The sequence below is a fragment of the Patiria miniata genome, unplaced genomic scaffold, assembly GCF_015706575.1.
Source record: "Patiria miniata isolate m_02_andy unplaced genomic scaffold, ASM1570657v1 HiC_scaffold_27, whole genome shotgun sequence".
NCBI lineage: Eukaryota > Metazoa > Echinodermata > Asteroidea > Valvatida > Asterinidae > Patiria > Patiria miniata.
In genome coordinates, this window is record NW_024037066.1 from 7,438,095 (window position 1) to 7,510,183 (window position 72,089).

General features: G+C 40.6%; 2 protein-coding genes and 1 pseudogene across 31 annotated transcripts in view; 2 read left to right on the forward strand and 1 right to left on the reverse strand.

The window, feature by feature from the left end:
• Positions 1-793: 793 nt before the first annotated feature.
• LOC119734341 (neurogenic locus notch homolog protein 1-like) lies at positions 794-44,244 on the forward strand. Of its 8 annotated transcripts, none has more exons than XM_038207796.1 (47): positions 795-971; positions 10,775-10,888; positions 11,974-12,183; positions 13,864-13,992; positions 15,223-15,339; positions 16,469-16,582; positions 17,364-17,495; positions 17,975-18,118; positions 18,546-18,674; positions 19,264-19,527; positions 20,857-20,985; positions 22,693-22,830; positions 23,255-23,383; positions 24,168-24,431; positions 24,710-24,841; positions 25,320-25,457; positions 25,882-26,010; positions 26,790-27,053; positions 27,332-27,463; positions 27,942-28,079; positions 28,504-28,632; positions 29,425-29,688; positions 29,967-30,098; positions 30,578-30,715; positions 32,142-32,270; positions 33,053-33,316; positions 34,594-34,725; positions 35,204-35,341; positions 35,766-35,894; positions 36,688-36,951; positions 37,661-37,726; positions 38,241-38,306; positions 38,509-38,574; positions 38,890-38,973; positions 39,325-39,387; positions 39,675-39,755; positions 39,840-39,908; positions 40,068-40,136; positions 40,251-40,349; positions 40,814-40,954; positions 41,354-41,481; positions 41,690-41,915; positions 42,504-42,594; positions 42,726-42,835; positions 42,931-43,253; positions 43,427-43,507; positions 43,957-44,244. In XM_038207796.1, exons 1-47 carry the CDS (start codon positions 887-889, stop codon positions 44,002-44,004), a joined length of 6,561 nt encoding a protein of 2,186 aa, XP_038063724.1. In that variant the 5' UTR covers positions 795-886; the 3' UTR covers positions 44,005-44,244. The 8 variants fall into 8 exon arrangements, with proteins under 8 accessions (XP_038063729.1, XP_038063724.1, XP_038063725.1 ...); XM_038207799.1 differs by lacking the exon at positions 795-971 and adding an exon at positions 8,151-8,269; XM_038207800.1 differs by lacking the exon at positions 795-971 and adding an exon at positions 9,149-9,185.
• A 3,313-nt stretch (positions 44,245-47,557) lies between these two features.
• Positions 47,558-52,493, reverse strand: LOC119734185 (annotated as a pseudogene).
• Positions 52,494-62,424: 9,931 nt separating this feature from the next.
• LOC119734464 (hyphally-regulated protein-like) overlaps positions 62,425-72,089 on the forward strand; it is a 17,011-nt gene continuing 7,346 nt past the window's right edge. For 6 of the 23 annotated variants that reach the window (XM_038207980.1, XM_038207974.1, XM_038207972.1 and 3 more), the window contains exons 1-14: positions 62,428-62,664; positions 66,924-66,995; positions 67,196-67,261; positions 67,782-67,847; positions 68,051-68,116; positions 68,633-68,698; positions 69,467-69,532; positions 69,736-69,801; positions 70,071-70,136; positions 70,341-70,406; positions 70,608-70,673; positions 71,190-71,255; positions 71,459-71,524; positions 72,064-72,089. The exon at positions 72,064-72,089 is cut by the window's right edge and continues 40 nt beyond it. In XM_038207980.1, the coding sequence (XP_038063908.1) occupies positions 62,580-62,664; positions 66,924-66,995; positions 67,196-67,261; positions 67,782-67,847; positions 68,051-68,116; positions 68,633-68,698; positions 69,467-69,532; positions 69,736-69,801; positions 70,071-70,136; positions 70,341-70,406; positions 70,608-70,673; positions 71,190-71,255; positions 71,459-71,524; positions 72,064-72,089 (909 nt within the window). In that variant the 5' untranslated portion in view covers positions 62,428-62,579. Of the gene's footprint in view, positions 62,665-66,923; positions 66,996-67,195; positions 67,262-67,781; positions 67,848-68,050; positions 68,117-68,632; positions 68,699-69,466; positions 69,533-69,735; positions 69,802-70,070; positions 70,137-70,340; positions 70,407-70,607; positions 70,674-71,189; positions 71,256-71,458; positions 71,525-72,063 lie in introns of all 23 variants that reach the window. The other 17 variants (XM_038207973.1, XM_038207990.1, XM_038207975.1 and 14 more) reach the window with 15 other exon arrangements.

Consider the following 72,089-nt stretch of genomic DNA (forward strand, 5'->3'; position numbering starts at 1 on the left):
CAATAAAGTTATTTCATGTTTAGAGATTGTGGTGTTCTGAGAAAACTTCTAACTTTAATTTGAACGAGTCATTTGATAATTAAAACATCCAGACTGTTTTTGTAAGCATGCGAAAAGTTACAGCACGAAAAAAAGTCAAAAAAGGGAAAAATTTTCCCCTCAACTTTCCACGCGTCATTTCAATTCATGGCTGCGGAGTGTATAATGTAGGCGTGTGTGGTACTGCTTTCTTTTTATATATACCGAACGTTTCGAAGGTACGAAGGGACAAACGCCTCTTGTGTTAAAATACAAGGACATTGCTCAACGCGCCAACTGTTTGTATAATTGCATTTTTTATAATTTAAAAAAAACCTGTACACCATCGAGACCAACTTTAGAATTGGTTGTTGGGAGCAGCACTTTACTTGGACAATGTTGCCTCTGTTGGATTTAGTCATGTGACCGCAAAAAAAGTTGAGTTTACCATTGCTGGCTCGCCTATTTCACTTAAAGGTTGTCACTTTTGTATTAATTGGGAAATTAAACGGTACATTATTATCTCTCGTTACTGATCTATAGATCTATAGGTCGTTTAAATCTTGAGGCATCCTTGATTACCTTACAAAATAATGTCAAGGATGCTCTTTTCCAAAAAAATAAATAAGTGTTCAAATTAATGAATAACAGGGTTTATTTAAATTACAGCCCAGGTGATAAACCTAAACTTGATTTTGCTTGGCCAAAAGTTATAAAAACGCCACAAAGGGTAGATTTCAGCAGAAGTTTGCGTGCAAGGGTGTAGAGACGTAGTGAACTGCCGAGTCAATCAGAACCAAACTGAAAGTCGACGGAAGTCGGCGGAAAAACGTGTCTCCCTCCCAAAACCCGCCGCACTTAATTGACGATGGGTCTGAAAGCGTTGAGTGAACGTCCTTCGACTATTTGCGTTCTCGTTTTTGGATTTGCTTTGCTCGTCACCGTAATATCCGGTAAGATTTTTACTTTTCGTCGGCCCACCCAAACGCTGAAAACAACCAAAATATCGGAATTCAAAGGACCTTTAGTTAGAAAATTCCGGCCAATTTTAATCAAAGAATTAGACGGAAAAGTAGGCCTTGTCTATCCTGAAAAATATACACGGGTCTTTATGAAGACAGTCAGCGGTGTATCCAGCTTTGATGTCAGGGAGGGGGCAGTCACGGGCAGAATCAAAAGCCTTATAGTCACCGGTCTTTTCAGCATTATGTCAGCAGCACCACGAAGTAACAACCATGTATAATTATATACATACCAGTAACAATCGGATAAAACGTTGAACGTCTAAATCTAAAGTTGAACGCCTTTTAAAACAACACTTTGCGTCAAAACGGCAGAGTATTTTCAGTTGGGTTTCTCGTTGTGGACACTTGATGAATTGAATTTAGTAAATCTGCTGTTTTTCACCCGTTTGTGTATTAAATCAACAAGAAATAAGAGAAAAAAAGATGAGTGTTAGTTCGTGAAACCGAAAAGGCTGCGAAACTGTAAATTTTCGTTTTCACGAAGTAACACTCTTCAATGTATTCAACACGAGGAAACTGCAACTTCAGGTCAGCGCGCGCGCGCTCATACAAGGAAAGTGTTACTTCGTGAAAACGTTTTTGCTCGCATTTGAGCAGAGTGCGCGCCATGCATTGCAATGGTAAATGGAACTTGAGTGTTACTTCGTGAAAACGAAAATTGTCCCTTTTGCACAAAAGTTGCCATGGATAATCAGTGTAATTATTAAAGAAAAGCTCTTGAAGCTTTGAAACTTCGTGCAATGGTAGGCCTTGATGAATAATGTTTAAAAATGTACAAAACTGAAAATCGAAAAAAATATGGTTTTACACATGGAGTGTTACCTCGTGGTGTCGGTGACGTTTTGATGTCGGGCGGGGGCAAAATCAAAAGCCTGTATTTTAGGCTTCATGATTTCTCGTTTTTGTCAGGGCCATTAATTGAAATAGTCACTCAAAAAAAATTGAAAAAAATAAAATAAAATAAAAAATCCGCAAGGGGCGGGGCAAAATGCTCCCTCCCTCCCACCCCCCTCCCGCTGTATACGCCACTGAAGACCGTGTTGATATCTGTTAGGCTAGGTGCATTGTTTAATGTTTGGTGAAAACCTACCTGACATTTGCTGTGAACTTGTCTCAATAATGTTGGTCAAACTTTGCACAAACTTCAGGCAAGATGTTGAGCAACAGGTTCCCATTATTCTAAAGGGATGACCACTTTAATGGTGTAGTTAAATGAACTGTTTAAAATGAACTGTTGTCAATTTGACACCGAAAGATTTTTTTTTTTAATTTACTTTTTTTTATCGGCTCTAGTTTAGTTATGGAATAATAATTTTGCAAACTAATTTCAATTTATTTGCGGCACAGCTCTTATAGGGCGGATCTCTTTATGCGCGAAAAGCACCCCCAACGCCCTCCCTTTTTTTTCAAAGGGTTGCGAACGCCCAAATAAGAGGAAAGTAATGTTAAAATAAAACATTCGATGTTCAAAATGCTTGAGGAGAAAAAAAAATAGAATATCTTGAAGATTGCAGACACTACATATTCAGTGCATGATACCGGAAAGAAAGTCATGCGTAATTTGTGACAATGTCAAAATTTGAGTATATGGCCTATACATTGAAGCCGAAATCCTTAATGAACTGGCAAAGCGAATTATGCTAAGGAAAGCCCCTGAACAAAAACTTATGAAAATACATAAAATGTCATGCTTTTTAAGATAACTTTAACCCGGGTAGGGCCTATTCCATTTTATTATTGCTGAACATTTATTTCAACGTTGTTATGTCACTAGAAATATTAAATCGTTAGGTTAACATTTAAGCATACAAAATATAATACGAAGTAATTTACACAACACCGTTATTAACATAATGAAAATATATGTATAATCCACATAACAACACGGGGATATGGATACGGATATGTAGATTTTTGCTCAAAGTTGATTTTGTTTTATATGTATTGGTCAGTTTTGGTGGATCCTGTAAAAGCCGGCATATGCATGGGCGCTCTGCTGAAAAAAGGTCACATTTATGAATGTTTGGGGTTGTTGGTGTTGTTTTGATTTTGTTTTCGTTTTTGTTTTTATTTGCGTGATTCATTGGAAAATCATGACAACACAGTTGATGCTAGGAATACAGTCAGCAATACAGTTTAAATTATTTTTTTCTGATGCATTTCCCCAAAAGGTCGACGGACAACATAGTGTTCACTATTGATACATTGATATTAATTCTTCATCAAGTGAACTGCGATCTATATCCAATTGCACATGTAATCATAATTATCAATAGTCGATGATATACTTTGCTCGAATCGCAGCATCTAGACTCCCTTACAAAGTTGCGTATATGTCTCAGGAGACATCCCGTGTAAACTTTAGAGATTGACATGGGGCAAGATTTTGGGAGCCAAAACTCATCTCACGGAATTGAGACCAATATTTGTAGTCATTGAAAGCCTCCCACGGTCAAATTTGATTGATAATGATACAAAAAAGTTTGTTTAAAAAGAACCTGGAGTGATTCAAGAATGACGAGCTTGTTCTAATCGGTTGTATAGTGCCTGTATGCCTGTATGTTCTATTAAAAAAACAACTTTTTTTGTATCTATTTTGGACATTTTAACCCTTTGAATGGACACTTTCCTTTTGGGTGGCTTTTTGCGTCCTTTATGCGCATAAAACGGTTATTGTCGATCAGCAAGTAATTGGAAATTTGTAATATTCCATATTAAACTAGGGTTGATTTCTAATTGTTCGATGTCTCATTCTAAAGTGAATGACGTTTGTATTACTTGAAAATTAGCGATTAAAACAAATCTGTACGGGGGAGAGCAACTTTTAAATCAGAACATTTTGTTTGGTTATAGGAAGAACCTCTTCATCGGCTGTCAATGCCGATAGTCCATGGGAAAGTAGTAAACGGTTTTTAAAAGGGTTTAATGTAGAAACATATAATTGTTGGAAATATTCAGAACGACGTACATTTCTATGAATCTAATTTTTGATGTAAATGGAGGACATTCGTAATAAAAAAAAACACTTTCGAGACGAGATGATAGAGGCCATCCAAGTACGTACGCACGAATTGCCGACTTTTTAGACCCCGTGTACGTCACGTGTACAGTATGACAGTACGTACTCCCCATTTCTCCGCCCTGGCCTCCTTCGTGCGAGTGCAGTTTATGGACGGCCCGGCCCGACCCATATATGCATAGTGCCTACCAAAAAAACGCGATTGGACGAGGTACGAAACAATCCCGCATTGATTCACCAAAACACAATAGACAAAAGGGTCAATTTCTAGGTTTTGTAAGTTGTACTTTTTTGCACTGGATCTCCACAATGAAACACACAAGGGGTTCTTTATTAGCTCAAGGACGCTAGAAAAATAAATCATATGAATCACTGAAAGAGTTGTGCTTGCGCGGACATCAAGCGTGGTTGACGATGTGGGTCGGTGCTCTCGGATTGCGGGGACAATGTACGGGGGCTCCTGAAGCCTGAGTATAGAGTGAGTGAATTCGCAAATGTCACCATCAAGACAAGTGTCAAGCTCGATCCTTATAACAACAGAGTTGACCTTAGGAGAAAATTTGCTTCTCAAGTTCTAATTCGTTAAATCGTCAAGTCGGCCAAGAAATATACCCTCAAACACATCTTCTTTCTTTTTTTTACCCTCAAATCCTTTGAATACAAGTCGATAGACCCTACCAGTACATATTGTTGACCCAAGAAATCCTTTAACCAAAATTTGAAATTTGATAAACCTGTATCATCATTGTCTTCGTCACATTGAGAATGATAAACCGAGGCATCCCTACGAAAAAAGGCTCGGTGCTCAATTTGACCAAAAGCGCTATAGAGGGCGCTTCCATAGCACCTTGTCGGCAGCGCGCGCCGAACCAAATCCGTACCCGTGGGCGCGGGGCATGGGCGTCGCGATGGGGGGGGGGGGGGGGGGCAAGGGGGGCACTTGCCCCCCCCCCCCCCCCCCCTGGAAAATTCCAAAAAAAAAAAAAAAAAGGAAGAAAAGAAAAGAAAAGAAAAGAAAAGAAAAGAAAAAGAGACGCGAAGACAAAGTGGTGTACATTTAATGAGTTGGGGGGGGGGGCAAAATGTCCATGCCCCCCTCTAAAACTGATAAATCGAGAATGTGTTGAGAAATACAAGAATTTTTTGGCAAAATTGTTTTTGCCCCCCTCTAGAAAAAATCCTGGCGACGCCCATGTCGCGGGGTAGTAAAGAAATGGGCCGGGTTAAGGGCACTAGGCATGCAATGCACGGTCACCCTTTCCCACCCCACCCCCTAGTTACGCCAATGCTTGTAAGTGGAAATTCTCCGGCTTTTTTCTTTTTACTCCTTGTTCAGAGCGTGGGGACAACAAGTTCAACTTAAATTCAGTGTCCAGTGGCAGTTTCCCACTGAAGCCTACATGGTCGCATAGCATAAGGCAGTTTGAAGACTGTTTTGGGGGTGAGATCTGACGATTTTGATAGGGGGTACGAGTGAAAATGGTCAAAAAAGTTATAAGTAACACAATAAGGCTATGTACCTAGGACTCTACTATCGCCCGACCATGTCCAAATGTTAAGAAAGGCGATTCGTAGAGTCCTAGTTACTCGGAATAAGCTAGCTCATGCTTGTTAAACAAGGACGTGTCCTGGGGGCGCTCTCTGCTCTGAGTCTATTTCATTCGTCTGATGTTGACTTCATGCTTTTATTAAACTGTTCATAGCCCATGATAATATTACGTTTAGTGTTATGCGTAAGACTTTGAGTTTGTGTCGCATGATAAATATTTACTCTGTATTTGCACTAACTATTGAGCGCCACATAAAGTTCTCTTTGGTAGCATTCAGGGGGTACTTTCATTCGTACTTCTGCTTTTAGTACTTCTGACTCCCAAAGATTTCATGTTTTCTGCAGCCGAATCCTTGACCGACTCTCACATAAAGGTAAAGGTAAAGGTCCCATAGGTGGAGTGGGATGTTAGAGGTCCACTGTGTCTTGGGCGCGGCTAGACCTGTGAATTTGGCGTTCCGTTCACAGGTCTAGGGCGCGGCATATGAGTGGCAGGATCGGTAGGCCTACCCAGTCCTCTTCTCTCGCTGTCTTATCCTGAACAAATCAGATACCCATTTTCACTGTTGGGTACGGGTCGTCAGAGAGAGTTTTCCAGTTTTTGGTTCGAATGGGATTTGAACCGCCAACCTTCCACTCCGTAGCTCCACGCTCTAACTGAGTGATTCAAGAATGACGAGCTTGTTCTAATCGGCCAGTGCCTGTATGCCTGTATGTTCTGTTAAAAAAACCTTTTTTTGTATCTATTTTGGACTTTTTAACCCTTTGAATGGACATTTTCCTTTTGGGTGGCTTTTTGCGTCCTTTATGCGCATAAAACGATTATTGTCGATCAGCAAGAAATTGGAAATTTGTAATATTCCATATTAAACTAGGGTTGATTTCTTGGTTCGATGTCTCATTCTAAAGTGAATGACGTTTGTATTACTTGAAAATTAGCAATTAAAACAAATCTGTACGGGGGAGAGCAACTTTTAAATCAGAACATTTTGTTTGGTTATAGGAAGAACCTCTTCATCGGCTGTCAATGCCGATAGTCCATGGGAAAGTAGTAAACGGTTTTTAAAAGGGTTTAATGTAGAAACATATAATTGTTGGAAATATTCAGAACGACGTACATTTCTATGAATCTAAGTTTTGATGTAAATGGAGGACATTCGTTATAAAAAAAAACACTTTCGAGACGAGATGATAGAGGCCATCCAAGTACGTACGCACGAATTGCCGACTTTTTAGACCCCGTGTACGTCACGTGTACAGTATGACAGTACGTACTCCCCATTTCTCCGCCCTGGCCTCCTTCGTGCGAGTGCAGTTTATGGACGGCCCGGCCCGACCCATTATATGCATAGTGCCTACCAAAAAAACGCGATTGGACGAGGTACGAAACAATCCCGCATTGATTCACCAAAACACAATAGACAAAAGGGTCAATTTCTAGCTTTTGTAAGTTGTACTTTTTTGCACTGGATCTCCACAATGAAACACACAAGGGGTTCTTTATTAGCTCAAGGACGCTGGAAAAATAAATCATATGAATCACTGAAAGAGTTGTGCTTGCGCGGACATCAAGCGTGGTTAATAAATTGACGATGTTGGTCGGTGCTTTGATGCTCTCGGATTGCGGGGATAATGTACGGGGCTCCTGAAGCCTGAGTATAGAGTGAGTGAATTCGCAAATGTCACCATCAAGACAAGTGTCAAGCTCGATCCTTATAACAACAGAGTTGACCCTAGGAGAAAATTTGCTTCTCAAGTTCTAATTCGTTAACCCTAAGGGGGCCGGGTTATTTTGACCATCTCTCAGCCGGGGGGGGGGGGGGGGGGCGGATTCCGCCCCCCCCCCTAAGATCTCGGCCATCGAGTGACGAAAAATTTTGAAACTCACCACATGCATAGAGCAACTCTTCCTAAACATGCCCAAGAAATTTCATGACTATAGGTCAAAGGGTTTTGTAATTATGGCTAATTAATTATTCATATGAATGAATGGCAATTCTGCTCGGTGTACACGACATATATGCGAAAATTCAGTTTTCACGGCGCGTAGCGCCGGAAAATCTTTCGCTACGTGCTAACCCGTGGTCCGATTTTTATGTTTTTGGTATCAAAAGATACGCAAAGCTCGAGGCTAAAAAGTCATAACAGCTCGGGTCGCGAAAAAATTTTTTTTAGAAGCTATCGCGGAAAATGTTGAGGGGGGGGCGGATTCCGCCCCCCCCCCGGCCCCTTTAGGGTTAAATCGTCAAGTCGGCCAAGAAATATACCCTCAAACATATCTTCTTCTTTTTTTTTACCCTCAAGTCCTTTGAATACAAGTCGATAGACCCTACCAGTACATATTGTTGACCCAAGAAATCCTTTTAAACCAAAATTTGAAATTTGATAAACCTGTATCATCATTGTCTTCGTCACATTGAGAATGATAAACCGAGGCATCCCTACGAAAAAAGGCTCGGTGCTCAATTTGACCAAAAGCACATAGAGGGCGCTTCCATAGACCTTGTCGCGTCGGCAGCGCGCGCCGAACCAAATCCGTACCCGTACCCGGCCGGGGGCGCGGCGTAGTAAAGAAATGGGCCGGTTAAGGGCACTGAGCTGAGGCATGTAATGCACGGTCACCCTTGCCCACCCCACCCCCTAGTTACGCCAATGCTTGTAAGTGGACATTTTCCGGCTTCTTTCTTTTGACTCCTTGTTCAGAGCATGGAGGTAGAATTCTACCTCCATGTTCAGTGCGTGGGGACAACAAGTTCAACTTTAATTCAGTGTCCAGTGGCAGTTTCCCACTGACATGACTGAAGCCTACATGGTCGCATAAAGCATGGATAATTTCTCCATGCATAAAGGCAGTTTGAAGACTGTTTTGGGGGTGAGATCTGACGATTTTGATAGGGGGTACGAGTGAAAATGGTCAAAAAAAGTTATAAGTATTAACACAATAAGTCTATGTACCTAGGACTAGTACTAGTCCGAAAATGTGTGACTCTCAATACTGTGTATGAGAGTCCTATCGTGCAAAAGTTTGTGCTGCATAATAAAACCAGTGTGAATCAAATTTGCAAGCTTCTTACTACAGTTTCTTCAATAATCCCTGAAACTTTTGCCTCGCAAAGTTGCTGTTGTGAGCATTGCCTCACCAAAAATTCAGCTTTTAATTCTAATTTTACAGAGAGTTATCAAAATCCAAACGTGAGACATCATGTTGATGTGTGCTGCAATGCATTGTGCAAAAAGACTCCTCAGCTACAACATTTTCATCGTGTAGATAAAACAGCGCCCTCTTGTTGATCAGAGTGAATTCAGAATGTTTCATTTTTTAACAGAGGGCGCTATGTTCTTTTGGCCATCGATTAAAAAACCAGTAAGCTGCAAGGCACTAAGTGCATCTACCCAGAATACCTTGTAAATCACATGCACGTCTCCAGATCGTGGAGGAGAATGACATGGATGGTTTTTGAACTGCCAAAAACCTGCCTTAAAATTGGATTTAAGGTCTCAAATTTTGCAGGTGACATGCTTGCAACTATATCATTTTGATGTATGTGTTGTATGGGCATTAATTAGCCAAATGGTGAGTATAAAAAACGTCAGTTGTAATTTTGCACGTTTTTATGCACTCACGGTCCCAGTCTGGGACTCTACTACTATCGCCCGACCATGTCCAAATGTTAAGAAAGGCGATTCGTAGAGTCCTAGTTACTCGGACTAAGCTAGCTCATGCTTGTTAAACAAGGACGTGTGTCCTGGGGCGCTCTCTGCTCTGAGTCTATTTCATTCGTCTGATGTTGACTTCTAGACCCGTGAACGTGGCTTGTAGACCCGTGAATGTGGCTTGTAAACTATGCCACGCTGTTGTGTATTTCTGAACCTGGCGAAATGGTCCCTCTGACTCCCTCCATTACACACACTGGACGTTATTTTGCAAATGTAATAAATACTCACATATGAAGCTGTCTAGAAATCTGTTTGTACATCAAAACTTGCATTTGACGAAATTTGAGGAAAATTCTGGCCCCGGTTTATGAAGTCCTGCTAGCTGCCATTTTCTCCCAAGTGACGCATGCGCATTGCGTTTTATTGTACCGTCCTTCGTATAATTCGACGGCTGTTTACTGTCGCAGCTAAAAGAGACATCGTTTTAGACAAGTTTCAAGTCCTTTCCTCTCTCACCGCACCGCACGCGGTGGGCGCACGTGCGCCCACGTGCGAGTGCGCACACGTACACGAGATGAGCCGAGCAGCCAATTGGGTGCGGGGTTTTTTTTTTTCGGGGTTGCGACATGAAACAGCCGTCAATCTGTCCAAGCGACTCGTCCGGGGTCATTTGTCAGGGTCATTTGTCGGGTTAAAATGAAATTTCTACACGTTCGTATGGGTCTTTACTGATGGGCAAATTTCGTCGAAATTACACAGCCTAAACAATCGGACGGGCAAATTTAGATTTCTAGGCGAGTACTCGACACCCATACGGAATTATGTATGTCGGATCGATTTCGCTAGGTTTTAAAATACACAACAACGTGGCGTTGTATACAACGCCACGTTCACGGGTCTAGTTGACTTCATGTTTTATTATATTAAACTGTTCATAGCCCATGATAATATTACGTTTAGTGTTATGCGTATGACTATGAGTTTGTGTCGCATGATAAATATTTACTCTGTATTTGCACTAACTATTGAGCGCCACATAAAGTTCTCTTTGGTAGCATTCAGGGGGTACTTTCATTCGTACTTCTGCTTTTAGTACTTCTGACTCCCAAAGATTTCATGTTTTCTGCAACCGAATCCTTGACCGACTCTCACATAAAGGTAAAGGTAAAGGTCCCACAGGTGGAGTGGGATGTTAGAGGTCCACTGTGTCTTGGGCGCGGCTAGACCTGTGAATTTGGCGTTTCGTTCACAGGTCTAGGGCGCGGCATATGAGTGGCAGGATCGGTAGGCCTACCCAGTTCTCTTCTCTCGCTGTCTTATCCTGAACAAATCAGATACCCATTTTCACTGTTGGGTACGGGTCGTCAGAGAGAGTTTTCCAGTTTTTGGTCCGAATGGGATTTGAACCGCCAACCGTCCACTCCGTAGCTCCAAGCTCTAACTGCTCGGCTACGAGGCCCCTCTCACATGTAGGTTAATACAAATTCATTTGATTTGTTTTATCAGGTGTAAATTCAGATGTGATCTCCATCGCTCAATCGTTCTTCACCGTGTCAGAGAATAGTGCTGTGACGATATATGCCACACGTAGTGGAGGGTCTACAGCTAGCTCTCTTCGGGGTGAGAACATCTCTCCGCTAAATTTCTGCACCACTGGGGGCTTTTAGAACATGAAAAAAGTTTTGACAACAATTGTAAAGGTGGCATGAAAGAAATTAAACTAAATTTAAGTAACATAGTGTGCATGTGATCGTCACCTGATATTTAAGAAAAGAAAGGACAGAAAACGTTCCGAAAATTATGTCAATAAACGGTAACACGTTGAGACCAATACTGAAAAAAACAGAGAATATAAAAATTATGCTGTCTCAAAGAACATTTTGCACCATAAACAGAATAAAATATGCTTAAAAGTATTTTTAATGCTTGCTGAGGTTCTTTGGTTTAAGATGAACAGTTATCAACAAAATCAACATTATCAAGCAAAAGTCAGTTTGGGTGTAGTTTGGGTGACTTGGGATAATAAACTTGACGTTATATTTTTGGTTACTCACGTTACAAAAGTTACTCACGTTACCAAATTTAGTTGCCTTTTATTCTTAAATGTGTATATTATAAAACACTTATATTAATATCTATGTTCATGCAAAGAATGATAATCCTAAATACCAAAATTTAATTTGTTAGAAATGTTGGTGAGAAAAAAACTTTTATATCTTTTCGGTTACTCACGTTACATTGACCAAAAAAAGGTATAAAATGCTACTTTTTGACATCTAAAAATGGATGGCGGCTGTGAATTGACATATGTTTCAGAGATTAAGACTATCATACACATGCTAGAAATAAGGTTATGATTGAAATATCTCTAATTGCATTAATAGCAATCAATGTTTAAACTTTACAATTTTTGTTTAGTTCTTTGTAGTAAAAACATATTTTTCACTTTGCGACACGATTTCTCAAAAAATGTTTGATAACATTTGGTTTTCTTTGTTAATTTCCCATACTTGAATGTATAATCTGTAATAAAAATGTGAAACTGGGTTAGAAAAATACAACTTTTTTTCTTAGCCATGTCCATCAAACCGTGGAATTGCCCAGTTGGCCCATTCTGTTAGGCAACACAATCAACATTTCTGGAAGGTTAGGCTAATCGCCCTCAAATTGGGCAAACAATTTTATTATTTTTTTCATTTTTGAAGCATATACTGAAGAGGGTGGAGCAACCTCTCCCGAAGACTTTGATGCATTTGATGATCTTCTGTCTTTTTCGAATGATGTTTTGGACGTTCCTGTGATGATTAAGGCTGATGAGATGCCGGAGCCCACCGAGTGCTTCATGGTGAACTTTGAGGAGCCCTCTGGCATCAGAGTCTCTTCCAATGTCACTATCTGCATCCGAGATGATGACGGTATGTTAGTAAATGATTGTGTGATTTGTACTTGATGTCGGCCCGGTTTATCCAATAGGCACAGTAGGCACTGTGCCTAGGGCCAACAAAAATGTGGGGGCCTACACAAAAATTGAGGCCCTAGGAAAAAATTGAGGGCCTACAAAAATACCAGTGTGTCAACATGCTTTTAGAGCTATCAGTTTGGCCTGTATTGCTTAGTACATCAAGTTGAAATTGGTGCTGGGGCCTACGAAACACTCAATACGGCCCTGCTTGAGGGGTTAACCCCAGTATAAAGCAAATCCCATAAACACCAGTTTTAAATCCCCATACTTCAAAAGTCTTTTAAAAATACTCTGAACTCTCACAGGCGTTCACGCTGCACAGAAAAAAGTGATGATCAACATGTGATCATTCCTTTTCTTTTTAATTAATGGTGGGTTGACCCATGATTTTTTTGAGAAATTCTCACCCAAAGAAGACCACTCCTAAAACGACTGATTTCCCAAACTTGAAAAGTAGCCAGTTTGAAAAAGGATCCCTCCACAACAAGGCTAAATAGCGCCACTTTCGAACCAAAGTGCATCCAAAATGCTCAGAATTGGATGCCCCAAGTCCAGGCCAGAGGTGCAGTGCCGTATGTCTTCAGCTCTCCCATTCCATGGCTCTCAGAACTCGCTAATATAGAATAATTTGAGTGTATAACTTTTTATTCATGAGCTCGGCAGACAGATTTTTGGCCTTTTCTTGGTTGTGCCCTGCGGAGCTCTTGGCCAAGGCCTGTCAATAAAAACATGATTTGTGCTTCTCCTCCAAACTTCGACAGTTGATTTGATATAATATGTTGTGTTTTTCGCTCTGATGGAGTTTGATGGAGGGTCTAGGTGAAGACTCCATTGCAAATATTAATGAATTACACTTTGTAGATTCATGGTAGATCGGTAAATCAGCATGAACTCATCGATTAGGAGTAATACAAAAAATCTGGAGCTTTGCCCTCATCACAGAGCCAGGCCCATTGACCTAAAACATGTTAATCTGTGGATGTTAAACCAAAGATGAGGCTGGTTTCCTTACTTAATGACTAGATACTTCAAAACGTACACCTCAGAATTGTACGTCTTTCTTGACTGAATATAAGCTACAGTATCTACCTTTACCATTTGCATTCATGCTGATGAAGGTTAGTCTCGGTATAGACATTATGGCGCATGTGTTTTCTGAGAGGATGAGATCTCTGCCCGTCTGGCATTAAATCAGTACTCAAAATTTGTCCAATTATTGAGATTGTCCCGATGAGAATCAAAGGATCTACTTCATGATGTGAAAGCTTGTTTTAACTTAGGTTAGGCTACTTAATAATTATAGAAATGTACGTCTGCTTTTCTTGAAACATCACGAGGCATCGTCACAGTAGGCATACTCTGAATAGGTTTTCAAAAAAAGGTCCGCAGTGTACTCATAGAATTATCCAACTGCACATTCAGTATTATTCATATAAACTGCTGCTTGGGTAGCACAATGCATGCGCAGATGGTACGCGCACTCGGTGCTCTATCGACCAATGAGGTTTTCGAATTACCCACATGCCTTAATTAAGAACCCGTGCAGCGTGGGCGTGAGCGACGTGCTACCAGTCATGGCTTCTTATTTTGAAAGTTGGATCATGCATTATCACCGATTATTGTCTCTCTCTAGATCCGTGCACTTGCCCTACTTGTGATGCTGACCAGTGTCAGAATGGCGGTACGTGTATGGATGCAGGAGAAGCAGACATCTCATGTCAATGTCCTGGGGATTGGAGAGGAAGCAGGTGTCACATACCAGGTGAGGCCTGAACATGTATACTTGTTCCGTAGTTGTGGGGACTACACACTATAGTTGTCCCATGGTACTATTGAGACTGAAGAGGCTGTGGAGACAGCAGAAAGTCCCCATAACTTGGTCCTAATTTGCCCAACAATAAAAGAAACTTCCCATAATGCCTTGACGGCCCGCCCACAGCCATTAAGGTGCCCCTGTCAAAGAGGTACATGCCTACATGGCTGCTATTCATGGGTTAACCCTAACCCCCTAGGCCCTTGTTGCTTACAACCATCCTCAATCCTCCAAAATCCTCCAAAATTTTCCAAAATTTTGCAACTCCGCCTAAATTTTTCAAAATTGTCAGACAGTCCTGCCTCAAAATGCATTCATCCTCAATCCTCCAAAATCCTCCTCATCCCAAAACTTTGCACTCGTGTTTAAATGAAGGATAACCAACGCCAAATCCTTCAAAATCATCAGACAGTCCTGCCTCAAAATGCATTCATCCTCAATCCTCCAAAATCCTCTTGTGCTTCAATCACCATTCATCCTCAATCCTCCAAAATCCTCATGTGCTTCAATCACCATTCATCCTCAATCCTCCAGAATCCTCATTTGATTCAATCACCATTCATCCTCAATCCTCTAGAATCCTCCAAAACCGCCAGGAGGATTTTGGAGGAGTGAGGTGGGTTAGGGTTAATGTGCGTTCCAGTCTTTTTCTATTATCAAGACATTGACAAGACTTTTTTTGCTTCACTATCTCAGCCATCTTTCCTGTTTGAAATTGCAAATTGGAATTGCAAATTAGCATTGACGCCTATCCTCGATTGCAAGTTCCAATGGATATATTGCCAAGACCCATATGCCGAGATTTTGTTGACCACTAAAGATTATTACTTCTTAGTTTTACAATGTTTGTTTTAAATTTGGGGAAGTTATATTTTTCATTAGTTTTTGTAACATTCCATCAAACAGAACAAAAAGGGGCTATTGTGATTTTATAGATAACATTCAATGGGTTTTCAAGGAAGCATTAATTAATACTGTAGTGAGTCCTCCAGTTACTTTGTGAATCAAATTTCATGTGTCATAAAAAGAATGAAGACGATAGACTACAGATCTTTAGAAATGAGAAGGTTGCTGTTCTTTGATTGCTTCATGATTTTGAGAGAGAATGGCTTCAAATCATTGAACAAGCAGTAAGAAAATGAAAGAACTAAGATCGTTCTGTTCTGTTGTCCACTGAAGGGCAGTGCATCTTGCAAACTGATGACTGCTTGCAAGAATGCGTGGGTGTCGTGGGAGGATCTTTCGAGTGCGCTTGCTACGATAACTTCACGCTTCAGAATGACAGTTCTTGCTCACGTAAGTTGAATGACACATACAAAGGCACCCACGTGTAGTTGGGTCATTCCACCGGGTTGGGGAACAAAGTGTGACATATGACCATATTAAGAAAAGCATGAATGCCTTGCTAGCAGTTGCTCTACATAACATTTGTTGTTGGGTGTTTCACGACTGCAGAAAGTTTGAAATGATTTCGATGTATTTTGCCAAAAATATGAGCAAAAAATGTCATTTTGGACGTAACATTGACACCGTGTCAGTTTTACGTCCAAATATGACATTTGTACCTTTTTTTTAATTTCTGCAAAACATTACCCAAATTCACTTTGCGTACTTCTTACTATACATGCAACACAATAATAAAAGCTTTTGTTACGGTAGTCAGGTATCAAATGGAGCAGAAATGATAGCTTGGTTGTGTGGACGTAACATTTACATGGTGTAAAACCCAAATGTCACACTTCCATTGAGTGATTTTTACACCGTTACATCCACACTTGAGGTATTGTTTCTGCGATATTTGAACCCTGACTATACCCAAACAAAAGCTTTTCTTGGTGCTTAGGTGTCCAGTTGTAAATATGCAATGTCAGTTTGGGTAATATTTTACATACGTGTACAAAATAGTAAAAAAAAAAATTTGGATGTAACATTGACACGGTGTCAATGTTACGTCCAAATTAATAAATTTTTGCTCATATTTTTGTCAAAGTTCTTTCAAATGATTTCAAACTTTCTCAAATATTGAAACACCCTAAGACAAATATTATGTTGAGCAATTGTTTAGAATGCATTGATACTTTTGTAACATGCACTGCTTCCCAACCTGGTGAAATGACCTAATTACTTTGTGCTTTGCTGTGTTTGCAAAGTGTGATTTATGGAGTTCATGATGGTTAAGTAAAGGATCGATTTCAAAGTATGAACAGGTGTCATCAACAACTGTTTATCTCTTCAAAGATTATACTTCCTAATTTGTAAATATCCAACCTCCAAAATATCTTAACAAAAGATTCCTTTGACATGCCCGTCGCTTATAAGCCTACCGTGAACTATAGTTTAAAATGCATACATTGTTTTCTATAGAAATTTTTAAAAAGGGAATGTAATCGATTTCACCAATCATTCATTTTCTTTTGTTGACCAGCTCAATTTGCTTGCAGTAGTTGCGTCAATGGCATCTGTGTCTATAGGGCTAACGCAGTATGCGAGTGTAATCGTGGGTATAGACTGAACGCTGGAGATGCCTTTCAGTGCGATGGTAAGATACAGTTGTGATTGTCTTGTATTATTAGTTTCGATTGGTAGGCCTATATTTCATTGTTTCTATTTGTAAATTTACAGTCTGTCTTACCTATCATGCTCCATTGAGCACCCCCCAAAAAATCGATTATTTACACATTGTTTACCGTTGGCTAGATATTTCTTGAAACTTCTTTGAGTTAATGGTAGCCATGATCATGAAGATCATGAAACTCCCTTAGGCCTATGTGTGTTGGTGTTAGTAGACAATAGTAAATGGCATACAACATGCTTCGGGGAACATTATACAAATATTGAATGCTTCGAGTGGTGTAGTAAAACTAGCCTCCCGAGGTGATCCATGGCCATTCTAGTTGAAATAAACTTCAATTTCAATACAAAATTGGTGGAAAATGTTTTTCTCTCTTCCAAACTACCCCTTCACGAAATGTTTGAACCCAACTCTGCGGCGTGCTCTCTTTGGAACAATACGCGCTACCACAACGCGCAAGCGCACACAAGCATCCATTTGCACACAAATACCGCGCAGTGGAAATAGTACTTTGGTTGCCAATGGTATAATACTTTGGTTGCTACGGGTATAGTACTTTTGGCCGTGCACAGAAAGATAGCAAAATTAGAAAGTAACATGTGACTCGCTCTCGGCCAATCGAAGACACAGAATCTGTGGGTGAGGTCTTATAATGAATGATATCATTGATGTGGATATCTAACGGAAAGCAGACGACAATTTTCTGGCCAACGTATAGACTTACTTTTCCGTGGTTTCCTTAATGTAGACATCGACGAATGTTTTGAGCTGACTGATCGCTGTGATGAAAACAGCCGTTGCAATAACACTGTAGGGGGGAGCTACGAGTGCATTTGTGACGAAGCCTACGTACTAAACGCCGACCGACGCTCTTGCACTGGTAAGAAATACTGTCCAAAGTTTAGTAATGTTTAAATCAGGAGAGGTGTTGCTTAGAAAATGGTCCAACTCGCATTCCAATGACAATAGATTGCAGTCAGCTGTTGTTGGCGTACGTTTGACTGTTTTGCTGTCTAACATGGACTGCAGCATTTTTAATACGTTTATCATTACTTATCAATAATTAACAGGAACGTTTGTCAGGAATGTTTGAAGGAAAGATTTAACGGCCTTCCAAGTTCATTCTCAGGATATTGTCATTCTCAACTCTTCTCCAGCAACTTCAGTTAATTTTCAAATAACGCTTGGTATCTCGCAACCACATGTTCAAGTCAAACCTAATTTGCGACACAAAAACGCGCACTCCTTTATATACTGACGATTGCTCCTTATTCCTGATTGTAAAGAAAAATAAAAGGGCTACTGCAGTGATGCAGTGTTTTTTTTTTATCTGAATCTGACATTTCACTTGATTTGTAGTTGATAGCGGTAGCCTGTGTGGGACGGTGGGCGGATTTGGTTGTAGTTGCTCTTCTTCCTTTGACTTTATCAACGGAACGCTAGTGACGACTGAGCGATGCTTCTGCAGTCAAGTCGGATGGGGCGGACCCACCTGTCAGACAGGTACAAAATGTCACCACTAACAATTAGAAATTTATCATTTTCATCAACTCAATTCAATTCAATTTGACTTTATTATCCCTGACGGGAAACTCCATTGGCCTTTTACATTGAACAAGTTAATGACAATTTTAAGAACCTTCCATATTCACTATTCCAATCCCATGAATTCGGAAGACTGTGTTAAAAGATAAAATACTGCACAGAACCTAAAAAAAGATCCTTTTCTTCTTATTTTTACCTTTTAAATAACTAAAGTGAGCAAGGAACATTTCTTTCAAGACGTAAGGCCTGTCTTGGGTGTGTGTTGTGGAGAACAAGGCAGTTTCGAAATCTGATGAATGAAGGACTGTGAGCCTTTTTTGAGTTAACTTGTTGTGTTTATGGAAGGTTAAACTCTCGATCTTTTTGTTATTATTCTCTCGGACAGAAATAAACTGTGGGGCTGACACACCGACATCTGTCTGCGTAAACGGTGGAACATGCACCGAGATTCCACCTTCCTGGAAAGGTCTTCGCTACTGCAGATGCTTGTCTGGATTTACGGGCAAAGTCTGTGGTAAATACCCCCCCCCCCCCCCCCACGGCCCCAATCCCTCAACTATCTTGATTTTTGACACAGAGTCCAGATTGTTGGTTCTTTAAATTTAGTGTGTGGATTCACATTACATTCATGCTTGCTGGTAAAATTGTATTACTATGGTGGGTGATAATGGAGGAAGTTCGAAATGGCTTGCATTGGGGTGCCTTAGTGGTCATTTGGAAGGACTCGTTTTTAGGAGGTACGTGGTTCCAATCCTGTCTAAAGACTTCCCTTTTTTTTTCAGAAATAAATTTGACTGGAATCCTGCTGCTGCACAATTTTTACGTGTTTTAAGATAGGGTTACGATCGAGTGTAAGCTTAGTGGGGCCTCTCTTGACTCCCATATAATTTTGCACTGAATTTAGTCGGGCACCATTTGCAGACGGTGTTTTAATTTTGTAATTTGTCTGGAAGCCAGACTTAGGGAGCGATGGTCGTGTATCGAAACCTGTAAACGCATGATAGCCCCATTGTCATTTCTCCTGCATGTATATTCTAATCGTGTACTCCGTCGTATAGTACTCGCACGACGCACGACAAACATACTGTTTTATATCATTGCAGAAATTACTTGTCCAGCTGACATTCAAGTTTACGAATTGTCCGGTCAAGGACGAGCAAATGTGGTGTGGTCACCTGGGCTGTACAGCAATCACACCAAGTTTGGTGCATTGACCGCAAACGACTTCATCTGCACGAATCAGAGTGGCCATCGAGTGTCGTCTGGCGGCTCGTACTTGCTGGGCGAGAGCAGTGTGAGTTGCCAGCCGAATCGGACTGTTACTCGCTCGAGAGGATCCTGTGAGTTCACCGTCACAGTGCTGCTAGGTAATATATCAATTCTCTTTATGCCCCTATCAATTGTTTCCCCCACACCTCCCCCGGGCTGTCCCACCCAAGACGTGGGGATTGTTACTTTTGAAGTGACAAAATCCCCACCCCCTCGGGCAAAATTTAAGTGACAATCCCCGACCATGCCCCGACTTACATACGCGGGGCGCACTAGCGATTGCCTTTCTATGTAGTACCCAATGTTAACAGTGTAATTGGAGTAACCAAAATCCCCACCTTGGGACATGAAAAACGTGACCAAATCCCGACATCGGACCTGGGGTGGGAGGGGGGGGGGGCATTTGATAGGGGCATTAGTTCTGTTAAAGGGACTAATTTTACTTAAGAACTTATATATAATGCCCGTACAGCTAGAACAGCTTCATATATACTTACGACTCAACAGCTAAACATACCAGAGCAACCCCAGTACAACTAAACAGACTTTGTACTAATCGCCTAAGCAATTACACATGCGCAGAGTACAAGTAATTCACCTACTTCTCTGCTTTTACCATCTTCCAATGAGGAGCACCCAAAAAAAAATCAATTATTTACACATTGTTTACCGTTGGCTAGATATTTCTTGAAACTTCTTTGAGTTAATGGTAGCCATGATCATGAAGATCATGAAACTCCCTTAGGCCTATGTGGGTTGGTGTTAGTAGACAATAGTAAATGGCATACAACATGCTTCAGGGAACATTATACAAATATTGAATGCTTCGAGTGGTGTAGTAAAACTAGCCTCCCAAGGTGATCCATGGCCATTCTATTTTCCCGAGGCGAAGCCGAGGGAAAATATTAATGGTCCATGGATCATCGAGGGACGCTAGTTTTAATTCACCCACAGATTCTGCTTGATTTTAATATTTTAAATTATTGAAATCTGAACAAAGTTGAAATAAACTTCAATTTCAATACAAAATTGGTGGAAAATGTATTTCTCTCTTCCAAACTACCCCTTCACGAAATGTTTGAACCCAACTCTGCGGCGCGCACTCTTTGGAACAATACGCGCTACCACAACGCGCAACGCGCACACAAGCATCCATTTGCACACAAATACCGCGCTGTGGAAATAGTACTTTGGTTGACAATGGTATAGTACTTTGGTTGCTACGGGTATAGTACTTTTGGCCGTGCACAGAAAGATAGCAAAATTAGAAAGTAACATGTGACTCGCTCTCGGCCAATCAAAGACACAGAATCGATGGGTGAGGTCTTATAATGAATGATATCATTGATGTGGATATCTAACGGAAAGCAGACGACAATTTTCTGGCCAACGTATAGACTTACTTTTCCGTGGTTTCCTTAATGTAGACATCGACGAATGTTTTGAGCTGACTGATCGCTGTGATGAAAACAGCCGTTGCAATAACACCGCAGGGAACTACGAGTGCATTTGTGACGAAGCCTACGTACTAAACGCCGACCGACGCTCTTGCACTGGTAAGAAATACTATCCAAAGTTTAGTAATGTTTAAATCAGGAGAGGTGTTGCTTAGAAAATGGTCCAACTCGCATTCCAATGACAATAGATTGCAGTCAGCTGTTGTTGGCGTACGTTTGACTGTTTTGCTGTCTAACATGGACTGCAGCATTTTTAAAACGTTTATCATTACTTATCAATAATTAACAGGAACGTTTGTCAGGAATGTTGGAAGGAAAGATTTAAAGGCCTTCCAACTTCATTCTCAGGATATTGTCATTCTCAACACTTCTCCAGCAACTTCAGTTAATTTTCAAATAACGCTTGGTATATCGCAACCACATGTTCAAGTCAAACTTAATTTGCGACACAAAAACGCGCTCTCCTTTATATACTGACGATTGCTCCTTATTCCTGATTGTAAAGAAAAATAAAAGGGCTACTGCAGTGATAATGTGTTTTTTTATGCCCCGCGGCGAAGCCGAAGGGGCATACTGTTTCCGCCTTGTCCTTCCGTGGGTGGGTGTGTGGGTGGGTGTGTTCCTGCATGGCATTACGCCTGAGGACAGACAACAAAAGGAGCACAAAGGGGCCATTGATCCTCGAAGGAAGGTGCCTATTGTCCTCGAACGCAGGTTTGTGTGCTTAGTCTATGGGAGAGTATTATATTACAGGGACAAAGGAAAACACAAAGCCAATCCTCGGAAGCATAGCAAAAAACGACTTGGTGTGGGTGGGTGTGTGGGTGGGTGGGTGTGTGTGTGTGTGTGTCCAGACAAATCTTGTCAGCGCGATAACTTGAGAAATACTTAACATATGAACTTCAAATTTGGTTTGTGGATTGTTCTTGGTAATCCTAAGAAGCCTTTTGCATTTGGGGCCAAAAGGCCAAAGGTCAAGTTCACAGTGGCTAAAACAATAGAAATCTTGTCAGCGCGATAACTTGAGAAATACTTAACATATGAACTTCAAATTTGGTTTGTGGATTGTTCTTGGTAATCCTAAGAAGCCTTTTGCATTTGGGGCCAAAAGGCCAAAGGTCAAGTTCACAGTGGCTAAAACAATAGAAATCTTGTCAGCGCGATAACTTGAGAAATACTTTACATGTGAACTTCAAATTTGGTTTGTGGATTGTTTTTGGCAATCCTAAGAAGCCTTTTGCTTTGGGGCCAAAAGGCCTAAGGTCAAGTTCACAGTGGCTAAAACAATAGAAATCTTGTCAGCGCGATAACTTGAGAAATACTTTACATGTGAACTTCAAATTTGGTTTGTGGATTGTTCTTGGCAATCCTAAGGAGCCTATTGCATTTTGGGCCAAAAGGTCAAGGGTCAAGTTCACAGTGGCTAAAACAATAGAAATCTTGTCAGCGCGATAACTTGAGAAATACTTAACATATGAACTTCAAATTTGGTTTGTGGATTGTTCTTGGTAATCCTAAGAAGCCTATTGAATTTGGGGCCAAAAGGTCAAGGGTCAAGTTCACAGTGGCTAAAACAATAGAAATCATGTATACATTCTGAGATTATAGGGATTAGGGATTAATTCATGTAAAACCTACAGAAGACACTAATGCTGTCAATGAATGTTCCATGTGACCAAGGTACATGTAAGTTGATGTTAAAAGAGTGGTGTTATGTCATGGGAACTGTCACCGTTGCGGGGCATTTGTGTTTGTAAACACACCTGACTTGTTTTATTTGAATCTGACATTTTACTTGATTTGTAGTTGATAGCGGTAGCCTCTGTGGGACGGGCGTAGTTGGTTGTGATTGCATTACTGGCATTGAGCTTATCAACGGAATGGCAGTGACGCATGTGCGATGCTCCTGCAGTGTCGGATGGGGCGGACCCACCTGTCAGACAGGTACAAAATGTCACCACTAACAATTAGAAATTTGTCATTTTCATAAACTCAATTCAATTCAATTTGACTTTATTATCCCTGACGGGAAATTCCATTGGCCTTTTACATTGAACAAGTTAATGACAATTTTAAGAACCTTCCATATTCACTATTCCAATCCCATGAATTCGGAAGACTGTGTTAAAAGATAAAATACTGAACAGAACCTAAAAAAAGACCCTTTTCTTCTTATTTTTACCTTTTCAATAACTAAAGTGAGCAAGGAACATTTCTTTCAAGACGTAAGGCCTATCTTGGGTGTGTGTTGTGGAGAACAAGGCAGTTTTGAAATCTGATGAATGAAGTACTGTGAGCCTTTTTTGAGTTAACTTGTTGTGTTTATGGAAGGTACTCTCGATCTTTTTGTTATTATTCTCTCGGACAGAAATAAACTGTGGGGCTGACACACCGACATCTGTCTGCGTAAACGGTGGAACATGCATCGAGATTCCACCTTCCCGGAATGGTCGTCGCAAGTGCAGATGCTTGTCTGGATTTACGGGCAAAGTCTGTGGTAAATACCCCCCCCCCCCACGGCCCCAATCCCTTAACTATCTTGGTTTATGACACAGAGTCCAGATTGTTGGTTCTTCAAATTAAGTGTGTGGATTCACATTACATTCATGCTTGCTGGTAAAATTGTATTAATATGGTGGGTGATAATGGAGGAAGTTCGAAATGGCTTGCGTTGGGGTGCCTTAGTGGTCATTTGGAAGGACTCGTTTTTAGGAGGTACGTGGTTCGAATCCTGTCTAAAGACTTCCCTTTTTTTTGAGAAATAAAAAAAGTTTAACAGTTGCAAAAGGGCAACTTTGAAAGAATTTATTATTGCGCTAGAATTTGTGCCATTGAAGTTATTTTAAAAAGGCCAAAAAAAGTCTCCGGTTTCAGGTCTACGCGCGCATCACTGTAGCCATGCGCGTCGGCAAAATTAAAAAGTTTTTATTTTCAATGTAAGATGATGTCTCAAAACTGCCAAACTCACTGGTTTGACTGGAATCCTGCTGCTACACAATTTTTACGTGTTTTAAGATAGGGTTATGATCGAGTGTAAGCTTAGTGGGGCCTCTCTTGACTCCCATATAATTTTGCACTAAATTTAGTCGGGCACCATTTGCAGACGGTGTTTTAATTTTGTAATTTGTCTGGAAGCCAGACTTAGGGTGCGATGGTCGTGTATCGAAACCTGTAAATGCATGATAGCCCCATTGTCATTTCTCCTGCATGTATATTCTAATCGTGTACTCCGTCGTTGTATAGTACTCGCACGACAAACATACTGTCTTATATCATTGCAGAAATTACTTGTCCAGCTGACATTCAAGTTTACGAATTGTCCGGTCAAGGACGAGCAAATGTGGTGTGGTCACCTGGGCTGTACAGCAATCACGACAAGTTTGGTGCATTGACCGCAAACGACTTCATCTGCACGAATCAGAGTGGCCATCGAGTGTCGTCTGGCGGCTCGTACTTGCTGGGCGAGAGCAGTGTGAGTTGCCAGCCGAATCGGACTGTTACTCGCTCGAGAGGATCCTGTGAGTTCACCGTCACAGTGCTGCCAGGTAATATATCAATTCTCTTTATGCGCCTATCAATTGTTTCCCCCACGCCTCCCCCGGGCTGTCCCACCCAAGACGTGGGGATTGTTACTTTTGCTACTACAGAAAGATAGCAAAATTAGAAAGTAACATGTGACTCGCTCTCGGCCAATTGAAGACACAGAATCTGTGGGTGAGGTCTTTTAATGAATGATATCATTGATGTGGATATCTAACGGAAAGCAGACGACAATTTTCTGGCCAACGTATAGACTTACTTTTCCATGGTTTCCTTAATGTAGACATCGACGAATGTTTTGAGCTGACTGATCGCTGTGATGAAAACAGCCGTTGCAATAACACTGTAGGGGGGAGCTACGAGTGCATTTGTGACGAAGCCTACGTACTAAACGCCGACCGACGCTCTTGCACTGGTAAGAAATACTATCCAAAGTTTAGAGTTGTTTAAATCAGGAGAGGTGTTGCTTAGAAAATGGTCCAACTCGCATTCCAATGACAATAGATTGCAGTCAGCTGTTGTTGGCGTACGTTTGACTGTTTTGCTGTCTAACATGGACTGCAGCATTTTTAAAACGTGTATCATTACTTATCAATAATTAACAGGAACGTTTGTCAGGAATGTTTGAAGGAAAGATTTAACAGCCTTCCAAGTTCATTCTCAGGATATTGTCATTCTCAACACTTCTCCAGCAACTTCAGTTAATTTTCAAATAACGCTTGGTATCTCGCAACCGCATGTTCAAGTCAAACTTAATTTGGGACACAAAAACGCGCACTCCTTTATATACTGACGATTGCTCCTTATTCCTGATTTTAAAGAAAAATAAAAGGGCTACTGCAGTGATAATGTGTTTTTTTTTATCTGAATCTGACATTTCACTTGATTTGCAGTTGATAGCGGTAGCCTGTGTGGGACGGGCGTTGTTGGTTGTGATTGCATTACTGGCATTGATTTTATCAACGGAATGGCAGTGACGACTGTGCGATGCTCCTGCAGCGTTGGATGGGGCGGACCCACCTGTCAGACAGGTACAAAATGTCACCACTAACAATTAGAAATGTGTCATTTTCATCAACTCAATTCAATTCACTTTGACTTTATTATCCCTGACAGGAAATTCCATTGGCCTTTTACATTGAACAAGTTAATGACAATTTTAAGAACCTTCCATATTCACTATTCCAATCCCATGAATTCGGAAGACTGTGTTAAAAGATAAAATACTGCACAGAACCTAAAAAAAGACCCTTTTCTTCTTATTTTTACCTTTTAAATAACTAAAGTGAGCAAGGAACATTTCTTTCAAGACGTAAGGCCTGTCTTGGGTGTGTGATGTGGAGAACAAGGCAGTTTCGAAATCCGATGAATGAAGGACTGTGAGCCTTTTTTGAGTTAACTTGTTGTGTTTGTGGAAGGTACTCTCGATCTTTTTGTTATTATTCTCTCGGACAGAAATAAACTGTGGGGCTGACACACCGACATCTGTCTGCGTAAACGGTGGAACATGCATCGAGATTCCACTTTCCCGGAATGGTCGTCGCAAGTGCAGATGCTTGTCTGGATTTACGGGCAAAGTCTGTGGTAAATACCCCCCCCCCCACGGCCCCAATCCCTTAACTATCTTGGTTTATGACACAGAGTCCAGATTGTTGGTTCTTCAAATTAAGTGTGTGGATTCACATTACATTCATGCTTGCTGGTAAAATTGTATTACTATGGTGGGTGATAATGGAGGAAGTTCGAAATGGCTTGCGTTGGGGTGCCTTAGTGGTCATTGGGAAGGATTGGTTTTTAGGAGGTACGTGGTTCGAATCCTGTCTAAAGACTTCCCTTTTTTTTCAGAAATAAAAAAAAGTTTAACAGTTGCAAAAGGGCAACTTTGAAAGATTTTATTATTGCGCTAGAATTTGTGCCATTGAAGTTATTTTAAAAAGGCCAAAAAAAGTCTCCGGTTTCAGGTCTACGTGCGCATCACCGTAGCCATGCGCGTCGGCAAAATTAAAAAGTTTTTATTTTCAATGTAAGATGATGTCTCAAAACTGCCAAACTCACTGGTTTGACTGGAATCCTGCTGCTGCACACTTTTTACGTGTTTTAAGATAGGGTTATGATCGAGTGTAAGCTTAGTGGGGCCTCTCTTGACTCCCATATAATTTTGCACTAAATTTAGTCGGGCACCATTTGCAGACGGTGTTTTAATTTTGTAATTTGTCTGGAAGCCAGACTTAGGGAGCGATGGTCGTGTATCCTGTAAACGCATGATAACCCCATTGTCATTTCTCCTGCATGTATATTCTAATCGTGTACTCCGTCGTTGTATAGTACTCGCACGACAAACATACTGTCTTATATCATTGCAGAAATTACTTGTCCAGGTGACATTCAAGTTTACGAATTGTCCGGTCAAGGACGAGCAAATGTGGTGTGGTCACCTGGGCTGTACAGCAATCACACCAAGTTTGGTGCATTGACCGCAAACGACTTCATCTGCACGAATCAGAGTGGCCATCGAGTGTCGTCTGGCGGCTCGTACTTGCTGGGCGAGAGCAGTGTGAGTTGCCAGCCGAATCGGACTGTTACTCGCTCGAGAGGATCCTGTGAGTTCACCGTCACAGTGCTGCCAGGTAATATATCAATTCTCTTTATGCGCCTATCAATTGTTTCCCCCACGCCTCCCCCGGGCTGTCCCACCCAAGACGTGGGGATTGTTACTTTTGCTACTACAGAAAGATAGCAAAATTAGAAAGTAACATGTGACTCGCTCTCGGCCAATTGAAGACACAGAATCTGTGGGTGAGGTCTTTTAATGAATGATATCATTGATGTGGATATCTAACGGAAAGCAGACGACAATTTTCTGGCCAACGTATAGACTTACTTTTCCATGGTTTCCTTAATGTAGACATCGACGAATGTTTTGAGCTGACTGATCGCTGTGATGAAAACAGCCGTTGCAATAACACTGTAGGGGGGAGCTACGAGTGCATTTGTGACGAAGCCTACGTACTAAACGCCGACCGACGCTCTTGCACTGGTAAGAAATACTATCCAAAGTTTAGTAATGTTTAAATCAGGAGAGGTGTTGCTTAGAAAATGGTCCAACTCGCATTCCAATGACAATAGATTGCAGTCAGCTGTTGTTGGCGTACATTTGACTGTTTTGCTGTCTAACATGGACTGCAGCATTTTTAAAACGTGTATCATTACTTATCAATAATTAACAGGAACGTTTGTCAGGAATGTTTGAAGGAAAGATTTAACAGCCTTCCAAGTTCATTCTCAGGATATTGTCATTCTCAACACTTCTCCAGCAACTTCAGTTAATTTTCAAATAACGCTTGGTATCTCGCAACCACATGTTCAAGTCAAACTTAATTTGGGACACAAAAACGCGCACTCCTTTATATACTGACGATTGCTCCTTATTCCTGATTTTAAAGAAAAATAAAAGGGCTACTGCAGTGATAATGTGTTTTTTTTTATCTGAATCTGACATTTCACTTGATTTGCAGTTGATAGCGGTAGCCTCTGTGGGACGGGCGTAGTTGGTTGTGATTGCATTACTGGCATTGAGCTTATCAACGGAATGGCAGTGACGCATGTGCGATGCTCCTGCAGTGTCGGATGGGGCGGACCCACCTGTCAGACAGGTACAAAATGTCACCACTAACAATTAGAAATTTGTCATTTTCATTAACTCAATTCAATTCAATTTGACTTTATTATCCCTGACGGGAAATTCCATTGGCCTTTTACATTGAACAAGTTAATGACAATTTTAAGAACCTTCCATATTCACTATTCCAATCCCATGAATTCGGAAGACTGTGTTAAAAGATAAAATACTGAACAGAACCTAAAAAAAGACCCTTTTCTTCTTATTTTTACCTTTTAAATAACTAAAGTGAGCAAGGAACATTTCTTTCAAGACGTAAGGCCTATCTTGGGTGTGTGTTGTGGAGAACAAGGCAGTTTCGAAATCTGATGAATGAAGGACTGTGAGCCTTTTTTGAGTTAACTTGTTGTGTTTATGGAAGGTACTCTCGATCTTTTTGTTATTATTCTCTCGGACAGAAATAAACTGTGGGGCTGACACACCGACATCTGTCTGCGTAAACGGTGGAACATGCATCGAGATTCCACCTTCCCGGAATGGTCGTCGCAAGTGCAGATGCTTGTCTGGATTTACGGGCAAAGTCTGTGGTAAATACCCCCCCCCCCCCCACGGCCCCAATCCCTCAACTATCTTGGTTTTTGACACAGAGTCCAGATTGTTGGTTCTTCAAATTAAGTGTGTGGATTCACATTACATTCATGCTTGCTGGTAAAATTGTATTACTATGGTGGGTGATAATGGAGGAAGTTCGAAATGGCTTGCGTTGGGGTGCCTTAGTGGTCATTTGGAAGGACTCGTTTTTAGGAGGTACGTGGTTCGAATCCTGTCTAAAGACTTCCCTTTTTTTTCAGAAATAAAAAAAGTTTAACAGTTGCAAAAGGGCAAGTTTGAAAGAATTTATTATTGCGCTAGAATTTGTGCCATTGAAGTTATTTTAAAAAGGCCAAAAAAAGTCTCCGGTTTCAGGTCTACGCGCGCATCACTGTAGCCATGCGCGTCGGCAAAATTAAAAAGTTTTTATTTTCAATGTAAGATGATGTCTCAAAACTGCCAAACTCACTGGTTTGACTGGAATCCTGCTGCTGCACAATTTTTACGTGTTTTAAGATAGGGTTACGATCGAGTGTAAGCTTAGTGGGGCCTCTCTTGACTCCCATATAATTTTGCACTAAATTTAGTCGGGCACCATTAGCAGACGGTGTTTTAATTTTGTAATTTGTCTGGAAGCCAGACTTAGGGAGCGATGGTCGTGTATCAAAACCTGTAAACGCATGATAGCCCCATTGTCATTTCTCCTGCATGTATATTCTAATCGTGTACTCCGTCGTTGTATAGTACTCGGACGACGCAGACAAACATACTGTTTTATATCATTGCAGAAATTACTTGTCCAGCTGACATTCAAGTTTACGAATTGTCCAGTCAAGGACGAGCAAATGTGGTGTGGTCACCTGGGCTGTACAGCAATCACGACAAGTTTGGTGCATTGACCGCAAACGACTTCATCTGCACGAATCAGAGTGGCCATCGAGTGTCGTCTGGCGGCTCGTACTTGCTGGGCGAGAGCAGTGTGAGTTGCCAGCCGAATCGGACTGTTACTCGCTCGAGAGGATCCTGTGAGTTCACCGTCACAGTGCTGCCAGGTAATATATCAATTCTCTTTATGCCCCTATCAATTGTTTCCCCCATGCCTCCCCCGGGCTGTCCCACCCAAGACGTGGGGATTGTTACTTTTGCTACTACAGAAAGATAGCAAAATTAGAAAGTAACATGTGACTCGCTCTCAGCCAATTGAAGACACAGAATCTGTGGGTGAGGTCTTTTAATGAATGATATCATTGATGTGGATATCTAACGGAAAGCAGACGACAATTTTCTGGCTAACGTATGGACTTACTTTTCCATGGTTTCCTTAATGTAGACATCGACGAATGTTTTGAGCTGACTGATCGCTGTGATGAAAACAGCCGTTGCAATAACACTGTAGGGGGGAGCTACGAGTGCATTTGTGACGAAGCCTACGTACTAAACGCCGACCGACGCTCTTGCACTGGTAAGAAATACTATCCAAAGTTTAGTAATGTTTAAATCAGGAGAGGTGTTGCTTAGAAAATGGTCCAACTCGCATTCCAATGACAATAGATTGCAGTCAGCTGTTGTTGGCGTACGTTTGACTGTCTTGCTGTCTAACATGGACTGCAGCATTTTTAAAACGTTTCATCATTACTTATCAATAATTAACAGGAACGTTTGTCAGGAATGTTTGAAGGAAAGATTTAACGGCCTTCCAAGTTCATTCTCAGGATATTGTCATTCTCAACACTTCTCCAGCAACTTCAGTTAATTTTCAAATAACGCTTGGTATCTCGCAACCACATGTTCAAGTCAAACTTAATTTGCAACACAAAAACGCGCTCTCCTTTATATACTGACGATTGCTCCTTATTCCTGATTGTAAAGAAAAATAAAAGGGCTACTGCAGAGATAATGTGGTTTTTTTTATGTGAATCTGACATTTCACTTGATTTGCAGTTGATAGCGGTAGCCTGTGTGGGACGGGCGTAGTTGGTTGTGATTGCATTACTGGCATTTACTTTATCAACGGAATGGCAGTGACGACTGTGCGATGCTCCTGCAGCGTTGGATGGGGCGGACCCACCTGTCAGACAGGTACAAAATGTCACCACTAACAATTAGAAATTTGTCATTTTCATCAACTCAATTCAATTCAAATTGAGTTTATTATCCCTGACGGGAAATTCCATTGGCCTTTTACATTGAACAAGTTAATGACAATTTTAAGAACCTTCCATATTCACTATTCCAATACCATGAATTCGGAAGACTGTGTTAAAAGATAAAATACTGCACAGAGCCTAAAAAAAAGACCCTTTTCTTCTTATTTTTACCTTTTAAATAACTAAAGTGAGCAAGGAACATTTCTTTCAAGACGTAAGGCCTATCTTGGGTGTGTGTTGTGGAGAACAAGGCAGTTTCGAAATCTGATGAATGAAGGACTGTGAGCCTTTTTTGAGTTAACTTGTTATGCCCCGCGGCGAAGCCGAAGGGGCATACTGTTTCCGCCTTGTCCTTCCGTGGGTGGGTTGGTGTGTGGGTGTGTGTGTCCGGACAAATCTTGTCAGCGCGATAACTTGAGAAATACTTTACATATTAACTTCAAATTTGGTTTGTGGATTGTCCTTGGTAATCCTAAGAAGCCTTTTGCATTTGGGGCCGAAAGGTCAAGGGTCAAGGTCACAGTGGCTGAAACAATAGAAATTTTGTCAGCGCGATAACTTGAGAAATACTTTACATATGAACTTCAAATTGGGTTTGTGGATTGTCCTTGGCAATTCTAAGAAGCCTTTTGCATTTGGGGCCAAAAGGTCAAGGGTCAAGGTCACAGTGGCTGAAACAATAGAAATTTTGTCAGCGCGATAACTTGAGAAATACTTTACATATGAACTTCAAATTTGGTTTGTGGATTGTCCTTGGCAATTCTAAGAAGCCTTTTGCATTTGGGGCCGAAAGGTCAAGGGTCAAGGTCACAGTGGCTGAAACAATAGAAATTTTGTCAGCGCGATAACTTGAGAAATACTTTACATATGAACTTCAAATTTGGTTTGTGGATTGTCCTTGGCAATTCTAAGAAGCCTTTTGCATTTGGGGCCAAAATGTCAAGGGTCAAGGTCACAGTGGCTGAAACAATAGAAATTTTGTCAGCGCGATAACTTGAGAAATACTTTACATATGAATTTCAAATTTGGTTTGCGGATTGTCCTTTGCAATCCTAAGAAGCCTATCGCATTGGGGGTCAAAAGGTCAAGGGTCAAGGTCACAGTGGCTAAAACAATAGAAATCTTGTATTTATTCTGAGATCATAGGGATTAGGGATTAATTCATATAAAACCTACAGAAGACACTAATGCTGTCAATGAACGTTCCATTTGACCAAGGTACATGTAAGTTGATGTTAGAGTGGTGTTATGTCATGGAAACAGTCACGGTTGCGGGGCATTTGTGTTTGTAAACACACCTGACTTGTTGTGTTTATGGAAGGTACTCTCGATCTTTTTGTTATTATTCTCTCGGACAGAAATAAACTGTGGGGCTGACACACCGACATCTGTCTGCGTAAACGGTGGAACATGCATCGAGATTCCACCTTCCCGGAATGGTCGTCGCAAGTGCAGATGCTTGTCTGGATTTACGGGCAAAGTCTGTGGTAAATACCCCCCCCCCCACAGCCCCAATCCCTCAACTATCTTGGTTTTTGACACAGAGTCCAGATTGTTGGTTCTTCAAATTAAGTGTGTGGATTCACATTACATTCATGCTTGCTGGTAAAATTGTATTACTATGGTGGGTGATAATGGAGGAAGTTCGAAATGGCTTGCGTTGGGGTGCCTTAGTGGTCATTGGGAAGGATTGGTTTTTAGGAGGTACGTGGTTCGAATCCTGTCTAAAGACTTCCCTTTTTTTTCAGAAATAAAAAAAAGTTTAACAGTTGCAAAAGGGCAACTTTGAAAGATTTTATTATTGCGCTAGAATTTGTGCCATTGAAGTTATTTTAAAAAGGCCAAAAAAAGTCTCCGGTTTCAGGTCTACGTGCGCATCACCGTAGCCATGCGCGTTGGCAAAATTAAAAAGTTTTTATTTTCAATGTAAGATGATGTCTCAAAACTGCCAAACTCACTGGTTTGACTGGAATCCTGCTGCTGCACAATTTTTACGTGTTTTAAGATAGGGTTACGATCGAGTGTAAGCTTAGTGGGGCCTCCCATATAATTTTGCACTGAATTTAGTCGGGCACCATTTGCAGACGGTGTTTTAATTTTGTTATTTGTCTGGAAGCCAGACTTAGGGAGCGATGGTCGTGTATCGAAACCTGTAAACGCATGATAGCCCCATTGTCATTTCTCCTGCATGTATATTCTAATCGTGTACTCCGTCGTTGTATAGTACTCGGACGACGCACGACAAACATACTGTTTTATATCATTGCAGAAATTACTTGTCCAGCTGACATTCAAGTTTACGAATTGTCCGGTCAAGGACGAGCAAATGTGGTGTGGTCACCTGGGCTGTACAGCAATCACACCCAGTTTGGTGCATTGACCGCAAACGACTTCATCTGCACGAATCAGAGTGGCCATCGAGTGTCGTCTGGCGGCTCGTACTTGCTGGGCGAGAGCAGTGTGAGTTGCCAGCCGAATCGGACTGTTACTCGCTCGAGAGGATCCTGTGAGTTCACCGTCACAGTGCTGCCAGGTAATATATCAATTCTCGTTATGCGCCTATCAATTGTTTCCCCCACGCCTCCCCCGGGCTGTCCCACCCAAGACGTGGGGATTGTTACTTTTGAAGTGACAAAATCCCCACCCCTCGGGCAAAATTTAAGTGACAATCCCCGACCATGCCCCGACTTACATACGCGGGGCGCACTAGCGATTGCCTTTCTATGTAGTACGCCAATGTTAACAGTGTAATTGGAGTGACCAAAATCCCCACCTTGGGACATGAAAAACGTGACCAAATCCCGACATCGGACCTGGGGTGGGGGGGGGGGGGCATTTGATAGGGGCATTAGTTCTGTTAAAGGGACTAATTTTACTTAAGAACTTATATATAATGCCCGTACAGCTAGAACAGCTTCACATATACTTACGACTCAACAGCTAAACATGCCAGAGCAACCCCAGTACAGCTAAACAGACTTTGTACTAATCGCCTAAGCAATTACACATGCGCAGAGTACAAGTAATTCACCTACTATCTCTGCTTTTACCATCTTCCAATGAGGAGCACCCCAAAAAAATCAATTATTTACACATTGTTTACTGTAGGCTAGATATTTCTTGAAACTTCTTTGAGTTAATGGTAGCCATGATCATGAAGATCATGAAACTCCCTTAGGCCTATGTGTGTTGGTGTTAGTAGACAATAGTAAATGGCATACAACATGCTTTGGGGAACATTATACAAATATTGAATGCTTCGAGTGGTGTAGTAAAACTAGCCTCCCGAGGTGATCCATGGCCATTCTATTTTCCCGAGGCAAACCACAGATTCTGCTTGATTTTAATATTTTAAATTATTGAAATCTGAACACAGTTGAAATAAACTTCAATTTCAATACAAAATCGGTGGAAAATGTATTTCTCTCTTCCAAACTACCCCTTCACAAAATGTTTGAACCCAACTCTGTGGCACGCTCTCTTTGGAACAATACGCGCTACCACAACGCGCTACGCGCAACGCGCACACAAGCATCCATTTGCACACAAATACCGCGCCGTGGAAATAGTACTTTGGTTGCCAATGGTATAGTACTTTGGTTGCTACGGGTATAGTACTTTTGGCCGTGCACAGAAAGATAGCAAAATTAGAAAGTAACATGTGACTCGCTCTCGGCCAATCGAAGACACAGAATCTGTGGGTGAGGTCTTATAATGAATGATATCATTGATGTGGATATCTAACGGAAAGCAGACGACAATTTTCTGGCCAACGTATAGACTTACTTTTCCGTGGTTTCCTTAATGTAGACATCGACGAATGTTTTGAGCTGACTGATCGCTGTGATGAAAACAGCCGTTGCAATAACACTGTAGGGGGGAGCTACGAGTGCATTTGTGACGAAGCCTACGTACTAAACGCCGACCGACGCTCTTGCACTGGTAAGAAATACTATCCAAAGTTTAGTAATGTTTAAATCAGGAGAGGTGTTGCTTAGAAAATGGTCCAACTCGCATTCCAATGACAATAGATTGCAGTCATCTGTTGTTGGCGTACATTTGACTGTTTTGCTGTCTAACATGGACTGCAGCATTTTTAAAACGTTTATCATTACTTATCAATAATTAACAGGAACGTTTGTCAGGAATGTTTGAAGGAAAGATTTAACAGCCTTCCAAGTTCATTCTCAGGATATTGTCATTCTCAACACTTCTCCAGCAACTTCAGTTAATTTTCAAATAACGCTTGGTATCTCGCAACCGCATGTTCAAGTCAAACTTAATTTGGGACACAAAAACGCGCTCTCCTTTATATACTGACGATTGCTCCTTATTCCTGATTGTAAAGAAAAATAAAAGGGCTACTGCAGTGATAATGTGTTTTTTTTAATCTGAATCTGACATTTCACTTGATTTGCAGTTGATAGCGGTAGCCTGTGTGGGACGGGCGTTGTTGGTTGTGATTGCATTACTGGCATTGATTTTATCAATGGAATGGCAGTGACGACTGTGCGATGCTCCTGCAGCGTTGGATGGGGCGGACCCACCTGTCAGACAGGTACAAAATGTCACCACTAACAATTAGAAATTTGTCATTTTCATCAACTCAATTCAATTCACTTTGACTTTATTATCCCTGACGGGAAATTCCATTGGCCTTTTACATTGAACAAGTTAATGACAATTTTAAGAACCTTCCATATTCACTATTCCAATCCCATGAATTCGGAAGACTGTGTTAAAAGATAAAATACTGCACAGAACCTAAAAAAAGACCCTTTTCTTCTTATTTTTACCTTTTAAATAACTAAAGTGAGCAAGGAACATTTCTTTCAAGACGTAAGGCCTGTCTTGGGTGTGTGTTGTGGAGAACAAGGCAGTTTTGAAATCTGATGAATGAAGGACTGTGAGCCTTTTTTGAGTTAACTTGTTGTGTTTATGGAAGGTACTCTCGATCTTTTTGTTATTATTCTCTCGGACAGAAATAAACTGTGGGGCTGACACACCGACATCTGTCTGCGTAAACGGTGGAACATGCATCGAGATTCCACCTTCCCGGAATGGTCGTCGCAAGTGCAGATGCTTGTCTGGATTTACGGGCAAAGTCTGTGGTAAATACCCCCCCCCCCCCACGGCCCCAATCCCTCAACTATCTTGGTTTTTGACACAGAGTCCAGATTGTTGGTTCTTCAAATTAAGTGTGTGGATTCACATTACATTCATGCTTGCTGGTAAAATTGTATTACTATGGTGGGTGATAATGGAGGAAGTTCGAAATGGCTTGCGTTGGGGTGCCTTAGTGGTCATTGGGAAGGATTGGTTTTTAGGAGGTACGTGGTTCGAATCCTGTCTAAAGACTTCCCTTTTTTTTCAGAAATAAAAAAAAGTTTAACAGTTGCAAAAGGGCAACTTTGAAAGATTTTATTATTGCGCTAGAATTTGTGCCATTGAAGTTATTTTAAAAAGGCCAAAAAAAGTCTCCGGTTTCAGGTCTACGTGCGCATCACCGTAGCCATGCGCGTCGGCAAAATTAAAAAGTTTTTATTTTCAATGTAAGATGATGTCTCAAAACTGCCAAACTCACTGGTTTGACTGGAATCCTGCTGCTGCACAATTTTTACGTGTTTTAAGATAGGGTTACGATCGAGTGTAAGCTTAGTGGGGCCTCTCTTGACTCCCATATAATTTTGCACTGAATTTAGTCGGGCACCATTTGCAGACGGTGTTTTAATTTTGTTATTTGTCTGGAAGCCAGACTTAGGGAGCGATGGTCGTGTATCGAAACCTGTAAACGCATGATAGCCCCATTGTCATTTCTCCTGCATGTATATTCTAATCGTGTACTCCGTCGTTGTATAGTACTCGGACGACGCACGACAAACATACTGTTTTATATCATTGCAGAAATTACTTGTCCAGCTGACATTCAAGTTTACGAATTGTCCGGTCAAGGACGAGCAAATGTGGTGTGGTCACCTGGGCTGTACAGCAATCACACCAAGTTTGGTGCATTGACCGCAAACGACTTCATCTGCACGAATCAGAGTGGCCATCGAGTGTCGTCTGGCGGCTCGTACTTGCTGGGCGAGAGCAGTGTGAGTTGCCAGCCGAATCGGACTGTTACTCGCTCGAGAGGATCCTGTGAGTTCACCGTCACAGTGCTGCCAGGTAATATATCAATTCTCTTTATGCGCCTATCAATTGTTTCCCCCACGCCTCCCCCGGGCTGTCCCACCCAAGACGTGGGGATTGTTACTTTTGAAGTGACAAAATCCCCACCCCTCGGGCAAAATTTAAGTGACAATCCCCGACCATGCCCCGACTTACATACGCGGGGCGCACTAGCGATTGCCTTTCTATGTAGTACGCCAATGTTAACAGTGTAATTGGAGTGACCAAAATCCCCACCTTGGGACATGAAAAACGTGACCAAATCCCGACATCGGACCTGGGGTGGGGGGGGGGGGCATTTGATAGGGGCATTAGTTCTGTTAAAGGGACTAATTTTACTTGCACTTTAATGGAAAAGGGCAGTCTTTATAAAAACTATGGGAAGGTTAAACCCCTCCCCCGCCCCTACCTGCTGGCTACGCCTATGAAAGGGGACTGAATGGGGATCCCCTGTGGATGTTTCACAAAAAAACAAACATCATTTTTATTGCCTTTTTTCAAATTCTAAGCAGTAGAGGGGGTGGGGCAATAAAAGGGAAGGGGAGGGGGAATGCCTTACAAAGTTACATGAAATCAAACACTGCCAATACATTGGCATATTGTTCACGTCGTTTTTTACACAAAAAAAGAATCCAGTTTTCACATTATTTTTCGGTGCCTTAGTTTCCTTTTTTTTTAAAAATGTTTTTCACACAAATTCATGTAGCATCATCATCAGGGTCTGGGTCTGGGCAACCTTCTGGAGACGGGTCTGGTAATGAAACGACTGAAGGTAAAATGCATTCCTCTCTCCAACTGAGATTGTGACACTTTATAAAATATTGTTTATTCGTAGTGTCATTGATCTTTTATAAGATGGAATTTTGCGTCAGGGTGATATATATCAAATTAGGTTTTGCCCTTCACCATCGTTTAAACACTGTATACTCAGTGTGTTACCTCCCGAGTGAAAGTTGGAAAAAAAATCACTCGGGTGGGACTCGAACCCACGACCTCCTGCTTTCTAGTGCAGATGTCTTACCACTCGACCACCGGTTGGCCAGTTTGAATCTGATGTACATAACAGTACATATGCAGTGGGTACTGCATAAACTATTAGAAGATGGAATTTTGTGTCGGGGTGATATAAATCAAATTAGGTTTTGCCCTTCATTGGTCTTCATTTTGAGCATTTACAATCGTGCATGCCTATCAGACATACAGAATCATTATCCAGTTTTCAAGGTGTTTTTAAAACTCGGTGCATCATTATTTTTGTTTAATGTATTTTGCACAAATTCATGTAGCATCATCATCAGGGTCTGGGTCTGGGCAACCTTCTGGAGACGGGTCTGGTGATGAAACGACTGAAGGTAAAATACATTCTTCTCTCCAACTGAGATTGAGACACTTTACAAAATATTCATTTATTCATTTGTGTTATTGGTCTTCATTTTGAGCATGTACAAAAATGCATGCCTATCAGACATACAGCATCATCATCATCCAGTTTAAATTTTTTTTTACACTTGATGCATCATTCTTTTTTTATGTATTTCGCACAAATTCATGTAGCATCTTCTTCGGGGTCTGGGTCTGGGCAAACCTCTCGAGACGGGTCTGGTGATGAGACGACCCAAGGTAAAGTCTTTTCCTATCTTCAACTGCAAGGGCAGATCCAGGGGGACCCCCCCCCCCCCCAAAAAAAAGAGACGTCACAATAAAGGCATGCATTAGGTTCCACAGCCACCATCTTTTCCTTAAGAAATATGGTCAAAGTAGTTTTGCATTGATGAACTTTGGTGGCCACCAAACAAAAAATAATTAAATCCCACATTCACATCTTCATTCTCATTCGGTATTAAATGATTCATTCATTTGTATATGGCCCCTTTCCCAATTTGGCATCCAAAATGTTCAGAACATTCAAACTGTTGTACTATAATTTTTTACAAGCAATGGATTTCACTCCGACAAGATCATCATTGAGTTCTGGGCAAAGCTCTACTGCAGCCGCAGTAATCGATCCAACCATGCAAGGTGAGTGCCTTGTCGAACAAAGAAACAATTGCCGTCCGGAGAATTAGGGGAACGAAAGTAGTTTTGACAAAAGGCGTCTAATTTCAGAAATTTCACAATTTCTGAAAAAAAGTGCTTTTTACAAGTTCACCAAGAGTTTGTTTATTAGAGTTTAAGTCACCAAGAACTCACTTTTAACAATGGAAACATAATATTGGGAGAATTACACAATTGAACAAACAAAAGAAAAAAGGTGTAGGATATTTCGCTCACCAAATTAATCATCCTATTGATATTTTTTTGGAACAAAATATTGATCAATTTGTAGAGTGAGAGATTTATTCATTAATCTGAATCATTTGATAACTACAGCATCGGAGTCGGTGACTGATAGTCCAGGGGGAGACTCAACAACAGAGGGCGCCCCACCGGAAGGTAGAGCACCGTCGAATTTTTCACTTGATTTTGTTAATGAAAATACTTTTTTAAGCTCAGCTTTTTCTGTATTCGTAATGCATGTGTAAGGTTTAGTGATATACTGTGTGTTCAATCGATTAGGTGTCTTCATCGTTTGTCGTATATTTGAGGATTATAGAAAAGAGCCGTCACTTTATTTTTTTTTTTTGAATATTCAATTTTATTGCGTTCTTAGTCAAAGTTTACTGCAAAACATTGTCATTTTAACGCGATTATTATGCGCTACGTGTACATTACAATAACAGTAGGAACATCATCAGATGCCAACGCGTTGACTCAAGAAATAGACTCGAGTACAGAGGCTTCTAATGCTGAAGTCACCAAAGGTAAAAATCCATTCTTATTTCCTAGTGACATTATTACGTCGTGCGAGACATCTTCATTTGGCATTATCTTCTTTCTTTCAACAGCACCTCACCAAACAACTAATTCTGCCCCAATGGTGGACTCGTTGACAACAGAAGCTGCACGACCAGCAGGTGAGCTATCGTTCCCCGGACTACAGTGTTGCATTAGGGTTTCCAATAGTATACACCTGTTGTAATAACACTAATTTACAAATATCTCTGTTTATGACCTACTGCGTTTTCAGTTTATATGATTGAATGATGTTATTTTTACTTTATGGTTTCTGGTAGATTCATCAACTGTCGAGATCACAACTACTCGATCAGTAGTAGATTCCTCAACCGCGCCTCCTCCTGAAGGTAAACATTAGACTATACTCACCCGGCTCGAGTGGCCACTTCCTTTTGAAATTGATTGCCTATGAAGTTTACATCAGTTTGAAAACAACTGTTCCTTGTATTTTTTTCTCCCAGAGTGTCCTTTGACCCAAGCAAGCTGCCAAGAAGGTACATTTGATGCTGACCATTGTGAGTGCGTCTGCCCAATGATGTTATCGGGAAGATTTTGTCAAGGTAATTTTTCCATCGACTTTTAAAATACGTCTTGTTATAATAATAATAGGCACTTAAGAACGCTCTTATTAATAAACTAAATCACAGCGTTTACAGTTTTATTATTACCCCTGATCATTGGGCCAATTAAACATTCCAAATGCCATCTTAGCTCCCTGGGGAGTATACAGCTCGATGCTGCCTGTTAGGCGCAAGCAAGCTAATTCAATCACAATAACCATCTCTGCCCTCACAGGTACCCATTTACTCCTGGGTGGAGAGAAGCAATGAGTGACAAAGTGCCTTGCCCAAGGGCACAGGCACCATAGCCGCAGGCTGGACTCGAACCCACAACCTGCAGAATTACCCGCAGACCACGAATTCAAAGCCCTTAACCACGAGGTCATGGCACGCCACAGACTTTTCTGTCTCTTACTTCTTTCAATATCTCGATATACTTCTCCGAATACGTTCTTTTCTTGCAGTTTCCAACCCATGTTTGGTTAACAGCCTTTGCCCTGGTGACTCCCAGTATTGTGTTGCGAACGTCCAATCCGATAACGGCTACACGTGCGTTTGCAATTACTTGGACGGTTACATCATGAACGGAAATGGCTTCTGCATAAGTATGATCCTTTGTTCTTTGTTATAAAATAAACGGGTTCAAAACTGTTATTATTAGCAAACCCCGACACACAGAACCTTGGGAAAGTGGTGGTGGGGTGGGGGATGGACGACCCTCCCCCTTCAACCAGGCTGTGTATTTCCATTTATTTTTGAGAAATGAAAAGGTCTACTTCATGGTAAAAATGATGCTCCCCTCCCAACAGCCTGGCTACGGCCCTGCAATATTATTAGAAGGATAATTACAAGAACCTTTCTATTTGAATTCAGTTTCTATGTTCAAGGTTTTTTCAAGGTTTTGTCCCTTTTTAATTATTTGTGACTCACTAAACTCGGATACCACACAGCTACTGAAAGTGACTTGTAGGTCTATTTCAACTGCACTCTCGCATTCTATACAGGGAAGGTTGCTCGCATTTTTCGGCTTCGAGTGTTTGGTATCAATGGAGATCCTGTCGGCTTCATTCAGCAATTCATTAATCCAAGCTCTGCTGCGAGTACAGAGGTTTTAACCGTTGGTCCTAAAGTGGTGAGTCGTAAAATTCTGTATTGAAAGCAGTATTGAATTTTGCACGAATGCCTCGATCTATCATGATAAACTTTGTTATTTAAGATATCCCCATTGTTCATGCTGAAATGTACTAGCATTTTGTACGATTTCGTAATAAAACTGTTTAAAAGGTACAGTTCTCAACCTGATCGTAAAATATTGCAGTGTCAATTTTTGTTTGTCTTAGATCTTCTTCTTTCTAAAACGAAGCGTACTCACATCAGCGGTGGAAGATGTGGTAGGCATCCGTGTGGTTAGTGGAGGCAGTATAATCGTCGAGTTTGTGGCATTGTTTCCCGATGAGAACTCCGCACCGACTGTCTCAACTCTACAGAATGTCCTCCAAGAAACCAGGACGTTGGATGATGGCTCTGACAATCTAGAAGTCGACACCCAGTACGTCACTGACAGCCGTACGTTACCTCCATGTTTATATCAGAACCAAAACAAGTATTATCACTGCTCTGAAAGTAGTCACCAGAAGTCTTTGTGAAGAACCAAACATTCGGATTCGATTTGGAAAAAAATGTAGAAATGCCTTCACTATGGCATCGTTTGTAATAATAAAGAGGTATTACGTTATTATTAGCAGAGCTGTCAGAAAAAAATGTTGATGTTTTAACCGACTTTGATGGTAGTCCAACATGATAGGTTGATAAAGGCCTCTGGTAAGAACCTTAAGGTAGGGGAAAATAAAAAGCGGAAATGAGCAAGAAGCAAAAAAAGGTATCCATAGTTTTTGTGGTCTAAGTTGTCTGATAGGTACCTACATTTGTGAGAGATGATAATGAAAACATTTTACCAATTTGTATGAATGGGACTGAGGAGGCAGTCAAACCAAATCAAAAGGCAGAACAAAAAGCAAACTTGCATGAAAGGTATCTGTTCATAATCTCGAGGTTATAGCCGCTTCATGTGGGAAGTTATTTCTCTTGTGGTACGTCAGCCACCTTTTTTTGGAGACTGCCCTAACGGATATAAATGAAATGTGTTTTTGACAGAATCGTCTACAAGCTGCCCGCAGGACTACTGTAGCAATGGTGGGTCGTGTGATGTATCGGGACTGTTCCCTGTTTTCGCTTTCACCTGCAGGTATGTCCAACTTTCTGTTGTTCTCTGCTTTGTACATTGTGCGTGGTCCTCTGTTTGCCTATTTGTACTCGCCTAAACAATCTGGTTCAGGCCCTGGCAATGTGTCGATTACATATTTATCTTATCCATAGGTGTGCAACCTCGTTCACCGGTGAGCAATGCGAATCAATCGTCCTGGCTCCTGCTACCGATTCACCGATGCCATCAACAGTTGAACCACTCACCGAGTCTGCTACCCAAGGTAAGGCCCTGCTATCAAATTCCAAGTTACATGGTATGCAGTGCTGTGTCAAATTTGTGTTTGATGGTTTTGGTATCTCTTTTGTTGATTTACAGACGTCTCTACAGTTTTAGTTCTCGTCCTCGTCTTCTCTGGCCTGCTGTTACTCGTCTTCATCTTGGCCATACTAGTCTGCCTCCACACCTTGATGAGACATCGCTATCGTGCTGGTTACGTCTCCAGATATGAGCAACCTTCGGACCCCTACTGGACTTGGAGGAATGATCCAATTCCTGTGTTCTCCACCAATGTGGTACCTGACTACGAGCAGTCTGGCTACTACGGTGACTTCAACAAGACTCTCTTCTTGGGAAGAGACGAGGACCGGAGAATGCGCCGACTGCATCAGGTCATGAGTCACTCACCTTACTTGCAGCAGGTACAAAGTCTTATCTTTTCTATTTTCGAATATAGTTCAAAATATCAAACCAGAATATGAACTATATAGGCACTGTGCTGAGAATAAGTGTCGTGGATGGAATGGATTTCGAAATTGAAGACTGCAGTTAAATAATGTCCACTTTACTGATAATGTTTTATCTTCCAATAAAGGGCCTAATGGATTTGCCCAGCAAACATGCAGGATACTACATGGCCACGGGGCACGACGCCTACTACCAAGAGAACTCCAGGGTAAGCCGTTGAAGCGATTTTCAGTATATTTAGGTTTTTTAAGAGCTAAGCGTTATGGCGAATTTCAATAAGCCCAAAACACAAAGTGACCCTCCCTCGCATAACTAGTCGGAAGTCGTACACAACCGTTTTTTGAGATACAGCCATAGAATATTGCAATGATGAATATTTTGCACTGAAAACACCTATAGCTCCGTCAGATTTTGTCCGATGCCCATTATTCCATACATTCATTGGAGAGCTTTAGTATTCAGTGTCATTTCCAATGACCCCCAGCTGTGCAGGAGGGTCAAGAATGAGACGCAAACTGAGTTTGTCATTCCTAGATCCATAATGATCTAAGAAAGAATTTTGTATCTTATAATCCTCCACGTAATTATCCTGATATGGCTGCGCTTTAACTGTAGACTTGGGTATCATTGTGGAGAAATCTCGTTTTCTTTCACCAGGATTTGGAAGTAGCCGGGCGTGTGGTCCGCAATCCTAATCCCTACTAGATACGGCGTCAACTTGACCAGTGATGACCACTATCAAGAGGATTGAATCTTGGAGGTGTTTTTTGGTCAAGACAAAGCTTGTATTATAACACCTCGCCCACAGATTCTGTGTCTTGATTGGCCGAGAGTGAGTCGCATGATACTTTCAATTTTTGCTACCTTTCTGTGCAGGGCCAAAAGTACTATACCCGTAGCAACCAAAGTACTATACCATTAGCAACCAAAGTACTATATCCATGGCGCGGTATTTGTGTGCAAATGCATGCTGGTGTGCGCGTTGCTTGTAGCACATTTTGTTCCAAAGAGAGCGCGCCGCAGAGTTGGGTTCAAACTTTTCTTGAAGGGGTAGTTTGGAAGAGAGAAATACATTTTCCTCCAATTTTGTATTGACATTGAAGTTTATTTCAACTGTGTTCAAATTTAAATAATCTAAAATATTAAAACCAGACAGAATCTGTGGGTGGAGTGTTATAAAACAAATATTGACTGCTTTATCTCGTGGTGAAGTAAAACTAGCCTCCCTCGGTGATCCATGGAGCATTCTATTTTCCCTCGGCTTCGCCTCGCAAAAATAGAATGTCCATGGATCACCTCGGGAGGCTAGTCTTACTACACCACGAGATAAAGCAGTCAATATATGTACATTTTGTAATTGAAAAAGGTTAGTATTGGAAAAAGTACCACTTGTGAACTAGTCAAAGGATCTTGAGAACGAGGCATCACGTGGATCCATCTAATTGAAGGGTCGCCTATAATGATAAGTTTGGAAGGGAACACATTCTGCATAATTTCCCTTCCATTTTGGAATTAAAAACTAGTGTTTAGGTCATTATTATGGTGTATAAGGATTGCCTTATTACGGTATGGAATAACATAACTCGATTTAGTATAATGTAAGTTTATTCAGATTAATCACAGGTTGTGTTTTTATTATAAAATCACAACATATAATTTGTTTGAAATATTTTTTGTATGCAGATGCTTGTTTGAAGACGAGGGGTATATTTTTATTTGTATTATTATTACATGTATCATGGTGTGATATTTTGTGTAAAATGAAGGTTTACTTTTTTTTACGGATATTGTATACCATGTAATGGCAACTCATAACATACTGGATATCATAGTTGTAAATATTGTATTTTATTCACACAATTAAATTTGTCGATAAGTATAAAGACCACAGTGTTAAAGCCAATAGGCCCGACCAATAAAAGGGAATCACCACGATTTCACATAGGAAACTCATACCATCACTGAAATCAAGCCAGCCGGGACTGAAGAAGTTTTGTAGATTCAGTTTTGTAATCAGTAGGCCTATAGCATTATATCTATAATAGAGGGGTGATTGCCATATATTTTATGCTATAAACATTGATTACTATATGCTTTGATTTGTGTAGTGTAAGGGATCATTCACAGATTGTGATTACATACATGTTTACCTTTTCAAGATTAGCTGTGTTGATATACATTTGTTCTTTATTCGGTTATATTTTTTAACGTTGATAATTGATTTTTGGGTAGATTTGGGATATGTGTATAATGGTGAAGTATTGTATGTTATCCCGCGAGTGGAACACGGAATAATGTAGTGCGTCTGTGTCCCACATACCACGAGGCCAAAGGCCGAGTGGTATGTGGGACACAGACTCCCTACATTTTCCGTGTTCCACGAGCGCGAGCGTGATAACGAATTTATCTTCAAGCAAACTTGACGCACAGTACAGTTGGAACGAGCACGCTTTACACGGACATTCAGCAGTTTAGCGTATGTAGCTGGAATGTCGCTCGCATCTTGGAACAGCGGAATATGCGAAGTGCGGTATGGACCGTGGCCGTGCTACATAGTTATATGTAGCACGGCTTGTTGCCATGGATTGACCAATCAGGATCGAGGATTCAAGTTTACTTGAAGATAAATATATATATATTTACTGCAGATATATTATACTGGCAGTGTTGAATAAATTACCATATGATATCAGTGCAAAAATGCTTGTAACTATGAAGAGTGAAATATGTTTGAAATTAAAAGAACCCCACTTTTTAGAGAAACATGATGATTTAAATGCCGTCGAACATTGTGTAACACATTTATATTTTCTTTATACTGCACTTGACTTCTCAAATATATGGTCAAAACATGAATTGTTTATTAAGTGACGTAGGTCCATCGCAGATTTGTCGCCCTGAAGGGTTTTTCTTCACGTTTCACATGCCTGTCCCTTCGTGAAAACGGTGGCTTATTTAGGTCGATTGAAAAACAAGGGTCAAAGTTAATATTGTACTCAACTGAATATATATTTAAATTTAATAACACTCGAAACTGACGTAAATACGACTGACTAATGGGCAAATCAGATGTTTATTTCAGATTGTAAGGGTGAACCTTGCACGTTTATCCAAAAATGGGCAAAATCAGATGGTTATGAAAAACTGCCAATTGTAAGGGGTTAACCTTGCATTTGTAGCAAAATTGGGCAAAATCAGATTTTTATGGAAAAAAGTAGACTGTAGGCCTCCTAAGGGGTTAACCTTGCATTTTTATCAAAGATGGACAAAATAAGATGTTTATGAAAAATTTAAGATTGTAAGGTTTTAACCTTGCGTTTTTATCCAAAAATGGGCAAAATCAGATGTTTATGAAAAATTTCAGATTGTAAGTGGTTAATCTTGAATTTGTACCAAACTAAAAATTTTCATGAAAAATTTATAATTGTATTGGGTTAACCTTACTTTTTTAGCAAAATTGGGCAAAATCCAATTTATGAAAATTTTAAATTGTAAGGGTTTACCTTGCATTTTTATCCAAAATGGGCAAAATAAGATGTTTATGAAAAAGTTCACATTGTAAGGGGTTAACCTTGCATTTGTAGCTAAATTGGGGAAAAAAAATTGGGAAAAAATTCAGAGTGTAGGCCCCTAAGGGTTTAACCTTGCATTTTTATCTAAAAAGAGCAAAATAAGATTTAAAATTGTAAGGGGTTAATCTTTCATATTGAGCAAAATTTTGGAAAATCAGATTTTTATGAAAAATTTCAAATTGTAAGGGGTTAACCTTGCATTTTTAGCAAAATTGGGCAAATTCAGATGTTTATGAAAATTTCACTAATTGTAAGGGGTTAACCTTGCATTTTTAGCAAAATTGGGCAAATGCAGATGTTTATGAAATTTTTACTAATTGTAAGGGGTTAACCTTGCATTTTTAGCAAAATTGGGCAAATTCAGATGTTTATGAAATTTTCAGATTGTAAGGGGTTAACCTTGCATTTTAAGCAAAATTGGGCAAGTCCGATTTTTATGAAAAATTTCAAAATGTAAGGGGGTTAACCTTGCAGTTTTAGCAAAATTTGGACCAAATCAGGTTTTTATGAAAAAATTCAAATTGTAATGGGGTTTACTTTTCATTTTTGTTAAAAATGGGCAAAATCAGATGTTTATGAAAAATTTCAAATTGTCAGGGGTTAACCTTGTATTTTTAGCAAAATTGGGCAAAATCAGATGTTTATGAAAATTTCACTAATAGTAAGGGGGTTAACCTTGCATTTTTAGCAAAATTGGGCAAATTCAGATGTTTATGAAAATTTCACTAATAGTAAGGGGTTAACCTTGCATTTTTAGCAAAATTGGGCAAATTCAGATGTTTATGAAATCAGCGGGTAAGACCCACTCGATAATGATGTTGGAGATGTCGTTGGTTTCTGAACTGAAATCAATTTTCCAAATTTGCTCTTAAGAGACCCATTAAAAATATGAAGAGGTGGGCTGGCCTGTTTTGTTCGCTTTTTTTTTATTGTTTGCGAGAACCCTTGAGGCTATTCCAATCAACAGACGAGATGTTGAATCAGAAGTAATTGTTCAATCCTATAGACCTTTTAAAAACATAAAGCTTCGCTCGGGCGCACCTGCATTCCTTTGGAATTGTAGAGGCGAATAATTTCTGTCATAGCATTCTGGTAATAGTATTTTTAATGATAGAAAGTAAGTCATATTTCCCTAAAACAATTCAAGAGGTTGATATACAGCGCTATATTTTAAATCCATCTTCCTGCGATGTCAAGAGAAAGTGACCTCATTAATTATGACATTTTACCCGTGATTGCAAAACATAGTTTTGGTTTGGCATAAAATATAATGTCAACTACACATGCGATATTATTGGAATTGTCTTCAGTGGCACTAGTTCTTTTGTGAGTGGCACACCACCCTTGACGTAACAGACACAATATCAAAAATAACTACAGTCAATTTTAATTGTTTAGCAATTCAAGCTTTGTCGTTATTTGTGATTTGAGACGCCCTCAAATATGGACGAATATATGTATCCCACATCATCCCTATACTAATTTTTAATCAAGTCTTAAGTCAGCTTTCGTAGTCTGCGAACTAATTTGATTGAGGCACCAAAAGCGGCATCCATTACGTGACGCAACCAATCCTTGATCTATTTTAGTCCTTATCAATTTATCCAGAGTAATTATTAATTAGTTTGAATTATTTTACACTGTTTACATCATAGAATTACATCATAATAAGATTAGTACGCAATCCATGAGAATATTTCCTCCACTGCGTTTGTTAAAATTTGGCATCCCATGTTTGATATTATTTTTGCCTCCAAGACGATTTACATGTACATTTTTTTCGAGGAGCACCTCTTGGGGTTCCCAAGGTATGATGAGGTCCGTATGTCAACCTCAATGGGCATTGTTCATTCTGAGGCACCATATGCTTCACCATCGGTTCATCATTGACCTCTGATTCATAGAGACACTCCGGTACCCTACTTTACAGTGGATTCACCAAGGGTTTGTGTACGAGGTCTGCCTGCTAGTGCTAACCTCGTCGGGTGCTCTCCTCTGTTGCTTTCATTTGTCTGAGGCACTATCCTGCGCCTCAAGCAGCACCTCACACACCTGAGTAGCTTGATCACCTCTCTTCTGAAAGAGCCATTCATCAAGGTGTAAATAATCACGTTCCAGAAACTGTTGGACATCGGGAGCCACACGTACAAAAGGTGGAGCCCACCTGGGAGGAGACCTCCCGTCATTGCCCCGTAGAGCCTCATGGCAAAGTGAGGCACCCAACACACTGCGAACCCTAGCGACACCACAAGGAACATTATGAGGGCCTTCCTGTTCAACGCAGCTCTCCCTTTGTTCCCGGTGGTAGGTTTGGGTGTAGTCTGGTTCAAAGAGGCCTCTTGGTTGGTGTGAACGCTGGCCTCCGTGGGCTGCAAGTGCAGATTATTACGTAATCGCCGCTGGTGTCCAGCACTGATGCGCAGTAGATTGGCGTAAATGAGAACAATGGTGCCAAGAGGAACCGCGCAGAGAACTGTCGCGACGAAGACCTCGTTGGCAATGCCTCCCGCACCGGGCGAGAAATTGACGTAACACATCGACGCTACTTGAAGGTAGACGGTAACCTCGAGATGCATCAAAACACTTCCTGCAGCGATGATTGCGCTGGTAATCCAAAGTACCACGCATCCGATCTGAACTCTACGCTTTGTGATCAACATTGGGTGCCGTAGCGGCCAGCGTATGGCAACGAGGCGGTCTACACTGACTCCCAGTAACGAAAACACAGACATGCTGAGGCAAACGGCCAGCAGACCGGCTGTGATTTTGCACCAAGGGTCCCCAAAGAGCCACCAGTCAGCTCCCGATGATACCAGGGAAGACTAATCAGCGTCAGGCCAACTCCGAGATCAGCCAGGCAGAGGGAAGTCATCAGCACCTGGACACTGTTTGAAAACCCTTTGGCTCTGTGGATGATGATGGTAGAGATGATGTTACCACATACTGTGCAGAGTACATCGCAGAAAATGAAGATGGTACGGAAAGTGATACGAAGTACATTGGTGTCTTCTGTTCCCGTTGTTAAAGATGTTGATGAAACAGTTGATGAAAGATCTCCCTCCATTTTGGAACTCGGTGCTCACTTACACGTAGCTCTCATAAAAGCTTAAAATCATACATGAAGGTTGCAGCTCGACCTGCAAGTAATCCTGGTTATCTTTCCTTTTCTGTACAGCAGAGTTGAGATCAATTCTTAGTCTGCCGCCAATTGAGTTATAAAACCTTAATGGTCTGTGCGTGATGATATCAAGGATGGACGACCCTGTCTAACTCGATAGAGATAGTTGTTGATGTGCCCTGGGATAAAAATTGATAAAAAAATAAACACGTGAACCTTTCAAAGAAGTACTCACTGACACATGTGTGAGCTGGGAATACCGTTAAATTCAAAGGTTGCGGATAAAAGACACAGATTGAGTTAGAGAAGGAGAGATTCAACTCCTTAATTGAGCATGGAGGAGAAAAACAAAATGCTCGTGTTTTGTAAGAGGAGAAAGAGAAATGTGTTATAGGAGTGCATCAAAGCATCTCCAAATCTGCACAAAATTCACCAAAATATTTCCACATATTTGATTAAATTCAAATTCAACACGTCGCGTTGCTATTGCAATTTACTCCACAGACGTTTCGTACTTGATAACCTTGTTCTCTCAACCAATCAGCATAAGGACATGATAAATCCAATGGTTTGTACAACTCAAATATGGATCATACATTCACACAGTAGTGTTGTATGTCATTATGTCTCATTTTAACATTTAATTGACCAGGCCAATTCTGTCTTGCTTAAGGTAGAGTAAACATAGCCAAAGCATGCTGAAAGGCATGGTAATGGACTTTGGTATAATTGGATAGTAACTAAACGACGCGGCGGAGGAAGAGGTATTAAACTGTACCTAGTACAATATCGACAAGAAGTCAATTTATTTGCCGCCAATGTTGATCATGGCACTCTAATGGAGATGATGACCGTTTGATGTTTTCCTTTGTTTGGTTTCATAATTTACCTTTAATGTCACGTTGGCCTCGAAGAGCATACGCTTTCCAATTATGAAAATAAGTGGGTCTTTTTATCATTACATGTGGTCTAGCGGTATGACGTAGGATCCATGAACGTGAGATTTGGGTTAAGGTTCGAGCCCCGTCATGGCCATGCGTGTTGTGCCCTTGAGTAAGGCGCTTTACCTCAATTACTCATCTCAACCAAGGTGTTAATTGGGTACCGGCATTATTCAATGCTGGGAAGGTAACAGACTCGCTGTGAAGGAGTTGTGGCGATCCCCGCACAGCAGTATTTCACGGACTCGAGTCTGGCCCAATCGCTTCGAAAGAGAGATGGGCACTAGCACTCCGTTCCTGTGAAGACCCTCTAACCTTTACCTTTTATTATCCGTTCTTTTTTTTTTGGTATGCAACTTTTAACAGGGCAATCTATTGATTATGACTGCATGCATATACCTGCATTCTAAAATATTTTTATCATGAGTGTTTGTGATCGCCGCATGGTTTGTTTTGCACTGTTCAAGTCAAGTCTTTTATTGATTACATCTGATGACAAGTATCATGTACGTAAATTTTGTCGCAATGAGTCAAGTATCATATCATCGGGGAGTCAAGTTGGCGCAGCGGTTCTTTTCTCTCCTTCCACCGCTGTGACCCGGGTTCGTTTCCTGCCCTGGCCACATTTGGATTGGATTTTCATCCCTACCTGATTCTGTGGTTTTTTTCTAGAATAACACTCTGGGGTTTTCCTCCCACTTCTAAAACTGTCATTTCTTCTCATTGTCTCCTCTCTAAGCTTTCGAGCTACAGTTCCTAGTGCGTTTTGAGGAATCCTTGGTTTTATTACCAGAAATAAATAATAACAATCAAAGTTTTAAAATCGGGCCACGAAACTCCCGAAACTGTCATTTTTCCTCCGTGACGTGGAAAAGGAAATCCCAGAATTTCGTACATAATACTGAACGTTTAGTATACGTAGGAAGCTATCGAGAGACAAGAAATAGTTCCCCTGAAATCTTATCTGACCGTATATTGTTTTTTCCTGACCAGAGTTGGCCCAGCAAAACTCTGGGAATTGATGAACAAAAAATCGAAATAAGTTGCTCATTCCACAGATCCAATAATGCACTTACCTTCATGATGGTCTTCAATCAAACACGGATGAGGCAAGGATGCACCAAGATAGTAAAATATAGATGTACATTCACGAGGTTGCACCTTAACTAGCTGTTTGTTGGCCGAGACGTTGAGGAGCTTAACGTGCTCTGGTCCCAGTCTGCCGAATGTGAGCCTCTGGAATGTCGAATGAGCATTTGATGAGTGATGACTTCTCATTCAGTTGCCCAGTTTCGCCACAAGTGTCACCACTAAAACAACACGACAGTTGGCATGCTCGTACATCATCATGCACATAAAGGGAGAACACAATTTCCAAGTTACAAGAACTTGTGGTTTTTCATTTTATTAGCAAATTGGCCAGAGTTGATCAATATATGTTGCTGTTTTATTACATTTCTACCTACGGTCAAAACAGAACACAAGAAATCAAGCATTCGGCTAGGCCTGTGTAGTTATGAGCTCGTTCGCATACATCGCCAGTATGACAACAGACAAATGTGCGCATGCGCTAGCTTTACAGCCAGTGACGACTTTCGCCAGTACCATGGAGCTATGCTCGTATACCCAGGGCGCGCTGGGAAGAGCTAATTTTTTTCCTGGATGTATGACGTAATTTCTTTGAGTCCTCATTGGATATAATTTGTTTGAACAATAACACGGGTCAAGCTTTCCGCCTGCGGCATGACACGTGCGCACAGAATGTATTGAATGAGGCAGTTAGCCCCTACGATGCTTTGCGCGCCTGTGTTTCCTTCGCAAAATTGTGTGTATGAGATTAGCCCTTTCCAGCGCCCTGTTTGGATACGAGCAAAGTGACTTACATTTTGTAACATGCTGCAGCGAAAATGTAATTGAGTTGGCAACATATTTATTCGCAACGCTCACCGTGATGACTGGTAACTGATTATCTAACTCTAGCGGGGAATGCCTTTGGAATTAAACCGTACGTCTCCCTGCATTGCATAGCTTCACCGGAATTTGGGGAAATCTGCAGTATTAACGGCACGCATTCCTGAGTTTGGTTGTTTCCTCATGCTGTTCAGTCATTGTGTACATTTTCTGAAGTTTCTAAAGTGCATTCGGTATTTTTTTATCTGTTGTACTTTAATATTCATGTTTGATTTTTTTCAGTTTATATTTTTTTTTATTTTTTGCATATTGTCGAGGTCAGAAACAGGCCTTAAGGTTTTTCTTTCTTTTATTGTCTTTAGTGAACTTTTTATTTAATTCAAAAATTAATAAAAACAGAAAGAGTACAAAGACATCTATAGGCCTACTCAGATACATAATTCGAAATTATGAACACAATCAATCAGCATGCTCCATCTTCCCGGAATTCTAATTTCGTCACCGACACCACGAAGTAACACTCTACCGTGTTAAAGCATATTTTTTTCGATTTTCAGTTTTTTGGATTTTCAAACATTATTCATCAAGGCCTACCATTGCACGAAGTTTCAAAGCTTTAAGAGTTTTACTTTAATAATTACGCTAAGTATCCATGGCAACTTTTGCGCAAAAGTGACAATTTTCGTTTTCACGAAGTAACACTCAAGTTCCATTTTCCATTGCAATGCATGGCGCGCACTCTGCTCATAAGTGAGCAAAAACGTTTTCACGAAGTAACACTCTTCTTGTAACAAGTTGTCTGGGCGCGCGCGCTGACCTGAAGTTGCACTTTCCTCGTGTTAAATACATTGAAGAGTGGTACTTCGTGAAAACGAAAATTTACAGTTTTGCAGCTTTTTCGGTTTCACGAACTAACACTCATCTTTTTTCTCTTATTTCTTGTTTATTTAATACATAAACGATTGGAAAACAGCAGATTGAATAAATTCAATTCATCAAGTGTCCACAACGAGAAACCCAACTGAAAATACTCTGTCGTTTTGACGCAAAGTGTTGTTTTAGAAGGCGTTCAACTTTAGTTGCCGTTTTCTCCGATTGCTAGTTTTTACTGGTATGTAGATGGGTGTTACTTCGTGGTGTCGGTGACGATTTGCTGTCCAACCAATTTCGCTTGCGAACGAGTCAGCCGTAACACAAGCGTTTGATAATTAAGATGAATTGGATCACGATTGGAAAGGGCATCGTGCAGAGTCAGACTATAGGCCTACATACAACCCTTCCGGCTGTTGTTGCTTACTACTACATGTACAATGTAGGTCGCCCCCAGGCGAGAGTTCCTCCGGATCCTAGTCATCCCGATCTCTCATGCATACGGTAGGCTCACTGGTCGGTCTCTGTATTTCCCTGCTGCTGTTGTTGACACCAATTCCTTCTTGGGTTTTTGCTTTTTAGTTTGTCATTAAAAGGCTACAAAACACGACTGTCCGCCACTTAGTTAGGTCTCACATGCAACACACAGGGAAAGGGATGTTAGTTTGGTCGATCTTGATCTAAAGGCGAATAAGACCTAAACGCAAAGGAACCCTTTCCGTGTGTACAGACTACAGGGTCAGTAGCCTTGGTCAATGCTCTCGTCGTTATTCGTCCCGTAAACGGTCAATCGTCGGCATATATCCTCACGCGCTATGCACATGCATGTAAAAATACGGCGCGAACAGCGACCTCACGCGGCCACTATTTTTATATGCAAATCAGTTGGGGACGATCGAGAGCCTTGGTTCAATCGTCCATGTGTGGTTTTGGGGGTGGTGCTCATTATGTTAATAGCCTTAGCTGACTTTAAATGTCGTTTTCTTATTGGTCGATCGTTGCGTGGAAACTTGCATAGTGAAACGTGTCACCGTACATGATCCATACACGTACACGTTGTGTGTCTCTGTACACGGCACCAATGCACAAAAACTGTGGTTCCTGTCACGTCCGCAAAAGGCGAATAGCTGCAAATAATTTGATGACGTCCGGATTTACCAAGGTGTGATTGGACACTCCACATATTAGCCCCGCCTACACTTATCTGTATTCGCATACGAGGTCGTGCGCTAGAAATCCAACGCTAAATAAAGAAAAACATAAGCTTTTGCCGACGATTGAACCAAGGCTCGAGATCGTCCCCAAACTGATTGATGCATAAAAAAATTAGTGGCCGCATGAGGTCGCTGTTCGCGCTGTATTTTTACATGCATGTGCATAGCGCGTGAGGATATATGCCGACGATTGACCGCGTACGGGACGAATAACGACGAGAGCATGGCGAGAGTATTCTTAAAAGTCTCGCAAGTCCACGTTCACTGTTTATGTGAACGTTTTGGTACCACTGACTAGTCTAGTCACAGACTCCCGTGTTTGAATTTACCAGACTGTTATCTGCGTGATCCATTGAACGGAAGTTGAGGTCAACAATTTCTGTTTTATAATAGTCATCAGTTTGCAATACTCTCAACATGTTGTAAACTGTATAACGCTCAAATACCCGTGTATTGCCCTTGATTGGATGGGACCAGTCAGGACACACAATATTGCAAAAGATAGGACGTTACACACGTTGTAGATTCCACACATTGTGCCAGGATGTATTCTCGTCAAAGGTGTTTGAGGGTAATAGAGGAGTGACTTTCTCGTCATCCTCAGTTTTGGTGTAGTCCGAGGATGTGGTCATTATCAGACACAACTTCAGCTTGATCATGGAAATCATTGGAGGAACGCAGAACCATATCCAGACTAACCTTGCTCTACAAATCCATTCACCACAAAATCGCAATTGATGTTGATCAGTACCAAGTTGATTCCAAACGGGACAAAATGTCAACTAGAAAATCATCTTCATTATCCTTTGTTCACCCTACATCTAAGAAGGACTGCTACAGATACTCTTTCGTACCAAGAACAACAGCTCAGTGGAACCTACTTCCTACAGAAGTCAGGGAAGCTACTTCAGTGGAGTCCTTTAAGTCAAGACTCCATGAGATGCAGTTGTCTTCAACACTAAGGGGGCCTACTAACAAAATTGTTTAGGGATGCTGCTAGCCACCACGCGCCTGCAACCGTATATCCCATAGTGGAGTTTGCTTGCAGTACGCTACAGATACAGATACAGATACCATTTTATTATCAAAAATAATTAGTGCATCAAACCTCCATCATGTGCCATCAGGATTAAGGGGTCGGTCACCTTCCCAGCTGGAAAACCAAAAAAAAAGGTACCGTGAACTTTACAACGGTTTTGATGAGTGGTGGACTTCCAATATCTTAGAATATTACATGGTAGGTAAATGATTGTGGAGATTTAGCAAACTTTTAATGTATACTGAATGGGATTGTTGGAGAAGGGGGCCAGGCCATTGACATTTTCTCCCCCCCCCCCAAGGGTCGCCGCCAAAGTGCTCACTGATCGTTTTGCTTGTCTGAAACTTCCATTGTTGATTTATACTATAGAAATTTCCCTTTGTGTGAACTTTAATATTGATGACGAAGAATGCAAGTGTTGACTTTCGAATAAAACTTCGCTAAGCTATAGTACAAGGCACACACATGTACAACTATTAGTCTAGTAGGAAAAGGGGGGTATCGTGCACCCTCGGAAATCAATTTCTAATCAACTTCTCCAGGTCAGAAAAAATGTGTAGAAAACGATTTGCTATGTTAAAAAATTCAAAAAATGTCCCAAGTATTGTTTTTATGCAAATTAGTGCCGCCATTACCGAAAAATCTATTCTTCACTATATCTCAGCCAATATTGCAGATAATTGAACAAATTAGGTGTCTAAACCCATGTTTTCAAGGTCAGAGATCACAATAAAACTATTTTGGAAGTGTTCCTATGTGTCTGTGGCATAAGAATATGCAAATTAGTGCCGCTAATACCGGAAAATCATGTTTTTTGGCATATCTCGGCCAATATAGCACATAACTACACCTGTAAGGTGTCTAAACCCATGTTTTGAGAGTTAAGTATCATTAGAAGACCATTCACGAAGCAAGGGCGGATCCAGGGGGGGGGGGGGCCAAAGGGGGCCATGCCCCCCCCCAAAAAAAAAACCCAAACCATTTTTTTTTTGTTATGTGACATCGCAATAAAGGCAGACAATGAGTACACCACCATCTTTTCCTTAAGAAAACATTGGTTAAAGTGGTCAGAAATTGCCTCAGATCGCACCACAGAGCATCTAGAATCCAAAAAAAATTTCGGGGCCCTTAAGCGGGCCCCGACCCCACGCCGTAATTTTTTTTGACCCACTTTTTGGGTGGACCAAAAATTGTTTTGGCCCCCCAAAAAATTGTGTTCTGGATCCGCCCTTGCACTGAAAATGAAGAATGTCTCTCACGTTTGTAGAATCATTCATTGTGGCTTTTTTTTTTATTGCTTATCCTTTCGTATGTCGGTAAAAACTGTATGCATTGCACTGAATGTAGAAAATGGTTCAAATTTCTTAGAAGTCTTATTTTTTCAAGCTTATGAACGGCATCAAGTTATGGGGGAAAAGGGTTGCTTTTTTGAAGGGTTGGAAACCGGTGTACCCTTTTTAGTGACTTACAATTGACCATTTTCATGTTGCGGCCATCTTGATTTTTTTCCCATTCGAATCAACGTAACCAAAGCGAGGCTGGAAGTAAAACTAGTCTGGTTTCTTTTTTGTACAAAAAACATCATTCATTACTGTTCGGTTAGATAAAGGGAACATGACTGAAATGGTGGCAGCGTGATAAAGGTCTATATAAGTAGATGGTTACTTCAAATAATGCTACCTGATCACGTTGCTATTTTTGTTGTTTTCATTGATTTATGCGTCCAAGACCTTGCCCTAATCAAACTTCCGTCAGGAACCACCTTCCATTTTCATTTTTGGTTGTGTTGTCATATTTTTTTTATTTTTGGATCGGAATTCGCGTCTTTACAAATTGTGTTTCGTCATAATCATCCCTTCGCACGCAACTTTCAAAACCCCATGGAATTAAAATTGCGGGGATGGGCTCAACAAGTCAAAAAAGAGCGGATTTGTGGTGCCCCCCCCATTTTGTTTCCTGTTAAAAGGTCAGGTACGCTAGTTCTCTTTCAAAACTTGTTTTCCCTAAAACCCCGTAGTCCATTCATCATCCATTGCCAAGCCACAGGGTACTTAACAGATAGACACAGTTGCAAAATGTATATATATAATAATACCGCGGTTCGACTTTTGTGCTGGACTTTTCACTGGCTCCTCGGAGTCAGTTCCATTACTGTTGGTCCTTTGTTAATCCTTCAAGGTTACAAGAATGCAATTGTTACCAAATAACCATCACAATAATGAAACCGGGGAGAAAAGAGGAAAAACAGCGCGAGCTTGGCATTGGATTCCTGTCGTGGCTTGCCCCGCGCCTTTTTTCTCCTGTTGCATTGGGGAAAAAAAGTACAGTCACCCGGGCCTAGACAATAGCGGGCCAACCCACTGCCTTGTCTGACTGTAGCCGTGTAATCAGGGGGGAACAATGGAGGGGTAAAGGGTATACACGACACGCCGTCTGCACTGGCTCCCCGGGCCAACCTACTATCCACACGGGTTCAAGGACGCCCCATATTTGTGAATTTGTGAATTCCTGTCGTGGCTTGCCCATGTCAGGTGCCATAAGAAGACCATTCACGAAGAACTGTGTCTCTTTGGCATGAAAATATGTAAATTCCAAATTGCAAGTTTATCTAAAATTTGGTTTTTAGCAAATGTTTTATTCAATTTCAGCCAATATTACAGTTTATTTTTAATACGATGGCTTAAAATCAACTTTGATTATTACCGTTTATCAAAACCTTTCTGTTGAAATCAGCTGCAATATTGGCTAAAAATCAAATTTCTGATAAATCGGCACTTTAGAATTTACATATTTACCTGCCAAAGACACACATAGTTAATTCGTAAATGGTCTTCTAATGATACCTGACCCTCAAAACATTAGTTTAGGTGATATTGAAAATGAAGGCCCATTTAGGGCACGAAAAAGTTGAGTAGAAGTTGGTAACCCAGCTATTTTTCCTAATTTGAGGGTGCTGAATCCGAAAATGATTGTTACCAAGCTGGATTTTTAGTGGAAATATGCCTAATTTCCATAAATCTTAAATACCTCTCGTGTAATATATTTGTTCCCATATTTGCGCATATTTTTATTATTTTGGGGGGAAAAGTTTATTTTTGTGATTCTACTTACACTTTCTTACTTCAATAACATTTTCTAAAGCGTACAAGCAACTGAATGATTATGAGGACATAGTAACATCCAAAATGGCTATTATTACACCCTAAAGTTGCGCGCATTAACTTTTCATCAGATGTCATCAAGTAGTCTCGCCAAATCTCAGTATTGTTGAGCGTCAAATTCACAAAGGTACTATGGCACAGTTACCCTAACCGAAAGAAATGGGAAATCATGTGAACAATGATAACGTCTTGATTTTTAGGCCAAAAAAAGAAAAAACATGGAGAAAAATGACGAGGTGTCCGTAAATTGGGCTAGAAAAATAGGCGAAGGGTTGCCTAACATGGGGTACTTGAACAACTTCAAGGAAATCCCCCAAAATAACAGATAAGTGTTGGTTACAATAATTACGTCAAGATCAAAACGTTTTCTTACCAATAATTTTGGGAATTTCATTGAACTTGTTCAAGTCTCCCACGTTAGGCAACCCTTCATCTACTTTATAGCCCAAATTACGGACACCTTGTTTTCCCCCGTTTTTGTTTACTGGGCTGAATATCAAGATATTATCATTGTTCACATGATTTTCCAGGTTTTAATAAGGTAACTGTACCAGTAAGTAACATGATGAATTTGAAGTTCATTAATAATGACGTTTTGCAAGACTACTTGATGATATCTAGAGACAAGGTAAACGCGCACAATTTCGGGGTAAAATAGCAGCCATTTCGGATTGTTACTATGTCCTCATAATCATTGAGTCACTTATATGCTTTAGAAAATGTTATTGAAGTAAGGAAGTGTAAGTAGAAACAGCAAAATAAATAAAAAATAAAAATAAAAAAAATATACCCAAATTTGATAACACGACAGATTTTAAAGATTTATGGAAATTAGGCATATTTTCACGAAAAATCCAGCTTGGTAACCATCACTTTCGTATTCAGCAACCCAAAATTAGGTAACATAGCTATGTTACCTACTTCTTCTCAAAAATGCCTCTTCTTGTATCAATTTTGAAAATAACACCTAGTCTATCTGTGCTATATGGGCCGAGATATGCCAAAAACATGATTTTCCGGTATTAGCGGCGCTAATTTGCATATTCCTGCCACAGACACATGTGGTCAATTCCAGAATAGTTTTATTGTGATCTCTGACCTTGAAAACATGGGTTTAGACACCTAATTCATTCAATTATCTGCAATATTGGCTGAGATATAGTGAAAAATAGATTTTTCGGTAATGGCGGCACTAATTTGCATAAAAACAATATGTGGGACAATTTTTGAATTTTTTAACACAACAAATCGTTTTCTACGCATTTTTTTTCTGACCTCGGAACGTTGATTAGAAATTGATTTCCGAGGGTGCACGATACCCCCCTCTATCTCCCCAACTATATACTCCAGCCATGACAGAAACAATTCAATACTCCAGCAGACAATTTAATTTGGCGCCCATCTAGTTTTGGGATAATGGAGTGGGTTTGGCTTACAATGATACCATTATTATGTTTAAAGTTACCCGCAACGCGCAGGTACGTAGGGCCTGGTGTATACAGGTTTTGTTGCCGGCGTAAGATCCATCGGCGGGTGTTTTTTTGTGTACATAGCCGGATTTTGTTGTTTTCCTGTTAACGTACGATGCCATTTGTATGTTTCTCCATACCAGTGAGCCAATTCTTGTATTAACCCGCCTATTATACACTTCGGTGTTTTTCTGTTAAAGCAAGCCACACAATTAACCTATCACGGTAGAATCGCAGCTTGTGAAATAATAATTGTCCAATTACATGATAATTATACAAATGGACGCGGAACGAGCAAAATCTGAGACAAACAAAACTTAAAGATACACAAATTCCATGGGGTTGTCTAAGGGGCGTGGCTAGCTCGCAACTGTACGGCGACAGGTCAAGCAAGGCGCTTGTGCAAAATGCTGTGCTGTTCCTTACGTACCGTGTGCTGTGGGCTATCAAGTCGGTAGAACGCGCAAAAGGTGGTGCTCCCCCCCCCCCCCGAAAATATTATGGCGACGCCCATGCCGAATCTCCTTTAATATAATAACTTTATTTTACGCTTCAGTTGCAATGGTCAAGAGCTCCGTGTTATGCCACAAATGGTGATTTGTATAACCTTACCATCTGTATTGAAAGATTACAACGCCGAAATTTGTAGCTTATTTCAAAACAAATTCCACTCACAAAAGAGAACACAATCCTGGTTGTCCAAGGTCTGGACAAACCACAGAGTGGATATTGTCCGATATTTCTGGCCTTTGAAAGTGTATCCATTGTCCACATGACTAACACGAATTAGTTTGATCTTTCTCAAACATCCAATATAAAATACTTCCAAATGCAAGAGAAACGGGTAAAAACTGAACTATTTCCCTCATTGTAAGTTGGTACCCCGGTGTGTAGATGTCACTGAGTCTGAATGTGTGCGGTCAGATCTATGAAGAAAACCCTTTTAAGGCGTTTACACCAGCGAAAAAAGAGTATTAGTGCACAAGAGAGGGAATTATCGAGCACCACAGCCAGGGGTTGATGGGGGAAGTCAACAGACCCACTCCAGATTCGATATGGGGCCATTTGTTATCTTAAAAACTCCCAACAATAAAGTTATTTCATGTTTAGAGATTGTGGTGTTCTGAAAAAACTTCTTACTTCAATTTGAACGAGTCATTTGATAATTAAAACATCCAGACTGTTTTTGTAAGCATGCGAAAAGTTACAGCACCAAAAAATAGTCATTTTTCCCTCAACTTTCCAAGCGTCATTTCAATTCATGGCTGCGGAGTGTATAATGTAGGCGTGTGTGCTACTGCTTTCTTTTTATTACCGAACGTTTCGTAGTCTCGGTCAAGGTACGAAGGAACAAACGCCTCTTGTGTTAAAATACAAGGACATTGCTCAACGCGCCAACTGTTTGTATAATAATTATAATAATTATAATTTTATAATTAAAAAAAACCTGTACACCATCGACACCAACTTTAGAATTGGTTGTTGGGAGCAGCACTTTACTTGGACAATGTTGCCTCTGTTGGATTTAGTCATGTGACCGCAAAAAAAGTTGAGTTTACCATTGCTGGCTCGCCTATTTCACTTAAAGGTTGTCACTTTTGTATTAATTGGGAAATTAAACGGTACATTATTAATTCTCGTTACTGATCTATAGATCTATAGGTCGTTTAAATCTTGAGGCATCCTTGATTACCTTACAATATAATGTCAAGGATGCTCTTTTCCAAAAAAATAAATGAGTGTTCAAATTAATGAATAACAGGGTTTATTTAAAATTACAGCCCAGGTGATAAACCTAAACTTGATTTTGCTTGGCCAAAAGTTATAAAAACGCCACAAAGGGAAGATTTCAGCGGAAGTTTGCGTGCAAGGCCAGGGTGTAGAGACGTAGTGAACTGCCGAGTCAATCAGAACCAAACTGAAAGTCGACGGAAGTCGGCGGGAAAACGTGTCTCCCTCCAAAAACCCGCCGCACTTAATTGACGATGGGTCTGAAAGCGTTGAGTGAACGTCCTTCGACTATTTGCGTTCTCCTTCTTGGATTTGCTTTGCTCGTCACCGTAATATCCGGTAAGATTTTTACTTTTCGTCGGACCTAAACGCTGAAAACAACCAAAATATCGCTATTCAAAGGACCTTTAGTTGGAAAATTCCGGCCAACTTTAATCAAAGAAATAGACGGAAAAAGTAGAGCTTGTCTATACTGAAAAATAGACACAAGTCTTTATGAAGACCTTCAGCGGTGTTTCCAGCTTTTCATGTCAGGGATGGGGGCAGAATCAAACGCCTTATAGTCACCGGTCTTTTCAGCATTTGATATCAGGCGGGGACAAAATCAAAAGCCTGATGTATTTTTGGCTTATTTCTCGTTCTTGTCGGGGCCATCACTGGAAATAGTCACTAAAAAATATTTGGAAAAAAAAATAAAATATAAAATCCGCAAGGGGCGAGGCAAGTTGCCATCCCCGCTGTATACGCCACTGAAGACCGTGTTGATATCCGTTAGGCTATGTGCGTTGTAAAATGTTTGGTGAAAAGCTACCTGACATTTGCTGTGAAATTGTCTCAATAATGTTGGTCGATTTAGGTATAATTTTACTCACGACGTTGAGGACGACCTTGCTAAGAAGTTTATAGGCCTAGCAATTGATATTCGCACAAACTTCAGGCAAGATGTTGAGCAACAGGTCCCATTATTCTAAAGGGATGATCACTTTAATGGTGCAACTAAATGAACTGTTTAAAATGAACTGTTGTCAATTTGACATCGAAAAATATTATTTTCATTTTTTTTTTTTTTTTAATTGGCTCTAGTTTAGTTATGGAATAATTATTTTGCAAAATTTCAATTTATTTGCGGCACAGCTCTTATAGGGCGGATCTCTTTATGCCCGGATAGCACCCCCCCCCCCCAAAAAACTTTTTCCAAAGAGTTGCGAATGCCCAAATAAGCGGAAAGTTGTTAAAATAGAACATTCGATGTTCAAAATGCTTTAGGAGAAAAAAAAATAGAATGACTTGAAGATTGCAGACACTACATATTCAGTGCATGTTACCGGAAAGAAATAAGTCATGCGTAATTTGTGACAATGTCAAAATTTGAGTATATGGCCTATACATTGAAGCCGAAATCCTTAATAAACTGGCAAAGCGAATTATGCTAAGGAAAGCCCCTGAACAAAAAATTATGAAAAAAAATACAATTTCATGCTTTTTAAAATAACTTTAACCCGGGTAGGGCCTATTCCATTTTCGTACGGATAATCTATGTCCAATTGCACATGTAATCATAATTATCAATAGTTGATGATATATTTGCTCAAATCGCAGCATCTAGACTCCCTTACAAAGTTGCGTATATGTCTCAGGAGCAGTGTTGTAGTCGAGACCTGATGGTCCGAGACCGAGACCAAGACCGAGACCTGAAGATTCGAGACCGAGACCGAGACCGAGACCAGCCCCTTCAAGGCGGACCGAGACCGAGACCAATATGGTCCGAGACCGAGACCGCTGATAATAAATAACAATAGTCGAAATAAAAAAAACAAGACACGTTATTATAGTTGAAAAATGTAACCTTTCTATTCACAAAGAATACAGACCAAAATTTTGACCAGTGGCAATGTTGACAAATTGATACATGACACCTTACTTGAGCAAAAAGTAGTTACACTTAAGAAATATGGGCTTTGGTATGTTGTCTGCACCCAATCTTGACGAAAGGTTGAAGGTAGATGTTTCATCTGTTATAGGAACTCGGATCCTAAACTCCACAGTCGCCCCCTTGGTTTCAGCTATGACTTCTAAGGGATATTTAAAGATGCAATTTTAATTTTACATTGCCTTTTTTTTTCCTAAAATAATTTGGAGTGCAGTATGTAGGTGAGACTAAGAATACGCTCAAGAAGCGTTTCTATGCCCACCGGTCAACGGTCAACACCAAGAAACTAGACACCCCTGTTGGTCATCACTTCAACCTGCCTAACCACTCCATTTCTGATATGATTTTGCAGGGCATTGAATCTCTTGGCCATCGCAAGGACTCAGTTCGCCTCAGCAGAGAGAAAGTGTGGATGAATCGTCTTCGAACTATTCAACCACATGGTCTCAACATCCAACTTGGAAATGATTAATATTTTTCTTCCTCCATTGTCTTCTGTTACAGATAATCCACCTGGTCTTCATTGTTTGTGTTTCCCCATCTTTCCCCATCTTTCATCCCTTTCCACCTCCATACTGTTCCCCCCCCCCCCCCCCCCCCCCCCGCATAATCCCCCTTCACTCCCACACTCTTTTGTCCGTTCCCACTCCCTGTGACCTTTGATCCTTCCCCTTTCTGGTCCCTCCCCTGTTCATACCAGACCCCTTGTGGTTTGCCATCTCCCTTTGTTTCTTTGTTCTCTCATCCACCCTCCCCTGCATCTTTCCACACCTTTCCCACCTAATCCTCCTTTTGTGTTTCTTCTTTCATCCCTGCATGTTTGTGTGCACCCCCATGTTAATGTATGTACCTCTGTCATTTCTGTTTTAGCCTCTGAAGAAGAACTTGCTAAGTTCGCAACGTCAGGCCACATTAATTTTTAGATTTATATATTTCAGGTCCACCCAGTCAGTAAGCAGTTTGCAGCAGTCTTACTTTTTTCATAAAATAAATTTAGGACTTAACTTCTAACAAGACTTGTGTACTTGATTTTAAAAAATGGGAGCTAGAAAATGTTGAATTAATTTTTAAATTTTTGTCATAGAATGTGGACTTGTACATGTAGACCCACAAGTTGCGAGGTGGTAGCCAGAATGTGCCAGATATGGATTTTTATTTTTTTTCTGAACGGGATTTTTAATTTTTGAGGAATAATGGGGTACTTTAAAATGAGCAGCCAGAAAATGGGGTCTCATCATACACTCTCATGGCAACAGTGAGTGGTAACTGGTAAGAGTGTGTGAGTTCAAAGCTGGAAAATCAGGTAGAAAAATTTACTTTTTCTTCAAAATACTGTCCCAAATGAAAGAGAACATTGTGTGGGGTCAAAAATATAACTAATTTGAAGCACCTCATTTATTATCAGAATACGAAATGCAAGTGATTACGCCCACAGGGGTGGGCTAAACTACACAATCCCCGAAAATGGTTGACCCTTATTGCATAAATTGTTACAAGTTTATACTTTGCTTTATGTGGCCGACTCAACAGATAAATGCCGAATTTGTTCCAAATCGTTCAGGTGACTGGTACTGCTGCAGTTTAACATGTACTTTGGGGACTCCAACGTGCAGTCGAGTCCAAACCGCGACCGCGATATATAACAAGCTTGATCTACGGGCTAGCAAATGTTTTAGATAACAAGGGTACTGAACGAAGTGAACACAAAGTAATCGATCGAGCTGTAAAAGCTACATATTGCCGGTCTCGACCCGAGACGAGCCAAACTATCGAGACCAAAGGGGACCGAGACCGAGACCAAGACCGAGACCACAGCTTCCGAGACCGAGACCGAGACCGAGACCAGCAAAAAGTGGTCTCGAGACCGGTCTCGAGACCGAGACCGGTCTCGAGACCTACAACACTGGTAATTGGAGTGACCAAAATCTCCACCTTGGGACATGAAAAACGTGACCAAATCCCGACATCGGACCTGGGGGGGGGGGCATTTGATTGGGGCATTTGTTCTGTTAAAGGGACTAATTTTACTTAAGAACTTATATAATGCTCGTACAGCTAGAATAGCTTCATACTTACGACTCAACAGCTAAACATACCAGCGCGGCAACCCCAGTACAGCTAAACAGACTTTGTACTAATCGCCTAAGCAATTACACATGCGCAGAGTACAAGTAATTCACCTACTTCTCTGCTTTTACCATCTTCCAATGAGGGCGCTGTTCAAACGGGACGATCGTACACACTTTCGAACAATAGATGGCGTTTTCAGGGCGGCACAGGCGCAAAGTTGAAAAAAAAAGGCACTCGTTAGGGGGTTAACATTTGGGAAAAAGGGGCATTTGAATGGAAAAGGGCAGTCTTTATAAAAGCTATGGGATGGTTAAACCCCTCCCCCCTCCCTACCTGCTGGTTACGCCTATGAAAGGGGATCCCCGGTGGATGTTTTACAAAAAAACAAACATCATTTTTATTGCCTTTTTCCAAATTCTAAGCGGTAGAGGGAAGGGGAGGGGGAATGCCTTAAAGTTACATGAAATCAAACACTGCCAATACATTGGCATATTGTTCACGTCGTGTTTTACACAAAAAAAGAATCCAGTTTTCACATTATTTTTCGGTGCCTTAGTTTCCTTTTTTTTTAAAATGTTTTTCGCACAAATTCATGTAGCATCATCATCGGGATCAGGGTCTGGGTCTGGGCAACCTTCTGGAGACGGGTCTGGTGATGAAACGACTGAAGGTAAAATGCATTCTTCTCTCCAACTGAGATTGTGACACTTTACAAAATATTGTTATTTGTTTGTATTATTGGTCTTCATTTTGAGCATGTAAAATAATGCATGTCTATGAGACATACAGAATCATTGTCCAGTTTTCAAGGTGTTTTTAAAACTTGGTGCATCATTTTTTTTTGTATGTATTTCGCACAAATTCATGTAGCATCATCATCAGGGTCTGGGTCTGGGCAACCTTCTGGAGACGGGTCTGGTGATGAGACGACTGAAGGTAAAATGCATTCCTCTCTCCAACTGAGATTGTGACACTTTATGAAATATTGTTTATTCGTTAGTATCATTGATCTTTTATAAGATGGAATTTTGCGTCGGGGTGATGTAAATCAACTTAGGTTTTGCCCTTCACCGATGTTTAAACACTGTATGCTCAGTGTGTTACCTCCCGAGTGAAAGTTGGAAAAAAAATCACTCGGGTGGGACTCGAACCTACGACCTCCTGCTTTCTAGTGCAGATGTCTTACCACTCGACCACCGGTTGGCCAGTTTGAATCTGATGTACATAAAAGTACATATGCAGTGGGTACTGCATAAACTATTATAAGATGGAGTTTTGCGTCGGGGTGATATAAATCAAATTAGGTTTTGCCCTTCATTGGTCTTCATTTTGAGCATTTACAATCGTGCATGCCTATCAGACATACAGAATCATTATCCAGTTTTCAGGTTTGTTCTTTTTAAACTCGGTGCATCATTATTCTTTTTTGTGATGTATTTTGCACAAATTCATGTAGCATCATCATCAGGGTCTGGGTCTGGGCAACCTTCTGGAGACGGGTCTGGTGATGAAACGACTGAAGGTAAAAACACATTCTTCTCTCCAACTGAGATTGTGACACTTTTCAAAATATTATTATTTGTTTGTATTATTGGTCTTCATTTTGAGCATGTAAAATAATGCATGCCTTTCAGACATACAGAATCATTATCCAGTTTTCAAGGTGTTTTTAAAACTCGGTGCATCAGTATTTTTTTTTAATGTATTTTGCACAAATTCATGTAGCATCATCATCAGGGTCTGGGTCTGGGCAACCTTCTGGAGACGGGTCTGGTGATGAGACGACTGAAGGTAAAATGCATTCTTCTCTCCAACTGAGATTGTGACACTTTATAAAATATTGTTTATTCGTTAGTATCATTGATCTTTTATAAGATGGAATTTTGCGTCATGGTGATATAAATCAAATTAGGTTTTGCCCTTCACCGACGTTTAAACACTGTATACTCAGTGTGTTACCTCCCGAATGAAATTTGGAAAAAAATCACTCGGGTCGGACTCGAACCCACGACCTCCTGCTTTCTAGTGCAGATGTCTTACCACTCCACCACCGGTTGGCCAGTTTGAATCTGATGTACATAACAGTACATATGCAGTGGGTACTGCATAAACTATTATAAGATGGAGTTTTGCGTCGGGGTGATATAAATCAAATTAGGTTTTGCCCTTCATTGGTCTTCATTTTGATCATTTACAATCGTGCATGCCTATCAGACATACAGAATCATTATCCAGTTTTCAAGGTGTTTTTAAAACTCGGTGCATCATTTTTTTTTTTTTTTATGTATTTTGCACAAATTCATGTAGCATCATCATCGGGATCAGGGTCTGGGCAACCTTCTGGAGACGGGTCTGGTGATGAAACGACTGAAGGTAAAATGCATTCCTCTCTCCAACTGAGATTGTGACACTTTATAAAATATTGTTTATTCGTTAGTATCATTGATCTTTTATAAGATGGAATTTTGCGTCAGGGTGATGTAAATCAAATTAGGTTTTGCCCTTCACCGACGTTTAAACACTGTATACTTAGTGTGTTACCTCCCGAGTGAAAGTTGGAAAAAAAATCACTGGGGTGGGACTCGAACCCACGACCTCCTGCTTTCTAGTGCAGATGTCTTACCACTCGACCACCGAGCTAACGGGATCGGTTGCCTGGTTGGAATCTGATGTACATAGCAGCGGGTACCGCATAAACTATTATAAGATGGAATTTTTGCGCCGGGGTGATATAAATCAAATTAGGTTTTGCCCTTCACCGATGTTTAAACACTGTATACTCAGTGTGTTACCTCCAGAGTGAAAGTTGGAAAAAAAATCACTCGGGTGGGACTCGAACCCACGACCTCCTGCTTTCTAGTGCAGATGTCTTACCACTCGACCACCGGTTGGCCAGTTTGAATCTGATGTACATAACAGTAAATATGCAGGGGGTACTGCATAAACTATTATAAGATGGAATTTTGCGTCGGGGTGATATAAATCAAATTAGGTTTTGCCCTTCATTGTCTTCATTTTGAGCATGTAAAATAATGCATGCCTATCAGACATACAGAATCATTATCCAGTTTTCAAGGTGTTTTTAAAACTCGGTGCATCATTATTATTGTTTTGTGATGTATTTTGCACAAATTCATGTAGCATCATCATCAGGGTCTGGGTCTGGGCAACCTTCTGGAGACGGGTCTGGTGATGAGATGACTGAAGGTAAAAACACATTCTTCTCTCCAACTGAGATTGAGACACTTTACAAAATATCGTTTATTCGTATATATTATTGGTCTTCATTTTGAGCATGTAAAATAATGCATGCCTATCAGACATACAGAATCATGATCCAGTTTTCAAGGTGTTTTTAAAACTAGGTGCATTATTCTTTTTTGTGATGTATTTCGCACAAATTCATGTAGCATCATCATCAGGGTCTGGGTCTGGGCAACCTTCTGGAGACGGGTCTGGTGATGAGATGACTGAAGGTAAAATGCATTCTTCTCTCCAACTGAAATAGTGACACTTTATAAAATATTGTTTATTCGTTAGTATCATTGATCTTTTATAAGATGGAATCTGCATCGGGGTGATATAAATCAAATTAGGTTTTGCCCTTCATTGGTCTTCATTTTGAGCATTTACAATCGTGCATGTCTATCAGACATACAGAATCATTATCCAGTTTTCAAGGTGTTTTTAAAACTCGGTGCATCATTATTCTTTTTTGTGATGTATTTTGCACAAATTCATGTAGCATCATCATCGGGGTCTGGGTCTGGGCAACCTTCTGGAGACGGGTCTGGTGATGAAACGACTGAAGGTAAAAACACATCCTTCTCTCCAACTGAGATTGAGACACTTTTCAAAATATTATTATTTGTTTGTATTATTGGTCTTCATTTTGAGCATGTAAAATAATGCATGCCTTTCAGACATACAGAATCATTATCCAGTTTTCAAGGTGTTTTTAAAACTCGGTGCAACAGTATTTTTTTTTTAATGTATTTTGCACAAATTCATGTAGCATCATCATCAGGGTCTGGGTCTGGGCAACCTTCTGGAGACGGGTCTGGTAATGAAACGACTGAAGGTAAAATACATTCCTCTCTCCAACTGAGATTGTGACACTTTACAAAATATCGTTCATACAAATATATTATTGGTCTTCATTTTGAGCATGTAAAATAATGCATGCCTTTCAGACATACAGAATCATAGTCCAGTTTTCAAGGTGTTTGTAAAACTAGGTGCATTATTATTTTTGTGATGTATTTTGCACAAATTCATGTAGCATCATCATCGGGGTCTGGGTCTGGGCAACCTTCTGGAGACGGGTCTGGTAATGAAACGACTGAAGGTAAAATGCATTCTTCTCTCCAACTGAGATAGTGACACTTTATAAAATATTGTTTATTCGTTAGTATTATTGATCTTTTATAAGATGGAATTTTGCATCAGGTGAAATAAATCAAATTAGGTTTTGCCCTTCACCATCGTTTAAACACTGTATACTCAGTGTGTTACCTCCCGAGTGAAAGTTGGAAAAAAAATCACTCGGGTGGTACTCGAACCCACGACCTCCTGCTTTCTAGTGCAGATGTCTTACCACTCGACCACCAGTTGGCCAGTTTGAATCTGATGTACATAACAGTACATATGCAGGGGGTACTGCATAAACTATTAGAAGATGGAATTTTGCGTCGGGGTGGTATAAATCAAATTAGGTTTTGCCCTTCATTGGTCTTTATTTTGAGCATTTACAATCGTGCATGCCTATCAGACATACAAAATCATTATCCAGTTTTCAAGGTGTTTTTAAAACTCGGTGCATCGTTATTATTTTTTTTTATGTATTTCGCACAAATTCATGTAGCATCATCATCAGGGTCTGGGTCTGGGCAACCTTCTGGAGACGGGTCTGGTGATGAAACGACTGAAGGTAAAAACACATTCTTCTCTCCAACTGAGATTGAGACACTTTTCAAAATATTATTATTTGTTTGTATTATTGGTCTTCATTTTGAGCATGTAAAATAATGCATGCCTTTCAGACATACAGAATCATTATCCAGTTTTCAAGGTGTTTTTAAAACTTGGTGCATCAGTATTTTTTTTTAATGTATTTTGCACAAATTCATGTAGCATCATCATCAGGGTCTGGGTCTGGGCAACCTTGTGGAGACGGGTCTGGTGATGAAACGACTGAAGGTAAAATGCATTCCTCTCTCCAACTGAGATTGTGACACTTTATAAAATATTGTTTATTCGTTAGTATCATTGATCTTTTATAAGATGGAATTTTGCGTCATGGTGATATAAATCAAATTAGGTTTTGCCCTTCACTGACGTTTAAACACTGTATACTCGGTGTGTTACCTCCAGAGTGAAAGCTGGAAAAAAATCACTCGGGTGGGACTCGAACCCACGACCTCCTGCTTTCTAGTGCAGATGTCTTACCACTCGACCACCGGTTGGCCAGTTTGAATCTGATGTACATAAAAGTACATATGCAGTGGGTACTGCATAAACTATTAGAAGATGGAATTTTGTGTCGGGGTGATATAAATCAAATTAGGGTTTTGCCCTTCATTGGTCTTCATTTTGAGCATTTACAATCGTGCATGCCTATCAGACATACAGAATCATTATCCAGTTTTCAGGTTTGTTCTTTTTAAACTCGGTGCATCATTATTCTTTTTTGTGATGTATTTTGCACAAATTCATGTATTTTGCACAAATTCATGTAGCATCATCATCAGGGTCTGGGTCTGGG

Coding starts and splice junctions, on each gene's coding strand:
- LOC119734341 (XM_038207796.1), top strand. CDS start 887: ATGGGTCTGAAAGCGTTGAGTGAACGTCCTTCGACTATTTGCGTTCTC. Junction 23,384..24,167: donor ATTTACGGGCAAAGTCTGTG/GTAAATACCCCC, acceptor ATATCATTGCAG/AAATTACTTGTCCAGCTGAC. Junction 25,458..25,881: donor CGGACCCACCTGTCAGACAG/GTACAAAATGTC, acceptor TCTCTCGGACAG/AAATAAACTGTGGGGCTGAC.